This window comes from Vanessa atalanta, chromosome 23 (genome assembly GCF_905147765.1).
Source record: "Vanessa atalanta chromosome 23, ilVanAtal1.2, whole genome shotgun sequence".
Taxonomy (NCBI): domain Eukaryota; kingdom Metazoa; phylum Arthropoda; class Insecta; order Lepidoptera; family Nymphalidae; genus Vanessa; species Vanessa atalanta.
The window spans coordinates 5462093-5534181 of NC_061893.1; the positions used below are offsets into that span (position 1 = coordinate 5462093).

The following is a 72089-nucleotide window of genomic DNA, read 5'->3' on the forward strand; positions in this document are numbered from 1 at the left end:
AGAGTTCAGCCGCGGGACAAACGGCTTTCCGAGGATAGTTTTTGTGAACACTCAAATTACAAAAACCGTCCTTTTATTAACAATTGGGCCGACTGGGGCTTGAAAACAAGTCCACGGCGTGTTCGGCTTAAGACTAACCAATAGACCAACGAGACATACAATCTGTATTATTTAAATAACGTAAGTTCTGATTTAACACGAATCTGAGAGGAAACGAATGATGAGATAATGAAGCATTTTGTTAATTACACGCGTCTCGGAGGCGCATAAAATGTCTTAATTGTTTTGATTAAAACACTCACTCCTCAGACGTATGCTATCAACACACACAATTAGTGTTTCTGCTTGTATCGTGTGACAATTCATAAGCTTATGCGGGCCGGGGCTTAAGCGGGCCGATGAAATTTCATAAAAATTATGAACAATTTAATTATATTTATTATATTTTATAATTAAATTAATTTGAACCCCCGACGCAATATTTAAAGTACATGATGAACACAGAGAGATTGAGAGATATACTTTATTCACAGAGACTGTATAAACACTGTGAATAAAAAATAACTGTTTTTTTTTTTAGATTAATTTGTTGTTTGAGAGTATTCGTTCGTATTTGTATTAATATTAATCCAACATTGAGTAACTATGATAGTAATGAATATAATGTAAAATTTAAAGCTTTAAGTAGGGAGTATAAATTAAAAATAAAACACGCTTTTATCAGTGTGATAAATATGAATCGTCATAACAAAGAAAATGAGCTAAAACTTCAGAGGTGTAATGTTCTACTATACCCTCATGCATAACTTTCCAAACAAATGTAATAAAAGGCAGGTATTTACTAATAAGTTGCCAGACGAGGAAATTCTGCATAATGTTAAGCCTGGCATCATTATAAAACTTAAGCATTCCTTACATTGCAAATGTACCACCAATATTAGAAAAAATTTTTTTAGTCTTTTGTGCACGTAGTTACAATGGCTCATACTTTTTAAACGGCAATGTCTATTTCCGATTTAAATAAAAATCCATTTAAAATCGCTAATTTCTAATATTTTAAACCAAATATTACTAAAACGGTCAAGTGTCAATTATTAAGTTAAAGCATTTTAATTAACGTACATAAACCTAGATACAACATAATCACACATACTTAAACATTCCCTTTATGCTAAGGAATACTCTTTAGAAGTCAGTTAAATCCTATATTTTAAGTTAAAGTTAAGTGAACAGAGTTCTAATAAAATTTGTTTTTGGAACGAAGTTCTTTTACACCGCTTACAGTAAAGTGAAATGGCAGAAATTATCATCTCTCCCTCTCTTTATTTTTCTCTATCTCTTTCTTTTATATTCGATTTTTAAAAGACATTTTGTTTCTTGTTATTTAATGATTATCAAACGTTCTGAATTTATATAATTGTATCTGTTATTTAATACTATATAGCAAAGGCAACTTCAACAATTTTTTTTTAACCATATAAAGCCGATATTTCTGCGCTTTAACTTGCTTTGTAGGGCTTTGTGCAAGACCGTCTGGATAGGTACCACCCACTTACCAGATATTCTACCGTCAAATAACAGTACTCTGTATTGTTGTGTTCCGGTTAGAAGGGTGAGTGAGCCAGTTTAATTACAGGCACAAGAGATATTACATCTTAGTTCCCAAGATTTATGGCGCATAGGTGATGTAAGGATGGTTAATATTTCTTACAGCGCCTTTGTCCTTGGGAGGTGGTGACCACTTACCTTAGCATTTGGTCACCTGATGGTGATCCAAATGCTTGTCCGCCAACCAATGTAATAAAAAAAAATACCCGAAATGCCATATTACTGGATTACAAGAGTGATGGAGAAGATAGTGCACTTCTGTGATAGCGAAATTATTCTGTGACGAGCAAAGGTGGTATTAAAGTACCTATTTTTTATATTAAATAAAATATAACTTAGGAACATTAAAGCCTGTATATATTAACATTCAATTAACGTTGCTTCACAAATAAAAAAGGACGCAATAAAATTTTCGTAATAGTAAGCCACACTACTCTTATCTCACTTTGGGTAATAATAGTGTCGTGTTATTAGTGTCTACACGAATACATCCACGTAATGACACTAATTACATAAAGTAGGTTCTTTATAGCTTTATAATGACAGGCGCCCGCGCATTTAATGTGTTCATAAATAGAATAATAATTACAAACACTAATTTGCATAAAGGGTTAAGTAAAATATATTTATAGATAATAACACAGAGTGTTGGTACTAAAAATATTTGTTATTTTCTGCTAATAAGCATTTTGTCAGAGTTTGAATTAAATAATTTATTACATCAGCTTCATATTCTGCCGCCAATTAACAATGATTAGCATTGTTGTGTTGCGGTTTTAAAAATGAGTGTGTCAGTATTACAGGCTATCTTTGAACCAAAATGTAGGTAAAGGAAGGTTTAAGCAATTTTTAATGTTGCCAATTTTAAAAATAACTTTCCTTATTTATATGTTAGTATTCGTATTCTCACAAAATAAATTTAATTGTATTTAATAGTTGACGAAAAATGAGAAAAATGGTGACTACTGAGTGTTTCTTTTCAAAAAAGTAGAATCTACATACAGAACTGGTGATACCTAGTTTTTGATTCAATTTAATTTTGTAAGAGTAACGTATATTTTTATATGAATTTAATAATTAATAAAAAGTAACACAGAAGTGGGGCGCGTAATAGTTAGTAATTTTTTACAATTAATTCTCAAAGTATATTGAAAAAATTGCAATATACAGGGCATTCATATTTAAATTAAGTTTGGTTATGTCAACATTTAAGTTTAATGTAAATATTGTTTAGTAAAAAAAATGTTTTCAAATTACAAATATGCGGATGCAAAATATAATATATTTACAGTATCGAAATCTTTTTGATTTTAACTACCAAGAAAACATAAAAAGCAGTGTGTTGTTAACGCGGTAGGTATTTCTTCGTATTGTACGAACGTCTCATCTCTGGCTAAGTGGGTGCGGGTCACGCTTCCTCCACTCCAACTAATTACCGTGACTGGGCCAATATTTGACATCAATTAAACGTATTCTTTAATTATTGTGATGGAATGTCGGGCGCCGCCAGCCACTGTTTGACTATACCATTGCGAGAGGTACAAAAAACACGCACGAAACTTAGCTTTCCATAATCCTTATTCGACATTTTAAATGTTATGTAATTAATGCCACAATACAAAATTAAAGAACGAGAATATAAGACGTATGAACAATATTGTAAACAGTTGTAAACACGTAGTGGGTCGTTCCTCGTGGGTTTAGTTGCTAGTTTGTAAGGCTGTAAATCCTAAGGTCTGAGCCTCGGAAAGTCTTTAGTCACCAACGAAGAAAGTGCAACGAACTAGCGCACAATATCTCCTGCGAGACTAGCCACTTGCGCTTGTCTCTGCAAAGAACTGCCGTCGCCAAAATTGGTTAGGAGAATACAGTACATGTTTTAGTTATGTAATAAATCGTCAGTTATCGTTTGATTATTATTTTAGTATAAGTCAAAAGTGGCCCAATGTTGGGCAAATTCTTGGAGTTGTCTGACGTTGCTCCAGAGCGACAGATCAAAGAAGAAGAAGAAAGACACTGAAAATTCAATACATTTAGTCATTATTTCATTTATTTCACAAAAAAAATATACAGAATATATATATTTAATTGTTTAACGATTTTATCGATTTGTATCTTTCTTGAGACTGTAACTTTTTGAGAAATTTAATGAAAAGGTTATATATATCATATCATGTAAAACTATCAACGGTTCCGAACACATTCTACCGAGGACAACCGCCAAGAAACTCAGTATGTATCTTGTCCATTGTCATACTTACTCTGCACTCGATTATTTTCGATTGGAGGAATCGATTATAATTATATTTATTAAGAATATGAATTAGTCTAAATTAGATTTTTTCAGAACAACAAGAATTGTTTGTGTAATACAAACAGTTTTTTAAATCGCTGCTTTTGTTTTGTTATAAATGTTAAAGTAGTGGTTGGTTTATAATTTGGTATTTGACCGGAAAATGATTGAGGTTTTTTTTAATGGTAAAATGTTCGATCAAGTATACTATTACAGAACACTTTTTTTTTAATTTCATACATTAAAGGAAACCGTTAAACTGCAACATAAATCTCATTTCAAATGGCTTTTGTATACAATGGAATTCTATTCAAGAAATAACCACAAAAGTTGATATTTTGGTAAATCTTCAAGGTGGTCTTTTTACGGGGTAAAGATTGCGTATTATGGTCAGCAATGCGACTCAAATTAGCTGCCTTTGTCCAGAAATGCCTATTGTGTGCTGGCACGGGACACATTTAGCTGTTTTTGTACCTATTAATGGTTGCATCTTGAATTTGATCTAGAATTAAAAGACCTATTAATATTTACCTGGCAATACATAGTATAATTCTCCTAAATTACAATATATTTACGTCACATATTATTGTGTAAATTCTATTTTTTTTAAGTTCTTTATTTGTTTTTATATAAATCAAGGTCACAAGCCAAACATTTTTACGTTTCGTTATACGCTAGTTTTTATTATCTTTAGTTATTAATATAAGCATATGGAATATTCATTTTTATCGCACGATTAGAGGTTAAACATTAAAAAATAGATTTGAGATGAACGTTTGTAAAAACACGTGCCTATTAAAGCGATTTATATAATATTATGCTGTTTATAGACTATTTGTATATATTATAAAGTAAAAGTAGACATTATGTGATAATAGAAAATATAGAAGAATAAATTTCTGACAAAACAAAACAAGAAGGTTTAAAATTGAAGTCCACATTATATATAGGTGATTAATACTGAGTGCGTGGGCGCCGATAAGCAAACAGCTTTGAGAAGCCGCCTCGGGAATTAGTCAAAGGCTGTCGTGTTTGTCTTCACTAAACACAGCGGCTACCGGTAGGATTCTGTCTTACAGAGTTTAAACTTTGATTGCGTCGGTAGCCACAATAAGAATAAATTAGTCATTCGTTCTTTAAAAAAAAAAACAACGTGCTGTCTCCAGATACAATAAAAAATCATTAAAATTGGGTGCTATTTAGTACATTTGTGCTATTATGTAAGAACTGTCTTAGTATCTTATGTTGAAAATCGACTTATTATTTAAAGCCAATGTCGCATATAACTGTGTGATATTCCATGACCGTGCTCTGCGGCGATATATTAGCTTGGTCTTACATATTAACTTCATAGTACAAGTATATATTGTCTTAAGTCATACATGGATGGACAAATTCATTTTCAAAACACTTATCACAAAATTGTATTGAAATTATACAAGTATGATGTTATAAATATTTAGATTAGAACGACGATAATAATCGCTTCGATTCGAATCGAATTCGTTCGCGTAATTCTCGGTTTCAGCATTGTTGCGTCAAAAAATATATAATTTTAACGTGTCATAGAAATTACTTGGTAATAAAGCTTTGTGCAAACCTGCTTCGTGATAGAGTAGATATCACCCAATGATCAGATACACCAAACAGTAATACTCAGTATTGTCGTGTTCTAGTTTGAAGGCTTCGTGAACCAGTGTTACTATAGCACAAGGGACATAACATCTCAGTTGGTAAAGATGGCGACGCATTGCCGATTTTAAAATTTCTTACAGTGTCTACGGGCGGTGGTGACCACTTCCCATCCGGTTACCGTTTAACCGTCTATCTACTCATATTATAAAAAATAACTTGCACCCAAGCTCGACCTTGAAATTCGTGTCTTACCGCTTATATAATTTTCACTTAAAAAAAAAGCACTTACTACCCGTAAAATAAATTAAACATTATACCTACCTATATATTATAACTTTGGTCAAGTGTAAGTAGTCGATACCAATAATTTTGGTCAAGTTTTCAAATAAACGTCTTTCAAATCAGCTGTCTCCACTAGTCGATGAATAGTTTCAAATACGTTCCGATAATTTGTAAGGGGCGTGAAATAATTTCATTTTCTATCATAATTCACTTTGCACCGTGAAGGAAGGCGCCATGTGGCGGTCATTAAATAAGGATCTTTGGTTCAAGTCCGAAGAATTAGTAGTATTGCTTAAATTTAAGATGAAACTCATAGTCTTATATTTAATAACATCTACAATATAACTATTATGAAATATTTTATGTGTTCGAAGACAGACTAAGCAAAGTTTTAACCCTGTTTGTAGGTCTGTTAACCAATATGAAGCCGATTTTTTTTATAAAAACGTGTTAGAGAATGTCTTTAAATTAAAATGAAGTATTTTTAACGTAATAAAACGTATAAGAATATTAAAATCTTACAATTAATACAAATGTACAAAGTTCATTTATAAAATAAAATTGAATTTTTAATTTAAGAACACAAAAGGTCGCATCTTCAATTTTACATATACTACAAATTTAGGTTAAAACTACCAACTGTCCGTCGAAACAGCGGCATTCGACAAAACACCGTGGCATTAACAATACAATAGTAGATTTGTTTCTAATGAATAGCCCACACGCCTACGAGGCCTTTATACATCGATTGCCTCTTGAATTGCAACAGACATCGAGACGACAAACCTTTTTGAATTGCATCTTAAAACTGTGTTGTGTAATATTTGTATTATTACAAAAAATATGAACTAAGAATTTAAAGATCAGCTGTGTATGTATATATTTAATCCACGTTTTAATACATGTCATTATTGTGGTTTTTACTGTCTTAATTAAAAACCAAAAAAAAAAGTACAATTTTGACGTTGATTCAAAGTCAAGTCTTATATTTCTGTAGGCGTAACTATAGCGTAAAAGACTACAGGCTATTATAACAGTTTTTTTTTTTAAATTAAATTGTCGTTGGTTAATGTTTTCACGTTATTGACTATATTGAAAAGCATTCCAATCAAAGTTCAGTTTCACGTGTTAAATATGTTTTAGAACTATCCAAATGTGTAGTATACATTTCATTAAATAAGTATATTTAAAGTGTTGTCTTACTAAGTTATCGCTACAGCGGCCTCAATAGAGACATACGCAGGAGATATTATAGTGCACCTACAAGTGTGTGCACAAACGCAGGTGCACTCTCGATTCTAATAAACTTACAACAACACTCCGACAAATTCAGATGTGAGTGCCCCCCGGCTGCACAAAAATGACGATTTCAGAAATTCACGCTGCTAGTGAGAATTTTTTGATGGATAACCTCTAAGAATTTTATTTGTTCCGATCTAAGATTTGACCACGATCTGCAGTGTTATAAACTATCCTCTAAATCATTGAATAAATTACTATGAGTAAAATAGGATACATATTGTATAAATGTGGATCATCAGACATGAAAAGTTGCGGAAGGGCACTAGTCAACGCTAATAGTGGTTTAAAATTTAAATCGTTTTAGAGAGACGATTCTCAGTACGCAGAAAGCAAATAGACAAGTTTCCCTTTAACTTTGTCAATGTAAATTCTAAGATAACAAGCATGATTCTTTAAAGGAATCCTTTGTTTGTTGAAGAAAAATTTAATGGTCTTTATGAAAGGAAAATGATTTATTTTTGAAAGTGTAAGCTATTTTAGTTTTCTTGATATTGAAAGCTTTGGGCAAATATTTGCTATAATATTTAAAGTTTTAATGAAATTATGAGATGGATTCGAACGTAAAGTTAATTTTGCAATTTGTTTTAGGTTTTAAAATAATGATGAAATAATTATATGTTATAACGTTGCAAATTATATTAACTGTCATAAAAATAAAGAAAAATTTTTTTTCTAAATTATTTTACAAAAGACCAGATAATTTTGAATAGAATGAAATTTATAAATACACCAAAATGGCGGATCGGAAGCCATTTTGCGTTCGCAATTTTAATTGGAACGATAAAAGGATGTTTTTCGTGGAATATTTTAAGGGAATGCGGTCGTGAGCGGCAAAAAGTTTTATCTGTTCAACGATTAAAATTCCATTTTGAAATGGAACAAATAGGAACTTTTTTATCGGGCCACGCCTGCGCTGTCACCTCACCGGTGATACCAATATGGCCGACGAGACATAAGTGTGTGGTAATTAGGTTTTTTTTAGTTTACAGAAACACAACGTCAATTTTTAAAAAAATGTTCCTTCCTTATAAGGCCTTTATGAAGTAAACAAGCCATATTATATTTTATAATTTTTCAACTTTATTGTATCTAATGGCGCAAAAAATATTAGGATATTTTTAATTACAAAATTTAAAAATAAAAGAAAATATTGCAAGTATAAAAAAACCCTTTCTTCATAAACTGAAAGAATTGTCGTTTAACTATTAATAAACTGTAAACCGATACTAAAACATTTAGGAAAAATAATGTTACTACTAAATCATAAGTGTAGTTACAAATAGCTCCATTAAAAATGAATAAAATGGCGTGGCACATAAAAATATCAACCGAATCATTTAGAGGCCAGCTGTAAATCAATGTGAATGTATAAATCAACGTAAGGAAGGAGTTTTTATATTTAGATCTATTAGTAAATACAAACATTTTATCTGCTATACAGCTTTGTAAAGTATTTTGTATTTATTCATTCTATTTTTAAAAGTCATCGTTTTCTTTTGTAGAAGGTCCGTTTAAAGTAGGTTGTTTTATTAGCATAATTGTTTTCTTCATAACGGTGAGAAAGAGATAAAAGGGACTTCTATCATACGATATGGGATTTTCTTTCGGACTTGAACCATTGGCGTTAACTACTTATTTTATAAAATTTATATAATTTTTTGTTACTTGTAACTTGTAGTTCAACTGTTTTTCACTTTGTGTATTATTTTAGACCACGTTACTGTTTTATTATAATACTAACATAATACAAAATAAGAGCGCGCTCAACTCGTAGAATGTACATGAATGGAACTTTTCCATCAGAAATCATTCACTCAATTTTCAATACAATGAACGTCCTTTTGATTTTACTTGCGTTTAACGCGCCCAAATAAGTTTAATTAAATAAAACAATATAGAGGTTTGAAGGGTAAACGACACGCGTCAAAAAAATAAAATTAGATCAACACGACACAAAGACCCTTTTTAATTTATATTACTTATTATTTGTTGTAACAAAAATTCAATCCTTATCCCTTTTTCATATTATGTGATGTATTATAGTATCTCGTATCTTAATAATTAAATATATTGTTTTGAGTAGGAAAATGTCAATTAGCAGAAGCTTTGCCGCGACATATCTTTCCTTTAAAAAAATATGATTTATGACAAGCGATGTAACACGACTCGTTATGAGGTTACAAATTGTCTATGCCTCTGTTTTGTTAATAGACTGATCACTGGCACTAGTGTTGAGACTGTGTCGATAACTTCCTATAATATAATATTTAATGTATTATTTTTAGCGCCACGAATTTTTACGAACCAGTGTAATACATTTTTGTTTTTTTTTTCGTCTTAAAAATTTATAATAACTCGTATCGAACATTTTAATTGTATTGTAATTAATTGTATTAAGAGTCAAGTAACTTTTAAAACTCTTCTTTAAAGATATTCCGATATGCTTTTGTAATATATTATAAAAAAAAAATATTACAAATTATTTTTAAAATATAAATCAAATTTATCGATGTTCTCAGCCCACAAAATATATGTACATACTGTAATAGATACTTCCTGAGCAATTAAGCATTTAGAAAAACTAAAATTTTGTCTAATTTCTATTTCAGTATCGTCCTTATGTACCTTAAAATAGGGGCTGTATTTTTTACTACGATATCTATAATCCGTGGTTGGTTGGTTTTAAGGGAAATATTTTTGTACGGAATTCTATTTTGACATTCGTGTTAATCGTGCGCAGGTGTGCACCGGCATGTAAGGAATGCTATTAATATTTATACAGAGCGACATTTGTACCCATATCTGTGAAAACCGCATGAGTTACAGATACAGCACTTAATGATCCACTGCTGGGCAAAAGTTCTTAATAGAAAAAAGTTTTTAGACGAGTAGGTTTTATGGATTAATCATTTTGGCCTAACTCAATTTATTCTTAAAATTCTGTAGTCATTTAGAGCTACTAGTTAAATTATAGAGTAGCCTCAATAGACGAAATACTTATAAGTTATTATGAATTACTGGATAATTTGATGTTTATAATGATTAGGTTAAGTTAGGTTAGACATTCAATGAATTTTCATGTGTTTGTGTTTATAATTCATCTCGTGCTCGGCGGTTAAGGTAAATATCGTGAGGAAAGGTTTTTATGTTTCTTATGTAAGTATGATTTCATGACAATGAAATTCTGCCTCAGTGTAGTGTTATAACATAAAATATAACCTCCAAAACCTTTTCCTCATAGGGAGAAGAGACCTTAGCCCAGCTGTGGGATATTTACGGGCTGTTATTTTAAATACTTATCTCAAGACACCGTGGTCATAATCAATTAAAAGGGTCTCATGGATAGTTACGAAAAGACAAAATATATATATTCCACGTTCAACGCCCACGCAGAAGTTCGTTATATATTATAATTTGTAAGTAGTTAGTTTATTTGAATCCGTATCTTTAACTTAACATATCTAAAAATGCGCAAGGGCATCATCATTACACGTTATCGGTTACAAATAAGATTTTGTTTTCGTTCACATTTTAAATTGTGATTTATTTATTAAACAATTTGTATATAGTTAAATATTATCAAACGAGTATTATTTTAATATTTAAGGTTACACGGTTATTTTGCTTTAATGAGAAGATTACTGTTTAAAACAACATTTCCTGTGATATCGTTTATAATTTCGTATTTATTTAGATTTAGCTTTACTAGTAAGTATTAATATTTAATATCGAGACGTTTGGTGGATTCAGACATTGGCATTTCCCGCCAAAACGTTTAATCAAATTGAGTGAAAATAGTGAAGTAAAAATCAGATTAAAATGTTTAAACTAACGTGCACTCTAAAACTGACACATTTAAGATATCCACTCTAACTTACCAACACGCTCATTCTAATATGCACTCTGATTTCATTTATGACCGTACAAATTGCCAGGATGAAATATTGCAAAATAGCTCAGATATTCACTTAAGAGCTGGTGCATACTTAGTTCAAAGACTAAACCTTTTGATTCAGTGACGAATGGTGTCAGCGTCTTGGGTATGATGCCATAGAATCTTTTGGACGACGTGTTTTTATTTAAATATATGTCTTTTTATTTCATTGCATATTGTTTAAGTCCTTAGCGTAAATTAATAAATATAACATATTATAATAAATATTAATACATTATTTGAAAATAAACATAAGCAACAAAATATCATTTAATTTAAAATCCCTATAAATTATTACCCTTAACATCCTGCACGATAATAATTAAAAAAAAAAAGATCTTGTCAAGGTTTTTGCATAAACGCAGCCCCTAAATCATATGAAGAAATTCTTCAAATATTTTTATGGTTTTATTTATATTCCAAGTCCAGGATACCACATCATTTGTAGGGAAGTGGAATTCTTGAACACGTGGTGCATTTTCTGCCATTTCAAATACATGTCTGTTAATTGGCTTTTTTGCTATAAACATTTTGAAGGTTCATATTTTTTGCGTTAATCTAAACTTATTTAATGAAGCTGTAGTTTGCGTAATTGATCTCGTTAATTTCAGGAACTACTTGTGTTGTTGGAAACATTATTTTTGCCCGATCATATGTTGATAAAGGTTAAAGGTATTAAAACGTTACGGCTGTTCGAAATAGGTTGTTTGTATATGTACTATATATAGTCCATATTTCACATTTCCTGTGTTCCAGTTTGAGATTTGTCATTTTTAATTTTTCTTTAAAAACCAATATTCGTAATTCAAAGTGTAGTTGTATTTTTTCTGGTTAGTTGATTTTGAATTTCATTCGCACGCTAAAAGTATGTATGAAATATATCTATCTATCCCATAATTAGTTTGTTTTTTTTTTGCGTGGCCAATCTTATAGACTAACCAACTGCACAAGAGATATCGATAAATAGTGCACAAGTGTGTACCGCAAAGGAAGACGAACTTTGCATTTACTCATTCGATCATTTGGGCACGACTGGAAAAGGATGTAGGACGCAGGACGCAGGACCATCGCTTACTTGTGTTCCATATTCCGTTGTACCTTGTAAAAACTCATCTCGATTAACCTGACCTGGAAATCTGACCCGAAATATGGGATTTTAATAAGCTAGTCTAGAGTTGTCTCGTCGAGAGCCTTTCTTGAGACAGTTAAATTTTACATTTAAAATAACCAATATTAAGATTTATTTTAGAATAATAAATAGAAGATTTCTTACATTATCATCAGTGAACATCCTAGGCAGTACCCTGACTAGATCAGGGTACTGCCTAGGATGCCCCCTGCCCCTGAGAGCTAGCCTTACGGGAGAATCGAACGCATGCAACGCTTCGAAAATAATGTATGACATTTACTCCTTTTACAAACAGATTTGGATCTTTCGCCCTACACCTTTTAGTATAGCTGGTAACAGTAGGTGTTTTAACCAGCTACTTTGAAAATGTGGTGCACCAACGCTTCGTTCAGTTGAGTTCTGCCTGATTCAGTGACCGCATCAGGCTATCTATCGTACTTTGTTGGATTATAATTTCCTTATACTTAGAATATGAAACCTTTATTCTTCATGCTCTGAAATAAAATAATTAACAAATAATAATAAGATATTCATTAAGCTATTAATGCTCGAAATAAGACAAGCGAGATCCCCCGTCATAATAAACAATATTGTATTAATATCACGTCATTTATCTAATACGGAAAACCAAACCAATCTATCCCTATCTACAAATTTACAATAAATACATATCGAACAATTTTCACCTTTAACACCAATGCAATAAGGTATTTAATAACTGCTATAACTTTGCTCTCTCACACTATTTTTCTTCGCACCCCATATAATTAACTGTCTTCCCTTCCGAATACTAAATGCCTATTTAGTACCAACTATTATAGTTAGAGGGGGATGGATATAAGAATTTTGCATAAGAGTGAACGAGAGGGGCGAGGTAGGGGTAATAGACATCACCCTAAGTTTGCACGGCTTAATATTAGGGCGGTTATAGATGTGAGATATAATGACATAGGACCCTCTGGTGTATTTTAAGATGAAGCCGAGTGTGAAGTGATAGGAAATTGTTTATTTTCTCCGAATATAATGCAGTTTATTTTAAAATTGACTTGAAATTAGTACTTACCTACCATATTTTGGCTGATACGTTTTCGTTAGCTACTACTCCATTTTTATTTACTAAGCATATCATCATTGTTTAAAAAAGAAATAAAATGCGTTTAAAATAAATACTTTGCTTTACGACTCTCACATCAAAGTGCATCAACTAAAATATTTCTAAAAATTCAATTAATAAAATTTAATAAGGCATATGTAAATTGTATTACATATGACGTCACACATCAAGTCTTGAGCAAATTTTAAAAAGTATACATTGGTACTTACATTCTGTATGTATGTATGTAACAAGGTACATATGTTGTAGTGAAGGAGTGTGGTGGTTTAATTCATAAACGTACCTACAATATTCCCAAACATAAAAATAATATAGGTACTCAGAATTGTAATACGCATACACATTCTTAAAGATTTTGTATTCAAATATCATCATTAAATAATTAATTTTAACAATTCATGAACGTATGTTATTATCTTTTTGTGTAATTTATAATAGCTTTTATAATAAACACATTATGTGGTTAAGAATTTAAATAAATAAGTGTGCAAAGGCATATGTTATTGAGCCTTATCTTTGTACATAATTGTTTTAATTTATTATGTAACTATACATTATATTAGTGTTACACATTAGATTAAATGTCTGCTATTCATCGTAATATACCCAATTAAGTTCTACTAGGTACGGAAGTGTCCACGAATACAGAGACAAACTCTACATTAGGTATATTGTTTTATAAGGGAATATATAACATTCAATTTTGAATCTTTGAAATTAACTACTGAAGTAGCCTAACAGTAAAACTCAATCATTTTCAAAACTTGGTAAACGACTCAGGATTTAACCTCAGTACCTTGAAATCTGCAGCGTTATAAGGTAACCAATAGACCAACTTCGTAGAATAGGTAGAGATACATAATTTTGGTAACTTCGGGCTGCTACTGAGGAATATTTTGGGAAAACACGATAAATGTATGTGTCAATGATTTAACCCCATGACCTCGAAGTCTGCAACATTATAAATTAGCTGTTAGACTTACCGGGGCAATGTTCGTAGAGCATTTGAAGATAAGAAATAGATATACGTTAATTTGAATCAAAGAAATATCAAAATAAAATTAATATTATTATTTCATTGACATTTTTATTCATATTCGTTTTGCTATATAATAGTATTATTAAAATTATAATAATTTATTTTGAATTTAATATTTTTTTTATGAATCTAACTTATTGGTAAAAAATGGGTTAAGGGAAATTTCATTTTCATTTACTACAGTGTGAAGATATTGAATCTTTAATCCACATGTAATATATTTTAATTAACCTGTAAATATGAGATTAAACTCTACTAATTGCCTTAAAATAAATAAATCAAAAAGCCGAATGTCACTACAACGGCAGAGCGGCAGTAAATCAGGAACGCTAATTTGAAACGGATCCGTAAACAGCGCGCCGAAATTCACCAAAACGCTGCCCCTGGCACTAATCTCATAAAGGGAACCAGCCGGAGAATCTCTCAAAAGGATTTAACAAGCGGCATTCACGACTGCTCATTATATTTTTATACTTTATACCTCTGGTGGCGGACATAAAGTGCGCGATCAAAACGCGCGAACCCCTACAAAAGGTAATTATGTTTTGATTCCTACAAAAAAATCGAGTATCACAAAGGAGACTAACGAGATAAGAGCGTGCTAAATCGCTCTCCCCTCGGCCCCCGCTCGGATCAATTCGGCTCCGAACGGTCGATTGGCGGAGCGGGATGGCTTTATTTCGGAGGCGGCGCTCGTCACGGACACGCCTCCGAGCCGGTGCGAGGGTCTCCGCCGCTCCTCGCCGGCCAGTCAACCTCCGACCGCGCCCGCATGCGTACACGATCCCACGATCGCGATCCTAGTGTGAAACTGTGCTAAATGGAACTGACTGGCGTTCAATGTTAAAGAAACAAAGATACGAGGACAAAGAAGTGAACATGGCGATACAGAGTGTTTCGAGATACCCGAGTAGCCCGGCGGAGGCTACCGAGCCCCCGAAAGCGTCGAGGATCAGCTTCAGCGTCGCCTCAATATTGGCTGACACTAAAGCGAATCAGGTTGATGAGACGGCTGAAATGATTAGGCATCATCGAACGATACCAGAATCTCCTCTAAGACAATCTCCGGCAGCGCAACCCGAGTTACCCGGCGGGAAGTCATTATCTCCCAGGCCATCATCCCAAACCCCTCCCCTGAATCTAAACGCCTCCGCAACTGTGACATCTTCGGAAGACGAATACGAAGATTCTGTAAATCAAGAAGATTCGATAGTCGACGTCGAAGATTTGCAAAACGGAGCTCAAAGCGATGAGGACGATAGAACGTCGACGCCTAATGAGAAAGAGAGATTAGGACCTATAAGACCGACTCCGTTCAGCGCCTTGGCAGCGGCGGCAGCAGCCTACCACGGCCTGGGCTGGCCTGGGGCTCCATCAGTCGTGCCATCATTCGGACCACTGTTTCAATCGCATTTCCCAGTTGGACATATAACAGGTTAGTCTCCAAAAAATATATTTTGGTTTTAATATTCTAATTTCCAAGTGAATTATTTAAATAAATTTGGTGTCAATTACTTATAAAATATTGGAAGTTAATCCAGAGTTGGTATCATTTAGTCGTGTATTTCAATCGTCGGCCGCGTAGCGCCGGTTTTTGTAAGGGTACGCTGAAGTTTATAATTTACTGCAAGAAACGCCTCTTGGGTTTCCACACAGTCATCAATCACTTTTTTTGTAACCTTAAAATGTATCTTCATGTTTATTGACTTTTATTTTACTGGTACTTTCTCTAACGGAATGTTTATGGTATATCTTATATCATGTTGAAAAATATTTGGAATATTTCTCCATGGTTATTGATGGGGGTAATTAAAGTTAGTAGCATGTCACTTACATCACTTTAATAGGTAGTTAATACTTATAATTTATAAATATCTACGGCATAAATTTTAAACTAAAAAGAGGTGTATGGACGAATAAATTGTTCTCGTATTAAAAAAATTAATACGCTGTTCTGTTTTATAAAACTACCTAATTAATTATAATATTATAAAATGGTTCAGAAATTAACATTAAAATTATACGAAATCTTATTAATATTAAATAATTGCTTCTTAACTATACGGATTCTCCTTTAAGCAAATATTCTTATTAGGTTGGCTAATTCATTTATTTTCCAACAAGATATATCTGTGTTAATCCAACAAGTAGCGATATAAACAGTCAACACGCTTAAAGTGAAAAATTGAGTGTAAGTTTACAAAGGATAAACCTCTTGACAATTGGGACACGACGCTAAAATCTCCGGTAACCCCTTAAGAACCGGTCGTCCAAAACAAACACGCAAATAAAGGGGCCAAATAAGCCTTACATAAATAACGGATCTGTCGAAATGCGAAAACAATATCAACGGTAAGATGGCGGTTCGAACATGGCCGACGACTTAGCATATTATTCCCAAATGATCCAAGATTTCGTGGATCAGATAAATTTGAATTTTATTTATATTTTTTATTGGTTTCGATAATTAAAAATTAATAAATGTCTATTGTATTTATTGTGCTGTATATTGGTATTGCAATGTTTATATTTTTATTACGTATAAAACCAAAATTGTTTAGGTTATAAAATGAAATATAAAATGGGACGTACGACATATTTCAATATTTATTTATTGATTATCTAAATTAGAAGATCGACGTAAAAAAATAACTTGCAAAATATTTAATGGAAACAAAAAAATTACTGCGATTACATCTTTGAACATTTATTTTTCGCACGTCTTACAATGTTTGCTTAAAAAATTCAAGCAATTAGGACGGTTTCGAAGAAATTATTCGTTTATACGATCACTGAGGCCGGTGACATTAATTTTCAAGATTACTGCTGTATAAAATATATGCATATAAACTTGTAATAAAAATACATACATAATAGGTAATGTCAATTTTATATCTGACGCTAAAACACAGCAGACATTTTAATTTGCGTGAATTCAAATCATTAAGAAAATTTAATACTTAATATATTTCAACTGTGGCGTGCTAATCGCTTAGTTTTTCTTCGAGTCCATTAAATCACAATATTCATGTTTTTAATGTCATTAAATTAAAAATCGTTATTAGTTGAATAAAAAGTTATTTGTTAAGTAAAGTGCATTGCTTTTTTAACTAATTTCATTAAACATAATTAATACATTACGTATCGGTACATTGTCTCTTTGTAAACGGGTTATTAAATAAGATTATTTGTTCACAATTTTCATTATTTCTAACGAAATATAAACCGCTTAAGTATTCACAAGAAATACTATTACAATTAAAATACGCAAACGAATTATCCATGTTGTTGACTAAATAAGTTGTTTTTGTATTGGAATGTATCACGTGACCAGACGGATTTCGAACCTAGACAAGATACTAACTTTTGTGTAGTTATCTCGATAAACGAGAAATATCAATAATAAAAGAAGTCAATACAACAACTATTATAAATTTTATTTGCTTGTTTGACACGGAAACATAGCGTTGTTATTGAGGTACTGTCTTAAAGTACTAAAACAATACACTACGTATTCGATAATAGAACAATTATTAATATGATTATAGAGATAATAATGATGGAGATGCTCAGCTACTAATACTCTATTTCTATTACCGTATATAAAGATACATGCCTTTATTCTTTTCAGACAACTATTAATACATGATTTAAGCTATTTAATAATCACGTAGTACGGAATAAAAATTAAGCGCATAAAAATGTTGGTACTTACTCCTGTTTGAAACTGGATTCGTTAGCTAACCTACACATTATATTGATACATAATGTGAAAACATTATATATACCTATCGTAAGATTTCTTAGTCCCTTATTCGCGTGTTTAACATTTAGCGTGACATTAACAGCAAATGTGCTTGAAGCACGGTTATTAGTACAATGAAGACTATTAAGTTTTATTGTAATGTTTTTTTAGAGAATTCCTTGGCTAAAAATTAGATAGATAATAGAATCATTATTTTAAATATGTCTGCATATTTAAAATATGACATACGTCAGTCAAATCACTTTTTTTTAAATCGTTCTTTTCAGTAGGAGCAAATGTATTGCTACATACAGCCTCGCCTTCAGCTTAAGCAAATTAATTATTGTAATTATTTAATTGTCATTGTCATTCAAAATGAATAAACATAGGATGCAACAGATAAATATAAAACATAGTTTAAATTGACTATGACTAATTATAGCGAGAGAATAACTAGGTAATTATATTTTTATTATATAAACAACTAGAAATATTAATGATAGAGTAATCTAGAGCAGTTTTTTAAAGCTACATGATGCAGTTTACGAGCGCGAGATTTTAATCGCAATAGTTTATATGTATTAATATCCGTAGACTACTTATTATTTAATTTTCATTTTTTAGTAATTACTAGTTCGAGTCCGAATCTAGTAAAATAACTGTAAATTAATACAAGGGTTGGGTCGGTGATCTTTCCAAGTCGAGGCTGAAAGTTGACGTTACGGAAATTGATTATTACAATTATTTAAAAAAAAAATTAACACAAATGACACTCGCTGGATTGAATTTTTAAAGCGGCAATTGTTTTATTGTATATGTAATTATGAATTTCACGGGTCATCTAGTTGTCTCCTTAGACTTGAAGCCGAATCTGCGTCTGCGCAAGCAAAGTCACAGATAGTAAGTATATAGTTGGTTCACATGTTCAAAAGGCCATATCTATTTCCCTAATTGATTTGAAGCACATGTTCAGATCATCATGTGATTATTGCATTGTGTATCGTATATAAATGCATACCGAGTGAATTTAAGCCGGCATTAACATGCACTCCGCTCCTTGTAATGGCTCATTGTCACGTGAACTTAATTTATTTTCAGTTTTACACTAATTAAGTGTAATTTTTTGCCTTTTATTGTGCAGTCGTAAATATGTCAAACATTTCTGCACTATCACAATCCATTAATTCACTTTATAAAACTGTTGAACTTTTGTATGCATATAATTTATGTACTAGTTTCGCGTGTGACTTCTGTCCGTTCGTTTTCGTATTTAAATTACCATGAAATAATTAAAAAAAGACGTTAAATCGTTAGGAACAAAATGATCATAATTGTTGCTTTATTGTTTGTGTCGTCTCATTATTCTTTTTTCGTAATATTTATTCTTTTTAATCTATCTAGAAGTAAGGTCAAGTGCATATTGAGGATTTTGTCGAGTGATAGGTACAAGTTCTTTGTAGACGCTAGCCGTCTACAAAGAACTTGTACCACGTGAAACTTAACCAGAAATTGTATGGTCGGAGCCCGTCTTATAAATCATTTTATATCCAGAGGTGAAGGGAAAACGTCGTGAGGAAATCTGCCTGTGGCGGACGTAATTCTGTCATGTGTAACACCATGCTCGAAGGATAAGCAGATAAATTCTAAGCCGTCTACTCAAAAGAAGTAAAGATTTTAAACTAGCAGTGTGACGTTTACAGACCGTTACTAAAACTTTTTTACCCGTTGCAAAAAGGCTATAAAAACTCCTTCGATATTTGATGTTATAATATAATTACTACAATTTGATCACATATCATTTGTCTTAATATGTTAATATAGCTAGCAGATTTGTTTTTTTTTTCTTTCTTAAACTGATCGCTTCATTAATTTACGTAGACAAATGTATTTAATACATGTATCACGAAGAAACTTTAGAGATGTGAATACATCGATAACATTTAATATAATTTGTTCAATTACAAACAAAAAAATCTCGCTCCTGAACTATATCTGGAACCAAATCAATCCAGCTTTAATGCCTGCCTTCCACTGAATGCGCAATCACGCATCGCTTAAAATAGTTCAATCAACATTTGTTTCTAGATTAGTTATGTTTCTAGAACATCTATAATATATTAAAAAAAATACAATAAACATGGCTGTTTATTGCTTTTTAATTTTTTTTATTTTAAATATAATTGAACTTTGTAACTTTTTATTTAATAATTTTGCTGTTTTTTAATGTAACGTAATAAATACGAAAGTCGTATTTTACGAAAGTTACATTGTTTCCTATTCAAGTTAAATTTATCTTTTGAAACTAAGAATACACGTGTAGGTACAGTACTGTGCAGTTATAGAAAATAATGGTACTAATATCAGCGCTGCAAAGCGTAGTTTATTCGCTGGACATTTAACCTAAACGTTGAAAAATAAAGGACCTGTTTTCTTATCGGCACAATGGCCTCTTGCCTTTGCCGAGTTAAATACGCGTTAATACGACTATAACTTCGTATTTTCCTATTTGTTTACGAGTCCGCATAATAGACTATTAAGAATGTTAAATTACTAATACAAAATTGCACTGCTTCAGTGGAATTGATTAAGAAATAATTTTTTTTTCACGCTTATCGAGCTAATGGTCTCGTGATTATTGCAATTTAATTATATCTGTGCCTTTTACTTAAATGTCATTGTATATAGCTGATATCAAGAAAACATATTTAAAATTAAATTCTTAATTAAAGTGTTGAAAAAGTTTTATTTAAAATAAAATGCATTTTTTTGCCTTTAATTTAAAAACAAATATATTTGTTTCCTATTAAGTTTTTTAATTTCTTAATGTTAAATGACATTCGATTGCTTTCTTAATTAACTAATTTGATTAGAATTGTTTTTATAGCAACTTTGAAAAATATTATAATTTTTGCAAAAAGTTCGTCCGTGAAAAATACTGGTCATAATTGAATGCGTAATAAAATAACGCGACGAAAATTCTCTTTGAGGAAAAAGCATTTCTTTTACACTAAGTATTCTATTGTTTTTTATTCTATAACGTATAATAACGTATTAAATAAATGCATAGCGGTGATTAGATAAGATATAATTTAGCTTAACCTGAAATAATATGAATACAATAGGTATCCATTTCTAAAGGATTTACCTATAGTTTTGATTTCACACCTATTGCGTTCTTATTTGTCAATCAATGTTTCTTAGGAACGCGTTACCTTACAAATATTCGATTTAATGACACACGTGTGCGTCAATGTGATATATGTAAAAGTATCTCTCTGTGCGTTTGTTACCTAATCACGACTTCAAGTAGCTTGGAGCCTAGGTAAAGGCATAATGAAATAGACATATACAAAAGTGGATTTAAGGGTCAAAAATCTAGACGGAGAGAAGTCTCTAGGAACAGCAAATTTTGTTAGATAGAGATAGTAGCGTGATACGATGAATATATAATAATAATTATTAATTGCGTTTATAGTGTTTACTATTACGAAATTATATTTTTTTGATGTTATATATAAATTTTGTGAATTTATTCAAACGTCATTTGTATTCCGGCAGAAGTCGTTCGGTATCAAAAACCCGACGCAGCCAAAAGCCGGTGGCTTGTTTGTGCAAATTGACGAATTTAATCGCCTACCTTGTTTCGTGAAGGAATGCATTTTGCGAAAAAAAGAAGCAAAGAACCGCGCGTTTTAATGGGCATTTCTAATTGGTCAACGCATAGGTCGAGGGCAGAATTTGAAATTGCACAAAAACATTCAATGACCAAGGAGTTTTAATATGCGATTTAGCAAAAAGTCCACTCGGAATGCATAGAAATTAACATTTCACGTGAACGAAATTTTCTTTCAGTTGTAAATACTGTTCTACGAATTGCGTGTGGTTCTCCGGCTCATTTGTAAAATAGTCAAAGAGCAAGCTAACGTTTTGCTCGTAATTTTACATGCTTTTAACTAGTGCACTTAAGATTTAAACTGCACTTCTGTTCATTGTCTAAAGTCGTTACCGGCGTCAACATTGCTGTACTTCTGCGAATAACTAAAAATATATTTGCTTAAAAGTACCAGCTTCCTTCAAAAGATTCCATTCCAATTTGAACCTTAAGCTAAAGGTTTTAAAGCAAAGGGTTTGCCAATTAGCATGATTGTTTGCGAGCTCTAATTTGTTCGTGCAGGAAGCACGGATGGCGTGATGGGGATCCCAGCACCGTATAATCTTTACTTCTGATGTTATCTAAAGATTTATTATGCTCTGTCATCGTCCGCGAGATGGCAGCACGCGTCACTGAAGACGCTACTGGATTTATCTTTTTAAGATTAATTTAATTTTATGTTATAAGCCTCAGTATTACAGTACATTTTAGTTCAAATTAAAAAAAAAATGTAACACGACCTCCCATATTGCGATATTTACTTTATTACCAATTTAGCTGCAAATGGCAAATAATATTGATAGGATTTATATAGGGATCCTTTATTTAGTTTAATGTGAAATAAAGGTATGAGTTCTTAAATCGGATACTTTTATGAAACAATACTTTAAATCAATAGTTACTCGCAATCCAGACATTCAATCGAGCGATTCGCACGCAAACGAGTCGAATCGATTAATCGCTCCGTTACCGTCCGCCAGGCGGAGCCATGCGTCAATAAAATACTTGTAAAACTATCGCGAAATGAATTAAAACAGATGGCGAGCCAATTAGGAAAGGCAATCGTGCGAGTACTGGTAGAAAAAAGACCTTAAATAACCCTACAATTCAATTTGTAGCTTAATATCTAAAACTTAAGGTATCTATTTGAAAACCCGTCGCTGAAGTAATAGGGGTTTCGGGTTACCACTAACGAGTCGCCCCGATAAGAATTTACAGTTACCTGATAGACAAATATGGACGTATTTATCGTTGAGTTTGCACTTGGTCGCTTGGTTCTTCGTGTTATATTATTGTACGCTTGTAATGAGCTTAATACTGTAACTAATTTCGAATATGCCTAATTGGTTACTACATGCTCTCTTCGTTTGTGTGTTCATGAAATTTATTAAAATATTGCAAATTATTTTATAGATAAAACGATTGAGTTGATGTTTTAGTTTAATAACAACTCGTTGTTGTTATTTCTGGAGTTCAAGCGTTACATTAAGATTAAATGCGTTGAAATTAAGCAAACAAAGCCTTTGTTTATGTAAGATGTATTATTATTGTCTATCTATGATCATAGGCAGTATAAACATGAGCTAAATAAAAACAAATTCAACCGAAAAATATTTGCTCGTACAAAAAAGAAATCGTAGCGATAAAAATATCATCAATTTGTAAGCTAATTATTTAAAAATTCGAAATAAATACAAAAACGCCTATATCTTTTTAATTATTCCACAAAACGAACTGGAATAATTTAATGATTAATAAAATATTGAATAATAAAGATAAGAAAATAGTATTTTACATTAAGAAAGCGGACGATACTAATTGTCTATCCTCTATAAATTCCAGATGCTGTTAAGATATCGATGATTTTAGTGAATTATCAACGAATAATTTATTATTAATCGTCTTAAAAGAATTTATAATGTATATGCAAATATCCGTTAATAGTTTCCAAATTTTTATATAGTCTATTTTATTGCTCGCTACTGTTTTAATGGGAGATGTAGAGATTACGGAGAATAGATATTATTGATTGATCCAAGCGTTATAATTAATTGCATACATAAATTCATTTTAAAATAATATTTGACATAAAAATATATTTACTCATAGATATCATATTTCTTATTTGAATAATTATATTTCAATCAATTAATTTAAATTAATGCAATTGCTCTTCGACTAGTTTTCTTTTTTTTATGTCAAATTAAAAGATGAAAATTTTAAATTTAACGAAGAGCATATAGAATATTGTGCCCACAGATGAAATAAATAAGGGATCGAATAAAATTTCACAGATTATAAATGTCAAAACGCAAAATAAATTTTCATTCGCAGAATCATAATCCGGGTTATAAATACGGATAACTATCATCATATTATATTTATTAATTTTAATTAAAAATAAAATAGCGTGGCGAATTAGATAATTTGTCATCGCGGTTTGGTCACATTGTATTAGGACCATAAATAACGGACTTCTTGGAATTAATTTGAATACTCATTTAGGAAAAATAGCACAGCAAATATTTTTAAAATACACTCCTTTGGTCACGAATACCTTACAATCGTTCCGCGTTTAATATATTCCAGCTTTATTTTTTTTATCGTTTTAACATCAAATCTTTTAGTGCTTCATAATTGGAATTTACTTAAAAGAAAGAATTGTTTTTTTTTTGAAGAGACGTAGGTCATTATTTTAGGCCTAATATTTTTTTTATAAATATGTGTTCACACTCTCGTTTATTCCACGATATAAAAAAATCTTCGCAAGCATAATTTTTCAATTTTTGTTTATAAAAAATAATACATAAAACATGTTCTATAACTAGGTGGGCAGCGTGCAGCGTGGGAGTCGGGACGCCCCGCGGCGTACCGGCGCACGCGCATTAACATGTTCATTTATTAATATACCCTGTAGAGTTTGTAATATTGACGATATAATTTTATTATATTATTATACGGTAAAGATTTGTCATTATTGAAAAATGAAAGTGTGGAATATCAGTATATTTCGGCGATTAATTCATTTTAAAGTGTAATTTATTAAAACGATATAATATGTAGATTAATTTTTAAATTCAAGGGTATTACAAATACTATTTCGAATGTTGCGACCTCGACCTCTCGAAATGAATTCAAAATGTAATTTTTAAATAACAAAATGTCATCATATGATTTGCTATCACTGTTTTTCCCGAATTATGATGAAAAAAGATCTTCCCTTTCCCATTGGAAGACATTTCGAGTCAATTATATCTTAATAGAAATCGTAAAACATATTATACAGTATTAGTCCATTTAACACTGCTTATTTACTCACTTCCGTCCGCGGTTTAGCCCATGTGTGTTGACTACTTAGTCAGGTACCCTATTTTCATTACCGTCTTTACTATAGGGCACATGGGTCATGTGCCCAGGGCCCCCATCCTGAGAGGGCCCCGAAGAACCAACAATTTCCTTCACACGTCTGTGCTCACATTGACTGCTATGTATATTTTCGAAAGTTATATACTTGTAAGAAATAACTAACATATTTATCAAAAACGGCTATAAAATAGCCATAAGATTGTACAACCAAACAGATTTAAAATACTTAAAACTATATTTAATGCCTGGCCATAAGCAAATTATTTACCAAAAGGGCCCAAAATTCATGCCCTAGGGGCCACCACAGCTTGAGACGGCTCTGCCTATGTTGCTATATACCTGACAACATGTATGCAATTTCACGATAATCGGTTGAGTGGTTAAGACGTGGAAACGTAAAAAATAAACAAACACACTTTCGCGTTTATAATATTAGAAATGCAATGGTATAAATCCTAATATATCGTGTTAGTAGGCAACATACCTAAATATTGCATGAAATTTATTATAATACATTTTATCATTGAAGTTTATCTTATTAAGGTCGATAAGTCAAACATCGGAGTGTTTTAACGATTAAATTTTAACATTTTCTAAATATAACCTCATTAAACTAATCGTTATTTTAAAAACCATAAAATATATATTATTATTTGACCACAATTGTAAATATCAAGACAATATACATAATTAAATAGCTATATTATATATATTTTATCATATCTCGGTTAGTTATTTACAATTATAATTAATACTAATGAACTTTATCCTCCGATTATTTTTATGGCGCGATTATATTTTTAATTAATTTGACCGAATTCGTTTGTGTAAACATTTTGTTTTATTGAGGATAATATGTTTTATGATCGAATGAGCTCATTGTAATAGTTATATTTGTTATTTTAACAAAACAATGAGATGAACTCTCTTTGATATTTAAAAAAATATTATTTAAATTTCGAACGTATTCTTTGAAATATTTCAAATTGAGTGCAATATAATTAAGACCTTTGTCAATAAAGATTGACATTAAAGAAATATAGGCCACTTTCATAGTATCAATGCGCCGCTGACCACGGGATGCAGAGATCGTTATCTTTGACTCGAATTACTGGAATCTTATAAACAAAGTTTCTTAACATATTCTGGGTATTTCTATCTATTTATTAAATAATACTATATTACTTTCAAAAAATATTATACTATTTGTTTATTAAACATTATTGAATAATCTATATATTTTGAATAAAGCTGAAGAGTTTGTTTGTTTGGTTGAAGGCGCTAATCTCAGGTCTGATTTAAAAATAATATCTGTGTTAGATGGCTATATACCATCACGACCAATAAGAGCGGAATATCAAATGAAAATGTTGCAAAAATGGGGGAAAAATATACATTTTTAGAGCTTCCAATGCGTGCGCTGCGTATACGGTTAATGTCGCAAAAATCATGACAGAATCCGTGGTACAGCCGAGCAAAGTCGGGACGATGACCTAGTTTATTATGTAACAGGAAAATGTGGCGTGTTACCATAAAAATATAGCATAATTAATTAAAAAGCCGTTCAGATTCGAGCCGAACAGACTTCATTTTTTTGGTTGTGTATAATAATTAAAAATAAATGTGTAATTTTAATGAAATATCAGAAAGTTATACGCGACAGTGATTAATATAATTATAAAATAAAAAGGATACCCCCATCAAAGTAGGATATCACCGCAAGTCGGTTTCAACATTTCACGAGTAAAATACGAAGTGTGATACAGATACAGAATAGTACTGTTGTACATTCATAACTTCACCTCATTAAAAAAAAAAAGTAAAGATTCACGAATCCATGGTTAACACTAGTGTGACGGTGTTTGAAGTAGTACCAACAACGTAATCAGATAATTGCTTACAAAACTATTTAAAGAAAATACAACAGCATTTATACCCACGAATTTATCATTAGTAAATGTATGCAAAACTCTCTTAGTTCAAATAGTACTATAGTTTCACGTAAAAAATAACTTTCTAAAAAGTTACGAAATGCGTAATTCTTGTCATAAGAATTCAATTACTACAGATGTATTGTGCCAATTGTGTTTATATAATACATCATTTTGAGACCATAATAGATCCATCTTTGCAACATATACAATCACATCGAAATTGATATTTTGAATGGTTCTATAATTGTCTGATCATGATCTCTCGAATAATCACGTTATATTAAGGTCCAATAGAATTTCATTTACCACACAGGTGATTGGTTACTAATCGCAATTGACAGATAATCTTTTGATTGTAATTGGATGAGGTATCTTGAAGGTGCAGAATCGTATTCTATTGTAACCAATAGCGGTATATCGTACAAAAATATGCAAAACTAAACAAATAATCTACAAATCTGTAAACGTAATATAAATAGAGCAGGGTTGCTAAATATAACATTGTAAGGATAGCTTATATCGATATCGATATAAATGACATTAAAACTCACATATAAGTATATATTTAATATTCAATTGAAATTAACTACATAGTTCTATATGGATTTTATCTCCAATATATAATATAATATATTCGTAATCATAATAATAATTATAAGGAACAAGTAGTACACATAGATTAGATGAATAATTTGCGCATTGACGAAACGGTTAACATTTAACTAGCTGCTCGTTCTGACTACGTATGGATAAAATTCATACAAAGATACACCTCCAATTATTCGGTTCTATTCTTATTATAAAGTAAACTTAATATGTACCAAGTTTATAAATATTTAAATTTGGAACTTACTATTAAAAATCTGTCCTGTAGTCGTCACATGTACTTAACACCAATATATTGGTTAATGACTAAAATGGCAACACTAGGCGTGGTCCATAAGTCATGCTCCTAATTATAGAAGCATTCTCAATCAATTATACGCAATAAGACAATGGATACATTTGTACGGTTAAGAGAAACAATGTCGTTTCGTTTTTTATTGTTTTTTTAAAGTAAGGAGGTACTTTTAAATAGCTTCATAATACAAAATGGGAATTAATTTGCGACGGGATAGGATACGGGATAATTAACTAATTAAATACAATTAACATTATTGAGTCTACCTTCGGTATTAACTACAGTATTTATTTTTAAAAAATCTTTTCCTGTTATTAGGAAGAAATATTTTTTCCTTTATTCGTTTTTTAAATGAGGTTCCAAATTACAATTTACTTTTAATCTTTAAATATTATTCTTTTTTTTTTATAAAATCGTTACATTATACAATGACCAAATCCATATATGCATATTATATTAAAAACAGTAGTAATATTTCTATTTTCGGTTAAAACCGTTACAAAACCGCATACAAATGAATTGTCCACAGATAAAGTAATTTCCAGCTAAATCAGCGGTTTGAACAAGCAGTCAAGTGTTGTCAAGTGTTGGCTGTACGCCAAAATACTAATGTCCCATTGAATAGTGCTATTTGTATTGCGTCGGGGCTAAATGCGCGCTTTAGTTAATCGATACAGACTAGAGCCATGGAATACGCTGGAAATGACAGTTTATAGCCGTGTTTGTGTGCGTGAGTCACTTTGTGATTTAGGTATTAAGGTCGAAGTTTGTATTGGAGTCGTAACTACTATTTTAATATTTTAGTTTTGTAGTGACATTAATGTTTACATTTGACTTCTTAATAATAATAATAATGTTTCTTTAAATATAACATATTTGTTATTAATTGGCAACACTAAGATAAGTAAAGATTCAAATTATAGACACACAATTATAACATAAAGCTGGAAACATAACTCTTGCATATTCCGCTATACAAGGCGTAAAAAAACCGTGCCTCTTTAACAAAAAAAAAAACAGTTTTAAATTGACATATTTAATACTGGCACAATTTAAATATTACCTTTGATTAACATTAAAAATAAATCGGTACAAACCACTATATCAAAGTACTATCAGTAAATAAGATCAAATTAAACTTTACCTATAACATTCAAGTATTAAACTACTATTTGATCTAAACAATTAAATCAAAGCCTTTATAATAACATATCCGGGGCACAGTTTAACGGCGGACTTCCGCGTTTTCTATGGCCCGGTTCAAAAGCGATCGAGTCGCGTGATGAATGATTCTATACAAGACATTTCGTTTGATCGCCAGATAAATATTGTAGGTGTACTCGGAGAATTCGGGAAGACTTGTTAATGGCTGGGACGGTCTTTGTTTGAACCGATTATGGAGATTTATTGTGATGTCTCTCGCTTCCTTTTTGCTTACGAATGCTTAGTTAACGTTGCTCGTTTACGTATATCGATTATTTTGTCGTTGAATAAAATAAATTTTCAATGATATCGTTCGTTCCATAGATTAGAAGCATATTTAAAAAAATATATAGGTTTGCAGCCGGGTTTTTTATCAGTGGAATAAAATATATATATATATTTGACAAGTGTTCTTTATAAAAACTACAAAAAGACTAACGTATTGTTGAGATAAGACTATGATATTTAACCATGAAAGCTTGCTGACCGTTAAAAAATTGGCGGTAAAACATATCAAATAAAAATATCGAATATCGGTTCCGACTTCTTCGAAAATAAAGTTCAAGCGTTAATAATACTTAACTAAGTAGTATAAAAAAATGAACATCATTCAGATGCGCTATCATTAAACAGATCGCTCAATACAGTCATAGAGTCATCTATATTTACGATTGATCATTAGTGTAAAACACTACAATAAAATAGCATTTTCTGTAAACGCAACTCCCGCGCAAGAATTCCCGCCTCCGTTGCACAGACAACAAAAAACGTCAAGTTTAAAACATCGGAATGAATGACATACCACGCCTCGCACGATTAATGGTGGTGCTTTCACAAAAAGCAAACTCGCTCATTAATATATCAACTGTCTTTTTAGCGGTACTGGAATAGTACGGTCAGCATATCATTTAAATTGATTTCATTAACATCAATTCTTGTTATATCTCGATGGAATCTCGGGCGTAGTGAGTGTCAACGTACATTGCAATTAATCTATAATAAAATTCCACAGACCATTTTACATTTGAAAATAAATAAATTTAAATTGAATGTTAAACTATTATTACAGTACAGGATTATAGAACTATTCCTCATATATATACTGGGTTCCTTCAAACGAGGTGTGAAGTCATCTCGCGGGCCCGCAAGGCAAGGACGACTAGTTCATTCTCAGTTCATTCTCTCTGAGTGTACTGGCCGTGTTCGCGTGGACTCCACTACCACTTACCATCAGGTGGAGTGGAGTCATATGTCTACCCGGTTAATATAAATAAGTATAATTGTATATATGTATATGTTGTATGATTCTCTTTTTAGATTAACTACTAAGCTTTATTCGCATCAGTTCACAAATTATAAAAAAAAAAATACCTTCTAAAATAACGATTCAGAGGGTGTTTTAAAAGCTGAATTGAACGAAGTACATATATTACAATTTTTAAGGTCAAATAAATTATCAATTACTTTCTAATAAAATTAATTTTGATATCGAATGAATTAAATTATCAATTCGAAGGTATTTTCAATTTGAGAAATGTGCTTATTTCTCATTATTTCGACTATAAAGAGAATAATGCCTGAAATAAAAAAAAAGTTAGACGGAATGAGTGTAAAACAATGGCAAAATGTATTTAAATTTTAAAACGAGTCGTATTTCTTTCAATACTCTTAAACGCGTATAATTCAGTGAACATCTGCAGCCGATATCTCTTAGACAATTAACAGTGAAACAGACAGTTCTCGTGCAAGTATTTTTAAATATGTAATTTAGACGTGGACAATTTAAGGGCGAACGCACATGCTAAGACCTATTAAGGAGTGGCTGACAAACCCGATTAATGGTTTTTTTTTTATTATTCAAATATCGAACACACTAAATGTACACAATAAACAAGAAAATATTTTTTAAATGTTTAATACATTTTATTCACGATAAATTTAATATATATTTTCTCCCTTTATTTTTTTAGCATTTTCGATGCTAGTTTAGCTTTTAGACAATTCAGAGGCACATAAGGATTATTATTCAAATAACATACTTAACATAAGTTTGATACTAATTATTAAGATTTAAGAACAAATTTATTAAACATTGTACTGAATATTGTTTGAAGTCGATAGTGCATTTTTACTTCATTCACAACGACAGTCTCCCAGTCGCATGTGTACCTAACTTTATTTTTGTTTGAGTGCGCCGGCAGCCGCTTTGACATCCTAACACGACATTAATACACATGAACTTTTTTTCGGCTGTCACATAATTTACTTTTTTCCTTGCTTTTTGTGGCCCATTAGCTATTAAGCGACTCGTGGTGTTTGACATCGGGATTAATATGTTGAAATCGTAAACGTTGTGACAAGGTTAATATTTCTAATAGAAGCAATGTAACGCGGATTTCATGTGCATATGATATGGGAATAACGTCTCTATCACTTTATAATAGAAGCTAGATTAGCGTGATCATTTAACCGAGATAAATCTCTTTATTTTGACACGAGCAAAAATTTTTAATTGTATCTGAGATATTTCTTTTTGCCAAATTTTAAGCACATCTGTGCAATTTTACTTCCATATTATTATTGGTCGTGTGTGAGGGAAACAAAGCTTCTATTACTGTTATTACTATTAAATTGATTGTAGCGAAGCGTACTTATTTTCAATTGCTTGATACAATTGAAAATAAATACGCCTCACTACAATATTAAAAATGAAATGTATACGATTTATGCGCCATTGGTAAATACTCTAATAATGACAGTTTACAACTATCAAGAAACGACTCGTTTTCCTTACGGATGATCTCAATAAGATCATATACTTATGAATGATTAAATAAACGGTTGCTTTAAAGTCGAAAACGATCTGTTAATGACATAAAATAACGATTCGTTACAGATACGAACCGGGCGTAAATATAATAATGAAACAAAATAGCATCGATTAATGACAATTATTTGACTTTGAACGAGATGTCGCTATCAGCGATCTTTGTCTAACCTTACATAGTGCACAATTAGGTATATATATACACATACGTACATACGTCAATTATGAATGACCGCTCATGAATTGATTTGCGTAATTTGTTTATCAAACTGACTATCGACTTTCTAACGCAATTCAATCAATCAACGCACAAACACTAATTAGTTAGTAAACATTAATTAACATCGATATGAGCTATAAAATTTTATCATAAATTAGTTAAAAATAGCAATTATTCATAAAGATTAAGCGATTCTTGTTGTTTAATATGTTTACCGTTATGTCAGCCCGTTTGACCGGTTCTCGTGTTATTATAAGCTTTAAATTTAATTCAATTAAATATACAAATATCACTTATCTAAGCTATTAGCTGTGATAACAGCATTTGTTAAGAGATTTGTACTTTGTTTTTGTAAATTAATTTTCAAACATCTATAGATAGACACGGTTCGGGATATTTTCTATGAAATGGTAAAGACGACTATATATATATATATATATATATATATTTTATAGGTTTAATATATATTATATAATCAATATAGAGATCTGTAGTAGGAATTACTGCTGATTCTGTTTGACAATGATTTGTCAAATAGCAATATTGTGTTAATGTTTGATCCATAATTGAGATAGTGTGTTTCTTAGCACAAGGGCAATATGTAATTTCTTAAAGCCGGCCATTAATGGTATAAAAGTTTTACTTATTAATTATTATGTCTCTGTCAATTAAAGATAACCTTTTACTCTAGAAGATGACTTTTACACTAGAACTGATTAAATAGTTACAGTATGTAACGTGGTCCTCTAAATACCAGTTTGATTGATAAATTGACAAGTATCACCGTATGATGGTTAGATTCAAAGTAAGAATAAAGACAATAATTATTTACTTTACTTTCTCGATCTTTGCAATACGCTTAAAACATCAGCAGTAAACTATGTATATGTTTAAAAAAAGCCAAAGCGCTTCGTCACTTAGTGGTTTTTTTATACGATAATGAGGAAACATAAACTCATTCGAGTTAGTAAATATGATCTTTAATCAAATATCTCAAACCAGTCCAGTTAAAAAAATACTCGGTTTTGCGTATTAATACATGTTTTATCGCTAAATCATTTAAAAATTACTTTGTATAGATGTTATCGTTAGGCCGCGGTCCGTTTCCTCCGCGTTGCGCGTTATACGATTTATTGAGAAATAAGCGGCATTCCACAGAAGTCTTCGGCTATAGAGCCGTTTACAGAACTATTAGTTTTATATATTATACCATTTTAATTCAATTTGTAAAGAAATATATTTACAAATTACCTGAATTTGATCAATAAAAACTTTAAAAAAAATAAAGAATGTAAGCTGGTATTTTTTTTAAGCTAAGGAAATAATTTATGCAGCCAATAAGAAAACAAAAGGTCATTGCACTTCATTTCGTTTGATTATTTTGTACGTAAATATCGTATAGCAAAATTTAATTTAACACTTAGTAAATAGATTGATTAGATAAAATTGATTACAAGTATCACTCGCTTTAACGAGTTATTGAGACTATGTCTAATTATAATATCACAGATTGTCGATATCGAAACATGGCAATTGTTTCATTTAGTTAATATATTTTAATTGATACGTTGTCCAATTAAAATGTTGCATTGTCATCAGTAATACTAATATTTAGATTGTAATGCTGGCTGGAAATAAAAACAAAAGATATACACCAAAGCTACAGACAACACGTCTGTAGGGATTTGATTATTTGAGAACAAAAAAAAATTATATAAAAAACATGGTTTTAAAAATAGAACATTAAGTATATAGTAGCATGGGAATTATTATTAATGAAATGATTACATTCACAGATGCCAATGGCGAGCCACCAAAACTAAAATGCAATCTGCGTAAGCACAAACCGAACCGGAAGCCCCGGACTCCATTCACCGCTCAACAACTGCGTGCTCTAGAGAGCAAGTTCGTAGACAAGCAGTACCTGAGCATAGCTGAACGGGCGGAGTTCTCGTCATCACTGGGACTGTCAGAGACACAGGTTAGTTAGATATTTTTTTTATAGAATTACTAACAAAAATGACAATAGTACCAACTTGATAAAAAAAACTTAAGCTAATTGCACTTTTACTCTTATTTTTATTTAAAAAAATCATTTTAGAATGATTTTTAAATGTAACATAATATATAACAGAATAAAAATTGGTATTGAAAATTGAGTTATAATGGAATCAATTACTTTCGTCATAATATCACAATTACTTAGTTATAATCATATTCATATGTCTATATGCTAAAGATATACAAATATTTGCTTTGACGAGTAATTTTATAATAAAGTTTTAAAAACAAAATAAGTCTTATAGGTTATAAAAAACGTTATCAGTTACAAACATGACCTCATTTCGCACGTGTGACCTTTAGACTTAGAACGTTAGTGAAACATATTACAATAATTGAAATTATTTGTCATCAGGTCAAAATCTGGTTTCAAAATCGTCGCGCTAAAGCGAAACGCGTCCAAGAAGCCGAGATCGAGAAGCTCAAAATGGCGCAGTTTTCCCGCCATCCCCACCACATGTACCCTCACCCATTGCAGCAGTACTTCCCCCACCACCTGATGGGAAGGCCCCTACCACCGATGATGCCACCGCATTTGGCAATGCATAACTCTTTACCTGGCTCACCATCTCCAAGTACACAGTCAAATGGACAGTAAAAGAAATTGAAAATAAATTGTATATTTTCCAAAAGTTTAAGGTCAATTCGAATATATAAATGAGAGCAATAAACTTCCGACATGCATGAAATATATCAGTTTGGGTTATTGTAATGTATTGGTATTAAAATTAATGTGAATGCGCGCTTAATCGACCTCTATAATTTAAAATCTTTACCATTTAATTTAATAAGTTATTTCTATTGTTGTATTGACGCTAAGGCTGTATGGTGCAATACGTTCACCTTTTTCAAGTGATAAGAAAAAAAAAATGTCGCCAAAATAGATAAGAAAACTCCCTTGTAATTGGTCATGTTCGATTTTCTTATATATTTGTAAATTATCGTGTAAATATAGCTTAAGTTAACGTATTTTACTTAATGATGTATTATTTAATTATAATTAATTCTTAATTAAAACCTTTATAGAACCAAATCATAGTAACTATAATATTATACTTATTTTAGTACAAAATTATCCTTACGTCGGTTTTCAGGAATTCAAACGTTTAAAGTGTAAATAAAGAATTTATCTGTAAATTAAATATTTGTACTTGTGTAGTAAATATATAAATACTTGATGAAATATATAAAAATTTTATTTTGCATTCCTCAACCGCATTAAACCCTTCGTAGTATTTCCTCTTTTGTATTTTTTAAATTTATAAAAAATTTATTAATATTTAAAATTTAATGAGTAATTTTGCTCTGTGAATTATAATATCATGTAACAATACATTATTTTGAAACCGAACATAAATTTTATCAAAAACAAAAAACAATCTTATACAATAAATTGTAGTCTCAGGAAATTATTGTAGGTATTTCCGATATGAATATCACAGATTGGAATCAAATTCATCTGCATTTATTTATTACAATATTAAAACACGCTTGGCACAATTTTCAATCAATTTAAAAACATTATTTATTTTTTTATATATCTTGAGTATTCCTCAATAAGAAATTTAAATTACGCCGGTATTGATATTGGTGGTTAAATGTAGTGTTGTATGTAAGAATAAAAGGATTTTCAGATTGCTGAGGACATGAGTGTGATAATTATATTTTGTATAAATACTGTGACTTTAATATGTAGCAATGTGATACCGTCAGAACATTGCCGTAACATATTTTTTAATTCTTGAATAAACTTTTTTTATTTTTTTTTGTATTGTACGGGTAGACATATGACTCCACTCCAACGGAAAGTGGAGTCCAAACGCGAAGACGACCAGTACACTCAGTAGGAATGAGCAGCACTAGTCACCCTCGCCATGCCGGCCCGCAAGATACCTCTTCACGCCTCGTTTGAAGGCACTCCAATTAAACGCTCTATTCTTATGCCTCAAATAACTTTTGGGGATAGAAAATCTGTTGAGTGGCTGAAACAAAGTTCAATTAGACAAATTTAATTAATGGATAAGATAAGAAACAAAATAAATTAAGCTTAGAATAATGAAACAGAATCGCAAACTTAAAAGAAAATAACGATGATGTCCTCCTGACCGATTTCTAAATTAGATGAACTAATTTAGTTTCCTCTCAACGTTCATTGGTCGTCTATTGCGTCATTGTCTCCAACCGACCAATGACCACTTAGATTAGCCTAATTAGTTAATTTTACTTTCAATAGCGTTTCACGAAACTGGAGGTATGTAATATAAACTTTTGTAAAGTCCAATAAAACCTATTTAGGTAAGGTAACTGGCACACGATATTTGGATCAATGAAAAATAAAAATAAAAACACAAGAAATCTATAAGGTATATTGCTAATTAAATTTAACAACGATTTGATGTAAATCATTACATAAATTGAAAAAAAGACAATTAAAAGCTATCCATAATATAGTCGAACGGATAGTAATTTTTTTACGCCAATAGAGATCTGTTAAGTTTAGAAAAAAAAGATTATCTTGGTGTGCGTGACAGCTACGTCATTACGACACACGCCAAACGTGATTATTATAGTAACGACACTTCACTAGTATGCGTGTACTTAGTGGCCAACAGTTGGTCAACATTTTTTTTTGACACGTTATCAGCTTTAAGTCTATCTAAAGCAGAGGTATTAATGTTAGACCATAACGTTATTCACTCACCTAGCCTTCCAATCGAAACACATCTGTAGATGGATTTGACGATCAGAAGTTGCGAAACTAACTAAGTATCTACCCAGAAGCACAAAGTCCTACCTGCAGTTAATATAGTCCGAACTTAAGACCTACTAGTTACAACACTTGTGCCTACAATTATACACTTATACTAACATTACTAGAAAAATCTTTTTAATAATGTTTGAGAGATAAAAACATTGACGTCATTTTCATCGGCTATACAGCGTGATTTTTATTTTTCATGTAACTCGTATTATCGCTGAACGATTTGCGATAACGGTTATGATGTTGTCATATGAGCGTGGACCACTAATTTAAATAAACCCATTAAAGTTAATTGTCTGATAGTGGCTGGGGTCAGGTCGCGCGATATGTGCTGATAATTATACAGTGGGTTCGATTTTTATGCATACAGATTAAATTATGATAAATATGTAACAGGAAGTTGTATAACTTATTCAAGAAAACTATATAACAGTAATGTATTCCATTTTTTAAGTATGTATTGTATTTTTTAGATTTACTTCTCTAAAGCTTAACAATGTATGTGAACTAGAATCATAAAATTGTCTTTGTACACAGTCTAGTACACTAGTATACCTATAACTGGACAAACTGTACATACATTTTATTATGTATATCCTTCAAAATATATCACACTGTATAAAGATTATTCATTAAAAAAATCTAAATATGGCAAATGATTTACCTACATCGACGGTACTTGGCCCAGTTTAGTTATTTAAGTCTACGAGTTTTTTTATCAAATTATTGTTATACTACTTAACGTATCTATAATCGATGTGGTTGGTCCAATCAATATGATATTACATAATATATATATTTGTTTATCATAATACGGTCGTTTCATATAAATTGATATTGTTGCACTTTATAAATCAGTATATGATTACACTAATTAGCGTGATAGTGCTTTACGTCATTTATTTAATAAGAACGTGTATACCACCATACATATATATATACCACCTGATAGTAAATGGCCATCACCATTCATAGACATTGGTGTCAGTTAATATTACTATTGCTAACATCGCCAATACGCGACCAACATTGGGTGACCAAATCTTGAGTCTGTAGTTACACTGGCTCATACATCAAATAATACTAAGTATTGCTGTTTGGCGGTAGAATATGTAATGAATGAGTGGTACCAATATGGACGTACCTCTAAGTTAATGCGACAAGTTGGACAAACGTAAATGAACATAATAATTCAATTAGAGTCTTTACATTAATGAAACTTTCAAAAGGTCTTTACTCGTTCGGTTGCTGTCGAGATAAAAAATAAGATATTTGCTTTAAAGTCCTGACACTATGAAACAAATGGGACTCTATTCGATTGTTCAACCTGTTCATTAATACTACTGATACCTTCAGACAAGATAACAAAATTAAAGCTTGTCGCTTCAATAGACAAAATTTTAAGTCAGTGAAATTTGTACTTAAATGTACTCCGAAACTCGCTGTATCTTCTGGTATAAGTTTAACGTATATTAATTTAGTCATTTGTGCAGTTAAGCATTACATATAAAATCTCTTTGTTTAGTAGTATAGAAACGATGATATTTATAATGTAATCCTGGCCCCAAATTTAGTCATGGCGACCAATCCCAACGGAGTCAATAGTCAACTGCGCGGTAGGTAATATGGTGCACAAAATTGTGCGCAAGCATAATTACGTTATTACCTCATTCCCCATCAGTTACTTGGTAGTAGAGCTTCGTGCTAATCCAACTGGGTGGTACCACCAACTCATCATATATTCTTTCGCCACGCATCAGTACTTAGTGTTGTTGTGTTCCGGTTTAAAGGATGAGTGTGCCAGGTGTACAGGCACAGATCATAACATCTTAGTTCCCAAGGCTGGTGGCGCATTGGTGACGTAAATGTAATTTCTTAAAGCGTCATAGTCTATGGGCGATGGTGATCACTTAACTTCAGTTCAATCGTAACTGAGGACCAAATCTTATTTATATCCCTTACGATACAATCTCGATTATGTTCTTATCCAACAGCGATCGATCCGTAACTGGATCGTTGCGTTTGTAAAATAGAAAAATGGTTGTAATTACGCATCGATTCTATTGCGATAAACTGTCAATATGTTAGAATTGGGGCCCAGATTGGAGCGACGGCTTAACGTGCGTTCTAAGGCACGGAGTGTTGATATTGACAGCTTCCAAACTTTGGGCTACTACTAAGAATTTGTTGACAGAAAATTTCAATAGCTATTTATTGACTTGTTTCAGATCTGTGCTTATAGATAGATAAACTGTATGGAAATATATCACCCTTTTTTACATATATATGAATACAGCAAGTTAGGTACAGTTTGAGGAGCCTCATAAAAATAGTGGTTGAAACAATATTTTGCCGTGTAAATTATATTTTTTTTGCTATCAGATTATACGATTTTTGGTAATTTATTTTTAATTTATAATCACTTAAATCTTTGCGCATTTAATATAATATGTGTGTTGTCAGTTCACTTAATATATAAAATGTTATTAGATTTAATAAAATAAAATCACAATAAAATTTATTCTACTTGATGAACTGGCAAGAACGCTGGTGCACACTTCGATTTCCAAAAAAATTTTTAAGAATGATATTGAGGTTTTAATATCATTTTTTGGCCACAAGTGCGTCACCCGACACGTTTTAGAGCAGCGTGGTGAATTTACTACCAAACTCTCTTCAAAGGGCCTTAGCCCAGTAGTGAAACATTAACAGACGATTATTTTTTGAAAACCCTGAACTAACTGACAATAAAAATATAATGATTGGTTTTGTTTATGTGACTCGCGAGTAACCATTCTAACCTTATAAAACATTTATTTTGAAATAACAATTATACACTTTAAATTTATTTATTTGTTGTACAAATAGTCTAATCACAACACGCAGTGGAGAAGCTTGGCTCGGACCAGATTATAATAGTAATTAACACTAAGTCTGTCTTTCGATAAAATCAAAAGCATTATACATTGACATAATCAGAATTATTATTTACAAATCCTTAGAAATATCAGAATCAGCGCACCAATCACAGTTGATTCTAATTGTGATTGGTGCGCTGATTCTGATAGTTTGGGATATAAATTTGTAAACTTTGATTTTCTGATCAATGTTCGCAATCGTTTTTGATAATGCTTAAGATAATCAAGTTTAATTATTTAATATATAAGGTATAATTTAAAGGTACCGAGATATTATATTTAGGAAATAAACCTTTTATTTTGACATATGAAAAATACGTTAGAATTTTAAACCATTTTATACATTGCCAATACGCCAACAATCTTGAGAATTAACAAGTTACGTTTCTTGTTCCTGTTACACTGGCTCACTAACCCATCATACTTCAAACCGCTACCTACCTACCTAGACGGGTCAGAAAGAAGCCCTACCAAGTAAAAGATCCATTTAAGTAAGTGGGTCGGCTTTTGAAAAATCTATAAATGTTTCGTATGGGGTTAATTTGTTACTAAGACAATGCTGTCTTCTTCTTTCATATGTCAAATTACTGAGGATGGAAAGAGACGAATAATTATTTAACTGAACAGCCGCTACAACGCGTTTATACCTAAAGCCGTATATCTTTATATTATAAATGAGAAAGTTTGAATGGATGGATGTTTGTTACTCAATCGCTCCAGAACGGCTGAGCGGATTTGCATGTAATTTGGCACAGAAATAGATTATAGTCAGGAAAATGGGTTACCTTTTCTTCCCCCTACCCCTCTCCCTTTCGGAAACTAGTGTTTAATAACGAATAAGCTCCAGCCAGCGTTAATTCCATCACAATAATGAAACACTGTTTGAAGTTCATTTAAAACTAATTTCACTTACGCACCATTAAGCACAAATGTAAAACACTCAACGGATCACTTCAAACTAATTAATCTGGCGAGCGTTTGTGTTTGCAATTACTCGTAATTAAAAATAACTTATTAATTTCGAAGGCGAAGCGGGTGCTCGTAATTGCTCGAATTAATCACATTAATGTTGCGTGCCTGTTAATTTTCAGGCCACAGGCGTTCGCTTTGTGCTCGAGATCGGCGGTTTGGCCTGAAACGCTTCGTATAAGGAGGTTTGTACATTGGTAATGAGAGATAGGAAGTGTTGTGATATAATTTTAATGATTTGAGTTTAATAATAAGAGCCGAGATGGCCCGGTGGTTAGAACGCATACATCTTAAACGATGATTTCGGGTTCAATCCAAGCAGGCACCACTGAATTTTCATGTGCTTTATAATTCATCTCGTGCTCGGCGGTGAAGGAAAACATCGTGAGGAAACCTGCATGTGTCTAATTTCAACGAAATTCTGCCACATGTGTATTCCACCAACGCGCATTGGAGCAGCGTGGTGAAATATGCTCCAAGCCTTTTCCTCAAAGGGATAGGAGGCCTATAGCCCAGAAGTGGGAAATTTACAGGCTGCTAATGATGTATGTATGTAAAAATGAGTTTAATTCTTGGACCGAACAATATGTTTTCTTAGATATTAAAGCTGTCCATTGATATTGGCGCTGTAAGAAATATTAACCATTTACATCGTTACATGTATGTGTGTATCTCACATATTACGCATATATAATAAATACATATGTATGTAAGTTTGTGTGCGAACCTCGTTCACTCATCAAACTAGAACACAAAAATACTGAATATTACTATTTGGTGATAGAGAAGCTGATACCTGCTCAGACGGGCTCACAAAACCTTGAAGTTATATCCTTATAAAACGTTAGTGAATATTTTGGAAAGGACAGTAATGTAAAAATGTACGTTTATCAATAAAAGTAAAAAAAAAAACTAATAAACTTTTAAAATTCATATTTTAAGGGGGTAAAATACGAGATGAAAGCTTATCCGCATTAATTATCTTCATAATTAAAAAAAAAATCTTAGTATTGTAACTGGATTATCCTCGAACTGATTGAATTTAAAATTTTATATTTTTGTACAGGCTCGCCTGGGACTATAAATGATACGTCCTCGAAGGTCTGTTAATGATATTTGTTTGGAGATCGTTAGAACATTGTCTGCACCCGGGCGCTTGTAGTGCTCAATACGGGGTTTGACATTATTAATGTAAGCCTTTACTAATTTTATTTATTTATAATTAATTATACCTTATTAATAAAGACAATTACTCAGTATCTGAGCATTTATATGTATATTTAATAAAACAGCACGGTAAGAATTAACGCTAGATTTAGTGTAGAAATAAAAATTTTGTCTTATTTACACATTAGGGTAAACCCACACACACACGTAAACCTTCTGATTAATTTAAAAGGAATATCTTTCAGGGTCTAAATTAAAGCATTCACGTTTAGAGCCGACGGTAATTATTATCAAATCAAAAATTTTAAAATATTTTTCTGTAAAAATATTATGATTTGGTTTGAGAAACGAAACAAAGTCGCCGATTATAGCACGTCGATTGTAAGATTATAAAGTAGACTTATATATTTAACGTAGTAAACGTTAAACAAAAGCTGTCTTTCTGTTACTTACTTTCTTCACGTAACAAAAGAGCAAATTACGTTAAAACTTTAACTAAAATAAAACACTTTAATATAACTTATTAGAGTGTTTTATTTTATTTTACTTCAACTTATTTAGCTGTGTTTTAAAACATTACTCCAAATATATATTTTAATTTATTTAAACAAAAATGAAAACAAAATATATTACATTAAAGTAGGCTCATAAAAGCACTTTTGAATCGTCATGTTCGAGTGTTGAATAAAAAATAAAGCTACAACAACAATATATCTACGTTACAATGTATTTAAATGTTGCTATTGATAAGTGATTATCGGATTTAAGTACATTAAATATGCTTAAACAATGTTCAATGACGCAATATCAATGTTATATCATATGTTAATATTGTATTTTAAAAGCTTAATACAAAGTTGAAATAGCTTTATAAATAATCTCGCCTCGTGTGTACGGACCACGGACCACGCTCATTAGATGCAATCCAAGCGTTCACCACATAGCTGGAGAGGAGATCTGTCATCTCGCCCGCAATTCCTGATTCAAATGACTGTAACGAATTGTCTCCTAATTGTTCTGTTTGCTTTCGCTTGGGATGAGTGATTCGTTGCACTATCACTTGTTAAATAAGACCATCATCTTAGAGCTATTTGTATACTTAAGTCAAGTTTTGTAGAGTTGAATTGTATCTGTATAAAGAGGCCTCTGAGTCGAGATGGCCCAGTGGTTAGAACGCGTGCATCTTAACCGATGATTTCGGGTTCAAATCCAGGCAGGCACCACTGAAATTTCATGTGCTTAATTTGTGTTTATAATTCATCTCGTGCTCGGCGGTGAAGGAAAACATCGTGAGGAAACCTGCATGTGTCTAATTTCAACGAAATTCTGCCACATGTGTATTCCGCCAACCCGCATTGGAGCAGCGTGGTGGAATATGCTCCAAACCATCTCCTCAAAGGAGAGGAGGCCTTTATCCCAGCAGTGGGACATTTACGGGCTGCTAATGCTAAAAAATGTATAAAGAGGTATAACGTACTTGCGGATAGAAAAGTGCTTTAATGAAAACCTCATAAATATTATCTGCGACAAATTTACATGTGTGTGTTAGTTATATTGTATGTATGTATACTTACCATAAATGTGTTGACTGTTGACATGTGTTATGTAAAAACTGATTAGTCTCTCTCTCTCTCTCTTTCACAATTGATTTAACACTTGAAAGAAGATGACAAAGCATCGTTTAACATATCCCCTAAATATAATTTGATGATTGTAATATAAAAACATTTATAGGTTTATAGCCGTGAGTTTTACGGTACTGTCGTAGTGCAAAATTTATAAATTATATTTAGATTTTGAATTATCATAATGTATGTCTGAACAGATGATAATAATAATATATTAATTTTTAAAATATCAAAGCATATAAAGAAACGACTATTGTTATTTATAAATAAACAAATTATACGTACTTATAAATAATAGCATTAAAACATACTAACATCCGCTCCATAAAATCGTCAGACGTTCTTCAATCAGAGACCGTAATTAATGACGGGCATAATTATTTATTGGTCCGATCATAATAATTATAATGTAACAATTATTGTTCAGTAAAATATACATTTAGATAACTTATCACTCATTTCTTATATACAGACGTAAACACAGTATATTTCAATAGAATTCGTATTAAATATAAATAAAATAAAAATCAAGCAAGAATCATAAACATATAAATCTATCCGGATTAATAACTAAAACGGTATTGTTACCATGTAAATTTTACTTTATTTTGTAATTATAGTCTATACAAGTAATGAAGCTGTAACCATGGTTTGGTTAAATTAAATATTTTTGGAATATCCTGTTTTTATAGTCATTACTAACAATATCGAAGCTACAATTGTTGTACGTTTGTTAGTCAGTCTGTTACCGCGTCATTTACGTGAAAACCAATTGACAGATTTTGATGGAATTTTAAATAGTGATAGCTGATCTCGGTCAATATAGAATATATTTAGCTGAGGAAAAATGCTTCATAAAAAAAATAGGTATTATTTTTTTAGATAATACAAATTAAATGGCATGAAACCACGAGGCATAGTTAGTAGCATATTTTTTTCAACATTAGTAATGAATACTGTTTTCGAAACACGCGTCGATAACTGTATAATAACATTTAATGATACGAAACTGTCTCTTTTAAATAAATTATTTTTATCTTATTTATCAATGCAATGATATATTATTATTGTTATTATAGAAACAGTATTTAAAAACAGGGCATTGATTGATACCGAGTACTTTTCCGTTTCTTTATAAATATGTAGGTATATGTTATTTGAGTATTTAGAATGACGTTGCTCTAATAGCTTAACGGTTTAGGGCTTGTATAGCCATTTAATAGTTTCAGGATTGATATAGTCTAACTCAACACAAAATCCCCTTTTAAGGAGGAGATTTAGAGCCTGTTATATTCCTTGCAGAAGCTATACTCTTAATTGTAAAGTGAACTAATTACAAGTAGTAAAAAAAGGAAAAGTAAGTAATTACGTCTTGATAGATATAGGTTGTATTCGTATTTAAGCATACTTATTGGTGGTAGGTAGGGCTTTGTGCAAGCCCGTCATCAAATATTCTAACGCCAAACAACAGTACTCAGTATTGTTGTGTTTCGGTTTGAAGGGTGAGTGAGCCAGTGTTACTATAGCACAAGAGAAATAACATCTTAGTTACAAAGGTTGGTGGCGCATTGGCTATGTAAGGAATGATTAATATTTCGTTAATATTTCGGGCGGTGGTGATCACTTACCATCAGGTGGCCCATCTGCTCGTCTTGTGAAACTTCTTTTATTTGGCTGCATATCCTTTGAGTAACCTTTCTATTTCCAAGTTTTTTAACTCAAATACGTTAAATAATAGATATCTATATACTAAAATAAATTCGATCCTATATTAAGTATTGTTTTCTTATTGTTATCATTTATGTACATCGATAATGCGGCTGCTTGTGACGTGCTCGCTCTAATCAAACATGGCGGCTTTACAACAATGGTTAAAAAAGAAAATAATATTACATAACAAAAGACCACTTAATTTTTTTAAATATAAATACGTATATGGCAGTCCCTATAGATGCGTTTTCTAGAAAAACTAGTAATGCTATTTTAGAATTTTAATAAAACATTTTTCTCATTGATGTGGAACTAAATAAAATATATATTAAATGTTGTGTCGTTAGTATTGTATAGACAAATAGACGTACTAATTACTTTTACTAATACCTAGATTCATTAGCAATTTCACTCGGCCTGTATTAAGACGTTTCCTTACTAAAGAAACGAGTTGACATAAGTCAATGAGTGATAGGGAATGAGTTGAGTGTTTTATGACTTCCTCCGTTGCAGATAAAGCTATTTTCAGACCGAATGAATGAACGCATGAATGACTGCAGATGAATGATTGCTCAACCATTGTATCTGGTGATGGCTATTAAAGATCTATTTGAAAGGACTTTGCAAATATATCATATTTGAGTATGAAGATTGTGAAATTTATTTCGAGTTAAATTGTCGAACTCAGAAATCATAAAATTAAAAAATCAATTGTTTTTTTTATTTTTTTTAATTTAATTATGTTGTTAAAGACTTATTGTCTTCAGTTTGACAAATATAACTGTTTAGAACGTCTATTACAGTATAGTCTAATTCTATTAAAAATATTTAAATTAAAATTCACACAAGTTAATTTTTGAATTAAAATAATTTTATTTTAATTTTGACAGTTTATTGATTTAATTTTATTGGAATACTCGTACAATTTCGAATTTTGATAATGTTTTGTCAATAACTTTGGAATATTGTAATTCTTTTTCCAGTCATATGTAGCCGCCCTAACGTCTGAAGAAAATTTACAAAAAGCCTCCCTATATTTGATGCTGTCTTATGCGAAAGCGGTGCATTTTCATTAAGTTAAAATGTAAATTGTACCTTTTATTTATTCATCGAATAAAACTGTTACGTGTGTTAGAAATTGTTGGGAAAATACTATTAAGCGATTCCATACTGATATTAAAGCTGAAGAGTTTGTTTGTTTGAACGCTTTAATCTCAGGCATCGCTGGTCCGATAAGAAAAAATCGTTTTTGCGTAATGTCATTGGACTCACCTCCTCATAATGGTCGTATTGTAAGATGTGGATAGTAACATTTAAAACGAGTGAAACCACGCGGAACACCTATGTTTTTATAATTTTTTTGTACTTTTTTATTTTACTATGCAGTTGAAGGTGCGTTTTATACTTAATTGTTTACAAGAGACGACATTTATTTTGAAAATATGTACATCTGTTTATATATATTTTTTACTAAATTTCTTAATATAATAACACGCCTCTTTTTCCGTGTATATAAACATACGCGCGGGTTAATAATTTATTAAATTTAATTAGATGAGTTTTAATAAAACTCGCTCAATCAATAGCAGGTAAAATCCAGTTTATGTATGCAATTTTATCATATTGAATATAAGCAAGAAGGTAACTAAGTTACGTTTATTGCGAACTGGGTAACAAAATTAACAACAAAATTGTCTCTAAATTTGGGAATAATAAATAATTTAGTGTCTATCTCATATAATAAAAAAAAATATTCCAAATTAGATAATATTAGTAAACAATGCTCCGTAAATATACAACTTACATTAATCATAAATTAGCTCTTACTTTTTTAAATTATAACGAAGCTAAGATACCATTTCTAAGTTCATAAAAAAAAAAAAATGTTACCTAAACTGCTATTGCGAAAGACATTGGAAGCATTAAGTATGAAAATGGGCGACGGAACTACTATATTACCCATTGCAATTAACAAGCATCATAAAAATAACTAGCCGTTAATTAATTACATACATTTATACGTAAGTACGGTACGTGATCGGGTTATTCGAATTGGTCGTATAAAATAAATAAAAAACTAAGAACTAAATGTGTAATGGAAGTGACATTGAAGTCAATCGATAAATCTTTTTATATATCTTCGTTTTAAGGATATAATATGTTATAAGTTATGAGGGTATTTTATATTAATTAAATTATATAATACGAGCTGTAACTGCGGCTTCACCTGAGTATATAGTCTTCCCTAATTTACTTACAAATATTTGAAATGTAAGCTTGTTAGTAAAAAAAATAGCGTCCATTACAAGAAGATAATTTAGCTTTTTTATTAATGAAATTATTTTTGGAATCAGCTTAGCAGTACAATATCAGTTAGAGATAACGCTTATACAAACAAAATACTCTTTTCAATATTTGTAGGTACTTGATCGTTAGTAATTTTTCCTGTTTGTTTAACTTGAATAATCCTTTCAGCAAAATATTATGTACGGATAACTTATTTAATTTATGTACATCTTATTTAAGATGTAATATTTGAATTAATAATAGCAATGGTTGCAAATTGGCAATTGGTTTTTAAAATGATTAAATTAAATCGTTGATCTTAGCAAAAAACGTTTTCGTATTATATATATACTTACATGAATATTGTAAAACTTAACTCATAATAAATTGACATGTAATATTATTCAATTATTTTATTTTCAGTTGTAATAATAATAATAACTATGTGTCGTTTTTTTCGAATTTCCAAACTGGGAATTTAATAATATATTATTTGCGTGGAAATTAGTGCTATGAGATCTTGCGAAAGATTCAAACTAACTTGATTAATGTATAATTATAAAAGAAACAGAACTTAAATAAATATTTTTAGAAATTTAGAGAAAGGCACGAAAAAATTTAACACAATACTAAAACATAATTAAAAAAGACCGAATTGTCCAGTGGAACACGTGATTCTTAAATAAAGATTTCAGATTTAAGACCGGGTAAGCATGTGATTTTAAATATTTTTAGTTTTTTTGGTAATGGAACAAATCAGAGTGAGTACACCTGTATAAGTCAGATGAAAATCTGCCACATGTGTGGCACATCAATCACGTTGGAACAGTACGGTGGAATAGTTTGAAATCATATCCTCAAAAGTAGAGTAAGCTTATGCCATTGTGGTACATTTATAAGCTATAACTGTTTTCATTATTATCAATTAGCTCGACACAGCATGATCACTCAATCAAGTATAAGATATTGTAGTTACATTCCTAGATAAATGTTTTTTCTAAAACAATATATATTTTACAAATTTTATTTGTAAATGATGCTTATACGCGTATAGTATAACGCGATCACCGAGGCGATATATTGAATCACATTGTATTTTATATACACTGCTAGATTCAGCTCCGCCAGCCGAGCCGAGATGGCCCAGTGGTTAGAACGCGTGCATCTTAACCGATGATTTCGGGTTCAAACCCAGGCAGGCACCACTGAAATTTCATGTGCTTAATTTGTGTTTATAATTCATCTCGTGCTCGGCGGTGAAGGAAAACATCGTGAGGAAACCTGCATGTGTCTAATTTTAACGAAATTCAGCCACATGTGTATTCCGCCAACCCGCATTGGAGCAGCGTGGTGGAATATGCTCCAAACCTTCTCCTCAAAGGGAGAGGAGGCTTTATCCCAGCAGTGGGACATTTACGGGCTGCTTATGTTATGTTATGTTATGATTCAGCTCCGCACGGATAGAGTAAGAATTTTATTATATTGGTCGCCATATTTTTTACAAATTGAAAAATCATCATATTTTATCGTATCTAATGAACTGTTAGGTGTATCTAACTAAACCTTCACATGAATCTCAGGAATCACTCCGTCCATTAGTGAAAACCATATAAAAATCAATTTTCGCAGTTTTTTTTTATTTAATAATATTTATTATTTTTATATAACATAGGTATTTTTTTATTTTTTATTTTATAATATATTAATATGTCGATTTCAAATCACATAAGAACTAAGCCGTATCTGTATTAAATAAATGTTTTTTTGTAGGGAAAAAGCTTAATTGCTGTGGTCTCACAAGACATCAATTTAGAACTAGTTGCATGGACTAAACGGCACTGAGATAATTTTTTATTATATCTTTAAAGAGTAGATATGTATGGCGAGCCGAGTTTACTAAGTGGTTAGACGCTGATGTTAACCGGATAATACTAGTTCCAATCCAGGCAAATCCATATTTGACTTGCCTAATTATTGTTTTAAATTTATCTTATGTTCTGCTGAGGTAAAATAAACTCCAAAAAGTATCTTCAATCAGGAGAAGAGTTCTTTGGCCAGCTATAGCACTTGGACGATGTTAATCTAACCATATTAATAAAACAATCAGTGGCGATAACGTACCACTTTCCTGTATGATGTAATTTTTCAATTCTATGTTCTCGTATAAAAGTGTGTGTCATTAAACAGGACTAAAACTTTACGTTTCACATTTAAAAACCTTAGCACGTCCTAACATGTATTGATAATTACATGTTCGGTGCCTTTGTGCTCCCGCAAACGATCACTCGGTGGGTTTTTAAGGCTAAAGTCTTATTTAGTAAGCGATTTGTAGCTATTTGAATGCCAAGCCCTTTGTACTTACATCATTAGACAAATTATGTTCCCTTTAAGGTTTTATTGTTTTTTTTTTTCTTCATTAAGAGTAATGAGGTTCTATATATATATACTATGTGTAGATAAAGTTTATACCATTTAAAATTTATTGCTCTTCGTGCATATGTTTTTTTTTTCTTTGAATTACAGTCGAACTAAATATATAGGTTGATAACATTATTATATAAATACGTGTGCAAACATAAATAAACTCTCTTTTAGTCGCTCTCATAATTCTACACACTACATTTTTATTCTTTTATTTTATATAATTATAATGTAAATGAATGTATATGACTTTAATAAATATAAGTTTTAATTATTATTATACTAAAGCTGCGATAGTCATGGAGCTATACACTTTAGCGAATTACGTATTTACTCGTAAAAAAACCACTGTTACTCTTTCACGGTGCGAGTTATGCGTTAGCGTTCAAGCTGAGGCGTATCAACGTAAGACGGCTATCACTATTTCACGATTGAGATACGAATTGCACAGCAGAACGGAGAACAAAGAGCGAACATATGTTGATATCAAATAATAGCTAATAGGCTTAAACAGAAATACAATAGCTAAAAAATAACTCTCGTGGCTGTACAAAGTACATAAATTATGAAATATAAAATTAACAAAAGACGGTCGTTGAAACGCATCAAACGATAAATTATTCGTTTAAACCTAGGAGTATTGACAGTGTATTTAATTATTGATTCATATTTTACATGTAAACATATATACAGAATATAAAAATAAGATTGTACGTATGAAGAGTACATTGTCAGGTTAATTGTTTTCAATAATCATTAGTAGGTTTGTTAGTCTCTTAATACTAGTAAAATGCGATATTAAATATCAATCAGTCGAAGTTGGTTGCTCGAGCTTGGTCCCTCAATCCTCGGTTAAGAATTACATTAGTGAGATATGTGAGTGAGAGAACTTATTTCCTAACAATAAAATTTCAATAAAAATCTACTGGTATACAAAAAAGGATATACGTATATACACATACTGGTAAGTAATTAAAAAATATATTGTAATTTATCACGACTTTCTTTATTAACAGTCCAAGGTTATAATACTAGTTTTATTTACAATATATTATAACCATTTATATATATATGCCTATACTTTATAATGTATGTATTTATTTATATTACGATGAGTATATTCAATCCTCACATGTGAAACTACAGCCTTACAGCTCAATAACTGAGCAATCAGAACTCTACGGAGGGTCAAGCCGATACCGGGCCTCAACAAACATAAAAATGGATAGTAAAATTTTATGAGTACCGATTTAGTGGTGGCCGTGAACTATGGAAACGAGAGCGTTTCGGATTTTATGTTTTTATGTACTCATTTTTACGTAATTCCGTGGCGTGTTAAATTTTATTGTTATTTTTAGGGGCCCTTAAATTAAACACACGAAAAGTCGGTTCTAAATTTATTACATTCGATTTATGTCGGAAGTTGTCTTTCAAAGTGAGAATGTTATTCGAAATATAAAGATTTTATTTATTTTTAATCACGATCGTTAACTGCGTGATATTGATATGTAATATATTATGTAAATACTTTTAAGAAACAGGTTATAAAATATCATAATTTTGTATATAAGTTATTGATGCAACCGGTAGCTATCCGGCCACCCACAGAAGATATATTTCCTAGTAGACGCTTCTCATCAACCAATTAACTGGTAAGTATACCCGAAAGCCTTACCGTTGCGGGAGAGATTGCGGGATTTAAGGGGGAGTGTAAACAAGTAAGAATTTCGTTGTAGACAATTTGTAACTTTAATAGTAATTTTAGGTAAGAAGGTAGAATGAGTCTTAGTTTTTTTTAAATTATATTTTAAACAGTTTAATGTATGTTCATAGCAAACATTGAATATGACTTAAAACATATACATTGTTCAGAGATTGCTTCTATGGATATAGCACCATTACTTGTACTGCTTCACTCCTCGAATTCACGCCTTTTAGCTCAATCTTTTAAAACTTAACTCAATTTATGATAATACCTATAGCATATGATAGGGTTTTTAATTTTACATACCATATAAAGTAAATAATACAGTTGTAACTAAATATTATATTAAATATAAATTAATTCCTTTCAGTATTGCAAACCCTGGATTTTTTTATAAAATATTATATATGCTTTGAAGTCGAAAGCAACGTTCAATGTATAAAAAAGTGTGATAATTTATGAAATATTAAAAAAATATATATATAGACTTGTTATGTTAATAAATAAAATTAGCGGTACATTTATATTCCTCCCACGTAAAACGCGTCTTGTTTCGAAGACCGAGAGATATGTGTTTCCTCTTAAAACTTGCAACGAAAATAGTGACGTTTTATTCCATATAAACCTTTATCAACTCATCTACATATTTATTTTTATGTCTCTATTCGACGTTTTCCGGTAGCCGTTAATAGTTTGGATCCATTAATGTTAATTATAAATGCTGGATTTCCATCGTTGAAGACGCGACGTCGTAGGTATATTTTCGGAGCGCTTTATATTTTTCAAAAAGATATATCATCAATAAACAATGATTGTTCTGTTATATTCAACATTTTTACATAATAATTTATAACATTAAGTGCTTAAATATATACAAATATGAATTAAAAATAGTAACCATATATATATATTAGCTATAAGTTTCAATAATGTTGTTAAACAAAAGACAAGTTGTTAGTTAAAGCGAATATTATACTAGTAATGTACAATCTTGAGTTAGTGCCATTATTATGTTATTTTAATTCTATCTAGTAAAAAAATCTGTCACATGTTAATCCGTCATTTAAAGGCTGTTTACAATACTTTAGTTTATATTATAGTGTACACTTACTAATATCAAAAAGAGTTTTCTAAGATCTCAATTTAAGCATGCTATATTAACAAATATTATAATGTCAAGAATTAGGTTTATAAACGGTTTAATAAATATTATAGGACCGCGTTCCATCGAGCTGTATCTGTGGATGATCAACCTAAGACCCTGTTCATCCCGCATTAGTTTTATGAACTATAAACCCGCTCCGAGCTCAATTTGTAAACGAAACTCGAGTCGTTTACATAATTTACGTTTATTTATTGGTGATTATAATATGGTCAGTTTTAAGTATATTTGAGTGCCTTTACTCTGCATCAAAAGCCGAAATGGCCCAGTGGATAGAACATGTGAATCTTGATCGCAGTCCATACATCTCAGATTAAAGTCGGGCAATGATCTCTGATCTTTTAGGTGAATAATATGGTGTTTATGATAATTAATCTCGTGTTTAGCCATGAAAGAAAGCATCCTTATGAAATTTGTATATGTTACGTCTCCCTAAAAGGGGTGCAAACTTAAGACTTTTACTTTACATATCATGCCATGCTATTTGTTAAAAGAATAATATTATTCTAGTTCTAGGGCCAAAGGCAAGCCCGTTCGGATATCTATCATCGAATACTCCACCGTGAAATAGTTTTGCTGTGAGGCAGACTAGAGTGGATACCGCGAATCGGCAAGCATAGTGTAGGACGCCCGGTGGCATGGTGAAACGATGATGTACGGAAAGTGGCTGGTAGGAATTGGATGAGAAGGGCCGAAGATCGGGCTCAGTGGCGCGCCTTGGGGGAGGCCTATGTCCAGCAGTGGACTAATACAGGCTTACTATGATGATGATGAGGTAGATGAGTGAGCTAGTATAATTACTTATTACATTCTGCCCATTGGTCAAAGAAATACTCATAAGGTCATATTTCGTAAGTGCCATTTTATCATCGAGCTTGTCTTCGTAGATTAGAAAATGTAATTAATGTAATTTATTAGATTTGAAAATAATTTCTTATTATCATAATTAATATATTTATTGTAATTAATGTCAATAAAATTTTATTAGTCAGTTCAAACAAAATGATATATTTTGGTGAATCTCATGATTCATTCATGGTGATTTTGAAACGAACTTTTACGCGACTTACAGTAGAGTCAATTTGCTTAATTAGTCACATCGCCAGGAAATCTTTCCTCTCTTTCTCTTTTTTTCTTTCTATGACATACGGTTAAATATTTTTTAATTTTTTAATTTACATTCTTATTTCATTATTTACAAACGTTATTTAATATATAATATATAATGAAAGCAACGACGTTCGAGACGAATGTCCAACGACATTACTCGTTTTTTTTTTTTTAATTTAAAAACGTTTCATAGCGCAAATGTTATACGAGAATAAGTTCTAAGTAAGAGGAAGGTTTTGGTAACATATTGTGTCAAATTCAATTTAAAAAAAAACATCGTTCAAAATTAATAATCGTGAAAGTCACTCGGCTTTCAAGAACCCACTGACAGACAATACAATACACACGATATATATAGAGCTATTAAAACGGTGCCACTTAAAAACCGTGTTCAGAAGCATTAAAAATGTGATAAGTAATTACATTTGAGTTTAATTACTGAGTAAATCCGAGCGTCAAAATGTTTATTCATGTGTTACTTGATTTCAGTTTAATTGGTTCGTTAAGACTTAAAAGGAAGAAAAAAATATATTTTACACAATACAATGAAACGACATACACTTAAAATACCATTAAGTCGGTTAACTGGGTGACTTTCAAAATATTTGCAAGTATAGTTCGTTGATTTTCTTCTGAGCATTGGTTTCAATTAATTAAGTACCTATATTAACATTAATTATTATAATAACCCGTATTTCGATTAATAAGAGATGGTAAAGAAACCTTTTAGTGTTTGTAAATTAAGTACACGTCGCTCAGTCAATCATTACGTAGTTATATCACGTATTATTTTATTGCAAAAAGGTTTGGCGAATGGCTTATTTTAAGGGGACATCACTAGACATATTCATAGACATTGGAGTAACTCCACTATAACTCGTGGTAAGTAATATTAATCACACCTTACATCACACAAAACTAAGATGTTATGTCCCTTGTGCCTGTAGTTACACTGGCTTACTCACGTAAATCTACAATTACTTTTGAAGCTAAGACAATTTTTTAATAAGAAATAATTAATCAATTGAACCCAATGTAATTTTCGCAGGTTCTTCTCGAGTCTGGAGTATTTTATATTATGGATTTGTGACAATCAATCTATAAGAAATTTGAACGCTAGAAGCATTAAGATTTTGAATTTGAAAAAGGGTTCCACAGGCATGAATTACTTTTAAATAGGCTTATTTTGTACTTCGAACAAAGTAATTATAATTCCTATTCATAACATTTAAAAGAACTATTTTAATTTAATATTTGTACAAATCTTTTTAAAGATAAATAATTGACGTATAACAAAATATATATAGATAAACATAATATAATAAAGTAAACGGTTTTCCGGGAAAGCAGGCATCGCAATGCGTTGCAGCGCAAATAATTTTATGTATAAAAAAAATCACGACGCTCCACGATTTCTTGTTAACAAATTATTTTGTAAATTAATTGTTATTGCGCTAATATTTACAATAATCGCTTTCAGTCACGGAATTGTTGAATTTTTGCATAATCACGACATCAGATAATGACCAACTAGTAATTAAAGTTTACAGTTTTAATTGGCGTATGCGTTCGCTAAGAATGAGTTTCGACCAATCAATGAATCCGTAACATCCATAATGAGATTCCAGCTTTAACGCACAAGCAACAAAAATGTTGTATTACAAACAAAAAGAAAGTATGTTACCCAATTAAATATATAAGGAACATACCACATCGCAAAAATTTAATTTTTCTTCAATTATATTAATTTAATTAAAAGTACCTATATGGCTCTGCTGATTGGTTCTATTCATTTGATGAACCAATGGATAACTAGCATATTTTTCTTTAAGAGCTCAGTAGACACCTCATATTCTATGAGCTAACCTAACATATACCGTTGGTTGCCTGGAAGAGATCGCTATGTAAGCGATAAGGTCGCCAAAATTGTACGAGTCTTTTATTAAGGCTGGATCTATGTTGTATTTATTTATTTTCTCTGTGTGGTGTACAATAAGGTATAAACTAAGGTAAAGTAGATTCTAATGTCGGTAGACACCACAACAGTGAGCAAAAATATAGCAAAAATATGCCATAAAATAGTAGCTTGATGGCTCAAATATATCTTTGAAAATAGATCAATTAATTGTACAGAAATGGCACAACACACAAAAGTGATTTTTAGTTTTGGTTCATATAAATCGATAAATGAAAATAACTTAACGCGGACACCGTCTCTAAATTTCTTATATCTCTAATAAATATGTTTATTTTACCAAGCGGAAAGGTAACAAACCCCCGTCGGTATAGTAGGTTCCCAGGAGAGCACCTATTATTCATATGGTTAATTTATATTTAATATTTCGTTTGGCGAGAAGGAAGAGAAATATGCAAGTATCGGATGTTAAACTTTTAATAATTTAAAAATTTGTATCCCATATCCCACATTGGAGCACCGTGGTGGAATAAACTTTTCCTTAAATGTGCCTTATCCCATAAATGGGTTATTGATACAGTTACTTTATCCCAACATCAAACATTATATATTTTTCTTTCGGTTTGATGTGAGTGAGCCAGTGTAAATACAGGAACATTACATATCATAGACCGTTATATGTAAAGTGGTTTATATTTCTTACAGTGATAATGGACAAGAGGGATTTTATACTAGCAGCAATTTTAGTATTAGAATTTTTCATTTTGTGTGAAATCCTATTATGAGATAAGAGTAAGAAAATAATTAAACAACAAATAATTTTATTTTTATTCTAGACGGTTAATTTATATAAAATTCCACAAGACATAATATTCTAACATAGAAAACAAACATCAAAATATTACAATTTTTAGTTCATCGTTTACATTACACAGCTTCACATAAAACATTCTAACCTCATTCCGAAAACAAATACCAAGCTACGTACATAACTCTTGATTAAATTCCATTTTTAAATCCATTCCACAGATAACCTGTTCGTTTGTCGGATCTACGGTGTAAACCGGCCGATATTGGTAACCAAGTGAGGTAGCAGCATAATTAGGCCGGTACGTCGCCAATAAATTATACAATTATCAAAATCGCCTCCAGCCCCTTTATGATAACAGTATCAAGTATCGTGCTTCTACGAAACAGCTGAAGAGTGTATCAGAGAATGGGATATACAAACGTTTAGATGCGGCAATAGGTATTTATTTAGTTTGTACCTTTTTAAAATGTTGATGTAGAAAAGCAGTGAAAACTGTAAGATCTGTTTGATGTATGAAATCTACATAAGATAGATAAAAAACCACTACGGTTTTGTTCAACTTTGTTCTTACAAAAAAGTTTTCAATATATTTATATAACGCTACTTAAAAAAATACATTTTAATTTATTATACATTTTTAATTATATAAGTGACAAGCGTTAAAGTATTTCGAAACGCGTATTTTTTTAAGTTTAACATTTAATTTGGATAATAAAACTTTTAATTTTATATATATATACATTGCCACATCTGTAAGATTCGTATGTCTGTAACCAGAGGTTATCTCGTATGCAGTCGACATAACAATTAGGCTGCAGAGAAATTCATAAGTCACACAGTTTTTATATATTTACATTAAGATAAGCTGGGGTCAGACTATAAAACTATCAGTTTATTATTTCTGATGTGTTTTTAAATCGACTCCATTTTGAAATTGTTAATTAAGCAACGTATGATGTCATTGTTCAACATTTTTATTGAATTTAAATTTATAGTTGTGACAATATTTTTAAACTTAACTTTTGTATGTTTATGAAGCCATTTGTATTTAAAGTGTTTGATTTGATTTGAACTATTCATAGTCTTAGCTTAGCTCGTAAAAAAATATATTTCTACTACTACCGTAATGTGATACATGTTCCTTGTATTCACTTTTATATTATAAAATATGCAAAACAAAGTTGAAATAAAAAAAAACATGATAGAATGTTCTGGAAAACATAATGATTTGGAAACAATAATTAGTTATCGAAGCCTTGGAAATATGTAATTAGCAAGATGAACGACAGGATTCGGATCAGGAAGCATTTAATATTCTGAATCATAGTTGATCCAGTTTGCCGTCATCCACGTATTTTCTATATCAAGATGATTTTGGTCCATAGCTGAACTTATAATATAATTTAAAATTTATTTAAATTATTATTATGGCTCATCAAAATTTGTTCCGTGGCTCAGTACACACAAAACAGGATGCTACATTTTATTCACGTATGTTTTATAACTTTCTCCTATTCTTTTGTTTTATCTTACTTTTATCAATTTTGTTTATTATGGCTCAGCCAAGTCTATCCTTTAGTTAAAAATTATGTTTCGTTAATGAAGCGCTGTGCTTTATAATAGCTCTCAAAATGTAATCAATTTCGAGACTTGTTTAAACCATTCAACTTGGTCGCTTGTTTTCTAATTTTAAAGTACATTATCGGCCTATCAGTACGTTTGCCGTTTACAATATAGTATAAACATAATCACCCTGACCTACAGATTATATTAATGCAGTGACTTTTAATTTTAATTGCAATTACTGCAGACAATTAACGTTTTATGACACAGTTTAATGATAACGCTGTTTGTTTTTTTTAAAGTATTAGGGTTACGTATGAAAATATAAATATTAAATATAATTTAATACAATTATAATAGAAGCTGGACATCGTACGGATGATTTAAGGATTTTTTGAGGATTTAAAATCAAAATCGCTCACGATATTCAAAATTACACAGATAAAAAAAACATTAAAACTTGCTCAGCTGTTTAAGTGATAGTGACATAAACGCAAATAAAATAATAATATACATTGTAGAGTATGTCACTGTTTTAAGGTATGGTTATGTAAACTAGTATGAGAAAAGAGTAAAACAGTATACATTCACAAACAAAACAGATTAAAAATATTAGTTAAATTCTACATTTTTTTATTATTATTTTGTGTTATTTGCTTATATGCTATCAAGACAGAAGCCTATAATGCCTTATTTTCATATTCAATGTAGATTATTTGTACGAGGAATAACAATTTTCTTGGTAGAGCGTCTTAAAGTAGACAACATTTTAATTTTGTAATTTTATGATCAATAAACACACGGCAAGTGGACTCTTTTATCGCATATATATTATTTTTTAACGGCTTTTATATGACGACTTAATAATAATTATACACGCACAAGCTTATATGTAAAAAAACGCATTAAATATTTACCCACACATGTGCATTTTTACGCATTAACACGTAGTGATTTACAATACGGACACTTACACCTTCACAAGTACACATACATACTAAGAACATTACCCCTACACACTATTGCATGTTACAAACTTAAAATAAACTAAGGACGTTAAAGGCTATGCTTAATATATTTTATAACAATGCTTAGGGATGGTTAATAAAGTGCAATGTCAATGGTTAGTGGTGACCCCTTTGCCCGTACCCATATCTATATCATTAAATTAAAAAAAATGTTCACCACGTGCAGGTTTCCTTAATAATGTTATCCTTCACCACCGAGCATGATAAAGATTCACTCAGGCAAAACTTTGGGCCAATCCAGCATGGTTAGATATTAAAGCTACAAAAACGAAACATAGCTGACTGCTTTGTATGAGGAATGTGTGAGAAAACTGAGCCCAAATAAATAGCAATGTCTTAGCAATTATGAAGTTTGTAATTTTATTAACATTCTTAACCTAGGAACTTAAGCATAATATTAAAAAAGAACAATTTAAAAAAAAAAACTTTAATTAAAAATAAATAGAAATGAGAAGAACAATGGAATTTTTGTAATACGTTGTAAACAAATTTCGTGTCGAGTAAGTTAATTATCGAGTTATATCAAATATTTACTATCGATTTTTTTGCAAGACTTGTGTTGTAAAGTAAAACATAATTGTACGAAAAAGTAATATCTAATTCGATTAAACGAGAAATTGTCACGACAGTCACGCGTTTAAGATTGTATTTAATAAATGCTTCTACGCTGAAACTATGGCATCACAAAAAGTCTTAATGATGACCATTAATAAATTCTCTACGAATAAATATTTAATCTATATCAATGAACGTAGTTATTGGCTTATTTATACATAATGTTATTTGTAAGTTTATTTTTGTGAAACAAATTAATTTTGTTTTCTGGCAATTTATATGCCATTATTCTATAAAGTATACAAAATCGAATTAAAAACAAACAAAATACTTTAAAATATTGTTATATAAAGAAGACAATTTTCAAATTTAGATTTAAGCGAATTTCGAACACATACATATAATATAAAAGACGACTATACCAACATCTTTAGTAATCTTTTTTAATTCACTCGTCACAGATAAACACATAAATCCCAAAGATATTTAACCATTTTTTTTTAAATGATAAAATGTATACCTACTATCCATTATAACAATATGCAAATCGATTAATTTGTTGTCTCAAAGGAGTATTTAAGTTGCACTCATTTTTATAATAGATTAAATATATAATTTCAACATGTCCACGCTGTCAATGTCACATGTCAACTATAGTAACCCTCCAGAGCTGCATGTGGTCGCATTGACCCGTTCAATCGTTAATTACATTGGAGGACATATTTTTTGTTTAGACAAAAAGGCAGCTGGATTCGCCGGTTTTATCACAATATTATCCTTCGCGAAGTACGATACGAATTTTAAGCAGTATTTTAGCATTGCACTTTTTTATTGTGGATGGAATTCGAGTCAATAGTTAAAAGAAGAAAACCTTTAGTTGATTTGTCTTTTAGTGGGCTATAAGACATTACGGTTCTAACGTGAAAATCAAACAAAAAAAAGTTTTATATTAATAAATACATAAATAATAATGTAATCCTGCCCGAATTTCTGTCATGCAGACCAATCTTAAAGACCAGCTGTCATAGAAGATATCAGAGTACGTTGTCCAAGCACAGGTGCAGTTGCTATCCTGATCTTACAGTCCAATATGACGAACTAGACATGACCGGTTAGAATTAGACGCGAAACCAGACTTTACATGATTACCCAGGCACAAGAGGTAAACAGGATCAACTTCTTAACTCCAGGATGCTACTCAGAAGTCTCAAAGAAAATTTTAATAACTTTTTACTAGTGTTTATAGTTGGGATTTGAAACCCAGGACCCACAGACATAACTTGTACAAAATTGTCGTAACGTTTGACAGAGAAATTTAATAAAACGTAATGGCTTCCTCTGTAATACTTAAACTTAAAGTCGGTAAAATTTACGAACAGATAAGTATAATTCCCTGGTTATAGTTTTATCACATGTTGAAACAATTAATAATAAATTCCATTTGTTTATTATGAAATTAAAAACCATACATATAATATTCGTAAAATCTATGTGTTATTGCATTAGTATGAGTGAGTGACGCTCGTGATTACACGATGTCTTAGTGTGTGTGAGACGGTTAAGAGTAAAGACAGCAAAAAATACAAATTAGATTATATTATTTGTTTAGTTCATTTCATTAAAACGCCATTAATTTGACGTGGAGGGTCTCGCTTTCACGATTGAATAGATCCATACCACATTTTATTAGTTTTTATTGTCATAATTATTGCGTCGTGCAGACGATCAGTGAATACCAAATACATACTCTTAATTATATGTTATTTTAATTGCATTAACTTTATAACGACTCTTGATTCTTAATTCAAAAAACAGATTTTTTTAAATAGTTAATTGCTAGTGTTGTCTATAATTGATGGTAATTAATAATAAGAAATAAAGTCGATTACATAAGACAATCATAAAAGGGTTGGGACCTGCACATTAACGAGTTCTGCTACTGAGTGGTTATACGACTTTTTTATTTCTTTACCGTGTAATCGTTTCTCTCTTTTCATTGTATTCTAAATGTATATATCCGTCCTTATCGCACAGGGCAATTAACACTCAATGTACGGTAGCGATGGGAGAAATTAGTTAAGACTCAACATCATTCAACAATCAAGTGGTCTTATTTTTGTATTTAAGTATTATTTATTCTCATTATACGTTTAATTAATTATGAAATTTCGACAGTTCCTCCGAAATGTTTTTGTAAAATGAATCGATGTCTGTCTGACTGACTGTGAAGCCGATTCTTTGATTAAGATTGTATGTATTTAAATAGAAAAAATAAGTTAATGATGTTGTTTTTTTGCGGATAATTCAACCTGTGCATTTTGTTAAATTGATTAAGAAATTCGAACTTTGAAACATTCTGTCATCACTATTGTTTGTCGTTGTGCTCCACTAGCTTGAGTGAGCCTTTATCTAAGATACTATCTCTATGGGGAAAAGACTGTGGGAAAGTTCATTGGTAATTTAGTATCGTGCCTTATATGTATTTTTCAATTTCAATGAGTATAATTTGCCATTTGAAATTATGGAACTCAATTTATTTTATTTAAAGGAAAAAAAAATTCTTTTTACTTGTGTAAAACAATTATAATAAAGACGACGATTCAATACGACGAGATATGGAGTTCAGGCAACCAACAAGTTCTCCCTGCTAGAAGTTGTATCGGCGATGCTACACAAGAAATCTCCTTCTGTGAGATCATCATGGCGCAGAAGAAGACAGTGGAGCGGGAACGGGAGAAGGCCGATCCCGCTCGGCGGAGACGACGATGGTGTCGTTTCGGTCCTCCCACAGCCCCGACGTCCGGAGCTTAAAAGATAGGGTCTGACCCCAGGGGCCGTGAACGCGTAAGTCACGTTTCCTATTTCAGAGTGCCCTGAGGAGGACGGCAACCGGGGTGGCCTCACGCTAGCGGGAGAAGACGCTGACGAGAGCACCGCCTAGCCACGAGCGAAGTACTGCACAGGAGGGGCCACGTATGCGTTATATCCCGACACAATCCCGCCGCCTCTGCGATCCGCGCCAAGGATGGCCATCGTAGTGGTCTTAGTGGGTAGGATTCCCACATAACCCGGGTACGTTTCTGAAGGTTTACACTGAGTGAAAAAAAAGGCAACCAACTGGTAAATTAGGACCATCGACTTGAAGTCAGATTATAACACTGCCATCTTTTTTGAGATCTTATTGACAGATTCACGTAATAACTTATATTGGTTCATCCCGAGATTCGATCGCGGGATGTGGAGTCAAATAAAATAGGCATGAGACCAAAGAGATACTTAGTGATTTTAAGTTGAGGCGTAGATGGCGATTATAAATATATAAGTTAAAGTAGTCTGTAGTTTGTATAAAATATGTACATACTAAGAGCTTAGTAGTGTGTTGCTCTTTTTAAAATAATTCGTCATCTTAATATAATGTATTATGATTTTTTGCGTCATTCATTGTATCAATAGTTCCTTGCAATCTAGTTTAGAAAACCAATCATGTGTAAAAAAGACAAAATATTAATTTATTAAAGAAGTATTTACATTAAACATATCGATCCTATTTGGCATAAAGTTCAGTGACGTCTCTTATATACAATTTTGCACGCGTACATAAACTGTATAAGAATTTTACATACTATTGGATTTATACGTACTGGTATGACGTAGCAGAAATAAAACGTTATTGTCAAAGCAACCGTCTCGTATCTATACATGCATGTATGTCTGTCAGTAACTTAAAATGATTATATTAGACCGTAGTACATAAATGACATAAATTTCAAGTTATCCATGAAACTCAAAAACTAGAGCGAGTCCTACGTTTTTTTTAATATGCAAAACGTTTAAGATCTTCTGAGTTTAATTCTTATATAGTATGGGTCATATTGACCTTTTATTATTATTATTAATGTTGACATTATTAACACATTTAATAATTACATTAATAACAAATACGCGTCCGAAGAATTAAAAACGATTGGCAAACCTAAGCTCATACCGAATCAATATGTACTATGAAACTGTTTTTGCAATTTACAGGCTGTCAAAGATAAAGGAAAATGGTTGTCGGTTCGGTTGCGTTGTGGTTGCACAAGTTCCACATTAATATAATTGTAGCTGCTTATGTATGATCTATAAATATTCAAGTTTCGTATTAATTGTAGTGACTTGAGTGCGTTGTATAAATATTCCACGTCGATTCGCGTTTAACGCAAGGGTTCTTATCTACGTATATTTAAGTATTTGACTGTGGCAAAATTATAAAAACAAGTTTTTTTTTTTTAAATGGTAAGCGAACTGGCCAGTGTATCACTTGATGGTACGTCGATAACTCCCCGCATAGACATTAGCACTGTATTACCCATCCCTTAAATCGCCAATATGATACAATCATTAAGATTTTAGATGTTATCCCTTGTGCCTATACTTTATTTTATACGCTTTTTAAACTAAAACAAAACAATATCAAGTATAATTGGCTGTATGTATTTGGCTGTACAATTTATGATGAGATTCTTCTCTATAGAGTTTTTAAACTAGTACACTAGTTCGCAATAAAAATAAATAAAGTGATTTTAATTCAATGAATTTAATTTCAAAAATAAAATATTATAACTTTCAATAATATCTTTTTGGTGGTAAAATAATGGTAAAGTGGTATACTGGTACTGTCTATCTTAAATAATAAAAGTAACAAAATTGAACATAAATCATAAAACCTATTTTAAAACAAATTTGTATCATAATATCTTGTGTTTTAACTTTTATTTCCACCATTTTACAGCTGTTTTCATTAAACAAACCAATTGAGAAGTACGTATACTACCTAAAAGGCCTATTTAAGCAAGGAATTTACATATTAGTGTTATATATTAACTTTTACAATGCTAGAACCAATGACACAGGATTAACATTTGGAACGTGCTTAACTGCGGTTAAGGGTAGGTTTTAGCAAAATACTAAAAGAGCAAATAACACTTTATTTTGTGCTAGGTAGGTAGGAAGGTAGGTCGTAGGTGCTGCTTACTACCGCCGCCCATGGACATCTGCAACACCGGGTGCTTGCAGGTGCGTTGCCGGCCTTTAAGGAAGGAAAACGCAATACTAATACTAATAATAACGCAAAGATTCGCCTCTGGCTTAATCGATTACTGTTGATAGGTTTTTTTAAATCAAATCAAATTCCTTTATTAAATACAGAATCATATATACACTTACTTATTAATTGTCAAATTAAAGACTACAATCGGTTCGGAAAAGTAAATACCCTGACCTGAAAAGAACCGGCGAAAGAAACTCACTAATTTTGAAATTAAAAATAATCAAAATTATATTGACACCAAAAAATAAGCGCTTACTAGATATTTTATTAATCCTCATTATGATTTACTTTTTTATCCAAACGTCACTTCACTTAATAGAATTAATGAAAAACAAATTAATGTTTCTTTATTTAATATCGTTGTATATACATACAAAAAGCATGAACAATATTATACAAATATATCTATTCCTGAAAGGGATCTCTAATCTGAGATATATTTCCCCAAGTAGGTATGTCTTTTAGTGTTAATTTTACTATCTATTTTTACACTAAGGAAATATTTTGAAATCTGTATGTTTTAATGTTCCGTCATTTAAAACAGTGTTATTAAAATAATTTTTTTTTTATTTAACAGAAATTAGTTACAGGGTGATGTAATAATGAAAAAAAAAATTATTTCTGATTTTAAATTTATCATTATTGTACTTATTCTTTATTCTTATTAAATGTTATTATTAAATACGATGGCCTAGTGTTTTTTCATCTGATTTTTTCGAAGAATATATCGTCATTAAACGTGATAGATGAATTTCGCTCCATTTTACAAACCGAATTGGAACAGCGTGCTGGAATAAATTCCAAGCATTTCCCTCACGGTAAAGTTAGGAAAGACTGTACTTTATGAAATTCAATAATGGTTCCGCAATTTAATATTTTAACTATTTCTTCGATATTATTTAAAGTAGCAAAAAATTGTTTTGATCATCAATCGTAAAATATCGTTTCTTTTTTTTTGTTCATCGAACCGTGTACACCTTTCAATGTATATAAATATTCATATAACTTTATATTATGTGTTTCCAATTCTGTGTTAATTTGATTTTTGCAACTTTTCGCTTGATTTGACGCACAAAGTAAATAAACATCGAGCCATACATATATGTATCTGCTGTAATTTTTATAACTTTTATATAGACATTAAATAAAAAGGCTAATTTTCAACTTTAACTTCAGCTAGACCCTGTTTCGACCCGACCTGACTGACTGAATTAATATTGTAATCTCTACTAGGACAGATGATTACAGGATGAGCTACAGGAACGTTGGTTTTAGATTTAATTTTTTAATCCCTCGAATCATTATCTTAATTCGTGTTTTTTTTTTATTGAATTTGAAACTAGAAGTCGATCAGTCTATTGATAGTGTGATAAAGATTACCTCTACATTCGTAATACAATGCATAGTGACTAGCCGTACAAATAAAGAAAAACTTTATCTAAAAACCTACTAAAAGTTGTTTTTTTTTTACAATTATTTAATATATATATAAAGGTTTGTTCATAATATTTACCTTCACGGGAGAGTTAATCATTCAGTGTCATCATCGTACGATGGTATGATATGTACTACTAAATTATAAATATCATAATTTTAAGTACATTTATTGTGCTTTAAGTACAAATCGTTAATTAAAATATTCTGACTTTCCACACGAATAAGGTCGCAGGCTCAACACAACGTCGTTAAAGTTAATTCGAACTTGTTAACAAGATTAGCACCTCTCAACTAATAAACGTAAGACGGACATAATCATCCTTTTGTGTGGATAATTGACAAGGGATAAAATAAATTTAAGTTTGGAATGTTGTACTTTTTTTTTAAATTCGAACAATTTTTGACGTTTACTTGCCATTGCAAAAAATTTAAATACCAATTATTTATGCTTGTATTCGTTACCAGTTTAAATTAACAAGATACTTAGAATTAGCCTTATTTATAATTGTTATAAATATTGCTCAATTCGAAAACAAGTTTGAACTGTTTGTTGTACATTTCAATGTAATCTCTGGCAAATATTTTGAAGTTATCATTAGAATAGATCTATTAATTGTTCGCTACGTTCATACGGAAGTAGGACTTTATTACATTGTTACGCTATATAATTTTACTAAAACACAACATCTTGTACATAATAAGATAAAACAGTTCAATATTCTTTTTGAGGAGAAAAAGATCGAAAAAGGAAATTTGAGATATCAAATTATTTTTTTTGGCAGCTAGCGATTTAGGGTTATTAATAAAAAAATTGAAATAAGAATAAAAGTTCGAAACATATACGTTCAAACTTTCACATTTTTTTTTTGAATTTGGATAATTATTACGGCCGAATTTCGATTGAGATAAAACGAACACTAGTTTTTTAAAATTGTGTATATTTTTTTCTATTCTCAATTTAAAAAAAAACAAACATGACGTACAATATTTTTTAATACAAACGTTATATTTTGAATTTACGACAAGTCTTAAAATTTAAGCCCAAACAAATCCCCGTTGTTTACAAGATTGACGATGAATACACAACAAACAAACGTAAGACGATTTATGCTTTTGTGCTAATAATTGACTTAACGGGAGACGTCTTTTGTTAAAAGTTGACGTTCTTTGATCCTTCAATGAAAAGCATTCCGTTATTCTCGGCACGAGGATAATAATTTTTGAAGAGTTTCATTTAAACGCGTAAAATTAAATGTTTGCATCTCAATTATGACTTAACATCTAAATGGATTTAGCTCATATTTATTTATGGAGCCCAGAGCAATCTCTTTCGAGAAGGTACCATAAAATCACCAATTATTTTGCCGCAAGCAGTCATTCTTCGTGACTTATAGACTTGGTTATGTTGGATGCGTGATATAGTGTAATTATAAATAATAACGATTAGATCCTATGGCAACAAGTGTGTCGCAGATAAAATATATTAAGACAATATTTTTGTTCAATTATTGCAACCTTTTTTATTTATAACCTTTTTATTGATCGTAGACGTGTAAATAGTGTTCTACTTGTACAACTGCCTCAATAATGGTAAGTAATAATTTCCACTAAAGGAAATTTGAAATCGAACATCGTTGATTAACCTGATAAATTTATACCAGATACGTAATTTTGACCGTTGTCTTATAACTGTAATGACGTCATTGTTTCACTCAAACAGAGTAAAGCAAAACAGAGCATTCTGTATATCGTCAGTTTAATTGATGACTGAGCTATGCCTGTCTAATCTATATTATATTCCATCGTAGGAGTAGTAAAGATAAACAAATCATAGATTTACATATTCAATGCGATTTGCTAATAACTCTGCTGTTTTATTCACTAAAACAGTTCTTGATTAATTTATTATACAGCACTGTTCCACTTAACTATTTATATATACTTTAATTTAACTTCCAAAGTTCCGATAACGACTTCGATGACATTAAAAACGGCATTTTTTCACGAATTCGTAATGAATACCATTATTTTGTTTCGACCAATGATGTCATATCAATTCAAGGTCAAAGTTGTTTATTTATCGTTACTCCTCCTGCCATCGGATTCGACAGGTTTGTACAGAGTAATATAATGTTATAACGTTATACTTGACATTAAGCAAGTTACATCCGAGTTTGGACTTGGTGCTTCGGTTGGAAAGTAAAAACGGAAATAAAAATTGAAGTTTTTTTTTTAACAAACACAATATTTAAAAGGGGACTATGATTTTTTTGTCGTGACAAAATGTTTTAAATCAATTTGTCTCTATTAAAAACCATATGCCGAGCTGTGTTGTGTAATATCGAGTTAAATATTCTATATCGATTATAAGTGATTTGTACTCGTTCCTAATTTAGATTTCAGTACTTAATGAAATTGTAAATCATATTATATTATGATCGCTTGATTGCCGTTCGGCTCAAAAACAATACATGCTTGAATACACATAAAAGTTAGCATGCAATCTATTTTTTTTTTCACCAGCAACTAGGTATATATATTTTTTTATATATCAAACGTTTTATTTTTGAAGTATAATTATAGTTTTACGCTAGCAACATTGGACGGAACAAAGAATTAATTGCAATAATTTTTTTGTGCTAACCACTTTACTAAATTAATTGTCACATAAACATTTATGAAGGCGTGAAAGTGTTCCAAGTAAATAAATGTTCGCATGTACAAAACTAATAAACTTTTTACAAAGATTTATAGAATTAGCTGTACATTTTGTGGATTGGAATGTTTGTACACTGACAGATGTAGTATATTGTCCTGATTGGTGTATTGTAGCCCACCCACCCGTACGCTGTCACTCAGCCATGGGTTTTCTTGTAAACAATAGATATATTTCACTTTTGTTACGTTTCATAGAGGTAAACATTAAAGTGGTCCTAAGTCAAAATTTGTTGGTTTTTGTAAATATATTATATGTATATTTACTTAATTATAATTTTGCCAATAAAGATTTATTATTATTTATTTATATTTATTATTATTAATTGACGTAGGGTTTCTTTGGGCATTGTTTAATAAATTTGATTTTAACCTTAATTTTTTTAAATAAGGGAGCAATATACTTGTTTTTAGCTATTTTATTTTAATTCGTAACCAATTAATAATAATTAAATTTTAGCTTAACAAAATTTTCATTCTAACAAAAACTATTTTTTATAAGTAATTGTTTTAAGATGTTTTTCCAATAATTACACAATCAAAAGAAAGGCGAAAACAAAACACAAACTAATGAAACATTATATAACCAATAATACTACGTCATTTAAATTTAGAATAATTTTGGTTAGTCCACTTTTCCATAGTACCGGGACCGCCGACGCACTTAAAATTGACTAAAATCGGATTTTACTTGGTACAGTGCACTTGAAATGACAACAATAGCGAGTCAATCATTTTCCCATTATGCCGACTAGTAACAAAAGAGTCTATCCCGAATTCTGGTACAATAGCAGACAAATTTTAACCTTGAAAATGATGGATTTGTCAAAAAAATGACAAGTTATTGTATTGTATAATACAGGTGCTGGTAATCTTTGGATTACAGACACCTTATAAAAATTATTCTCACACGCTCGATTTCACTTCCGCCTTTTAAAATTTTGATTTTATTTTAATGAATTTGAGCTAAAACTTGAGTACGAAATCTATAACTGGATACAATAAAAATATATTAAATCTAAAGTACAAAATATTTAGTAAAAAATAACCGAGTATAATTATAGAAATGGTTTATTTAAGGAGGTTTTTCTAATTTTGAATTTTCATTATACAAGATTAGATGAAATGTAAAACTTTAACCTCAAACCAATTAAATCGAAATATTTATTACGCAAAAAGCTCATGTAACCTTTTGTTCGTCATATTAACATTACTGAGTTAAATGGAAAGCTACCACTGTATGCAAAAAGCAAAATTCACGATTATTATTATTTTTAATTGTTACAAAGAAGTATCCATCATTCCTTACATCACTAATGCGTCACGTTGGGAACTAAGATTTGATGTCCCCAGTGCCTTTAATTACACTGACTCTCTGACGCTACAAACCGAAGCATTAATATATCGTGTATTGCTATTTGGCGGTAGAATATAATATTAGTGAATTGTACCCATCCAGATTAGCGTAAATCCCTACTACCAATTATACCAAAAATCCGCTAGAAGTTGTTAATTATCTTCACCAATGTACATATGTTAAATACATACAAGGACATTTTTTTATCCCAGTTAAAAATTTGCAATTTTAATATTCTTAATAATCTAGGTACATAATCTTTTATATAGTTTATTTATGTGTATATGGTATTTCTTAACGTTAGATTTAAACTTATTAATTGGCTAAGTTATAAATATTTGCACAATCTTACTACATATATTGTGCCCTGGAAGGATGAATTGACTTTGCTAAGTTGGAAACTAGGTGTTATAAATTGACTCCTTTCTTCCTAGACTCCTCGCGTTTATACAGCGATTATCATTGTTTATTAGATTATAGATTAGATTATATATCGCTGTATAAGATTACTGTACATAATTCTTACTCCGATTATGAAACAAAGTACCCGAACATATTAGAAAAGCTACCTCTTAATTTACTTTTAAAAGAATCGTCTACTGTAGTAGATATTGTCAGTAGTTCTCATGACATCTATAATACAATATTATTATTATTGATTATTCATGTTTTAGTATAGGTACTATATGTGTATGTATGTATATGTCTTTTTCTATAGAGTTATATATAAGTATGTATAATTTTATGTATTGTCAATTATTAATGAGCGCCTTCATGGTTTTCTGTTTGACCTAAAGGTTGACTGGCGGAGAATGCCTTCAGGCATTAAGTCCGCCTTTTGTTCCACTTACTTTGTGGCGGTCGATAAAATCTTTAAATAAATAATTATATTGTAAGCATATTGTAAAGCAACTGTTAATGTATCCTCAATACATTTTCAAAATTTTTATTATGTAAATGTCATTGAGCGTTGACATACCATCGGGTGACATTTGCTTTTTCGCCTTCCTTATTAAATAAAATACTTAAGGTATTATTGACGATTCTCGTAGTTTATGAGTTTGTGTTTGAAACGATATGCAAATGTTGTTTGTGTTTTACGGACTCTCGTTTCCTATAACGGGTCGTTGAGTGTAGAGCGATTGTTTATTATATTTGAATAACTACACGTATTTTTTTTTTTATTAAACGTTAATTAAGCGGAAACATCAAAGAAATAACGATATCCTGAAAGGGTTACTTTGTTTACGCATTAATAAATCTTCAACAATTGTATTTAATTGAATAGAACAAAGTTATGTATTTAATTTACAATCGATACTTTATTAAAACAATAATATTTTATCGTTTTTTTTTTACACAAGTTCCGTAACGAAATAATGAATACGTTATTAATTATTGAATTCTTGTAATTTAGCATGTTGTTGTTGCTGTAAATATGTTGTTTTTCAACACGTATTCGACAGTTGGTTATATCTGCCCATTACTTACGTCATCATTTGAATAAATACTTAAATAGGCAAATCATTAATTAAAA

General features: G+C 30.9%; 1 protein-coding gene across 1 annotated transcript; it reads left to right on the forward strand.

Annotated features, from left to right (window-relative positions):
* Positions 1-15070: 15070 nt before the first annotated feature.
* Positions 15071-35283, forward strand: LOC125073083 (muscle segmentation homeobox-like). Its single transcript, XM_047683773.1, has 3 exons — positions 15071-15771; positions 33981-34165; positions 34601-35283. Exons 1-3 carry the CDS (start codon positions 15177-15179, stop codon positions 34841-34843), a joined length of 1023 nt encoding a protein of 340 aa, XP_047539729.1. The 5' UTR covers positions 15071-15176; the 3' UTR covers positions 34844-35283.
* The last annotated feature ends 36806 nt before the right edge of the window (positions 35284-72089 follow it).

Coding starts and splice junctions, on each gene's coding strand:
- LOC125073083 (XM_047683773.1), top strand. CDS start 15,177: ATGTTAAAGAAACAAAGATACGAGGACAAAGAAGTGAACATGGCGATA. Junction 15,772..33,980: donor CCCAGTTGGACATATAACAG/GTTAGTCTCCAA, acceptor TTACATTCACAG/ATGCCAATGGCGAGCCACCA. Junction 34,166..34,600: donor TGGGACTGTCAGAGACACAG/GTTAGTTAGATA, acceptor ATTTGTCATCAG/GTCAAAATCTGGTTTCAAAA.